General features: G+C 38.1%; 1 long non-coding RNA gene across 1 annotated transcript; it reads left to right on the top strand.

Moving 5' to 3' along the window:
* Positions 1 to 19,358: 19,358 nt before the first annotated feature.
* Positions 19,359 to 55,817, top strand: LOC119800595. The gene is made up of 3 exons (XR_005283065.1): positions 19,359 to 19,494; positions 53,924 to 53,999; positions 55,750 to 55,817. It is a non-coding gene; the product is annotated as an uncharacterized LOC119800595 (long non-coding RNA).
* Positions 55,818 to 72,089: the final 16,272 nt, after the last annotated feature.

Below are 72,089 nucleotides of genomic sequence, written 5' to 3'. Positions count from 1 at the left end.
ATTAAGAATTCAAGGCAAGAATTGAGACAAATGCAATAAATAGAGGAACTCTATTATTGGCTTGCTTCTCCAGGCTTGTTCAGCTGAGTTTCTTGTACTACCTGGACGACCTGGCCAGTGGTAACACAAGCAACAAAGGTCTGGGCCTCTTTCTGTCAATTAGCAATCAAGGAGATGCCCATGGATTTGTCTATAGACAATCTGATGGAGGCATTTTCTGAGTTAACATTCCTCTTCTAAGTTCTCGCTTGTGTCTAGTTGGCAAACACCAACAAGAACAACAACAAAAATTAACTTGGACAATTGCAGGAGCAGACAAAAAAAAAAAAAAAAAAAAAAAAGGCCTCTGGACCAGTAGGCTCTGACCAATGAGCTGTCAAGATGAAAATCTCAGACCTGTTTAACTGTCAGCATTTGTACAGATAGCCCCAGAGGTTCTTTCCCATCTTTGGAGAGGGATTTTCAGCGGTGCAGCTGCCTTTTGGCCATCACAGCCATTTTAGCTCCTGTTGTTAGCCACCCCATTAAAAACAATCTAAACATTTGTCCTTATACCCACAAATAAGTGTAATCCAAGGAAACTTTTCTTTGTAACAGACAGACACCATCACAGAAAAGCACAACCAATCAAATTGCAGAGATCTGGAGTCCAGTTCCAATGGATGCATCTGTAAAATAGTATCGCACCTTATGCACAAGGGACATTGTGAATGAGGGGACAGAAATTATGAGTCAATCAGAAAGTTTTCTGTGAAGTGGTCTCACCTAGTAATGTCGGAAACTACACTTGCGAAGTTTCACCAAAATGACTGAACAAGAATGACATCAATAGACATGCTGAGGGACAAGAGGAGACCCAAGGGAACTCAATCCCACACCAAGGATTGTTACAGCTTATTCTCCAATGGCAAATGGTCAGCCCTGAAAATACGCACACAACATTATACAGATGGAACATGCTATATTTAAGAATATATTCATATTTTTTTTTAATTTTAAAAGAAAGAAAGGAGTGTGGAGGAGGGCTTGGAGAGAGGAAAGAAAATGGAAAAATGATGTAATTATATTATCATCTTAAAAATAAAATTTCAGCCGGGCGGTGGTGGCGCACGCCTTTAATCCCAGCACTCGGGAGGCAGAGGCAGGCGGATCTCTGTGAGTTCGAGGCCAGCCTGGTCTACAAGAGCTAGTTCCAGGACAGGCTCTAAAAAAGCTGCAGAGAAACCCTGTCTCGAAAAAACCAAAAAAAAAAAAAAAAAAAAAATAAAATTTCATAAAGGATTTAAAAAATCAATTCTTCTTTAAGGTGGGCTTCGACACAATTGTTACTTTTTGTCTATGATAGGTTCCCGTTTCGATAACGAGTTCTGTGTCTCTCAAGGAAAAGTCTCTCACACCACATGTGTTCATATATTTGCACCAACATATACTCACCTACAATAGATAAGATACATAAAACTCGTAAACGATATGTAGATATTTTTGTGTAAATGTATTTCCAAGGTTCTTTGGTGGTAAATTCTATGAGTTTGTATTGCTGAGTTGCACATTCAGCAAAGACTGTTTAGTTTTGTAAGAAACCATCACACCATCTTTCAGAGCTCCTGAGCCATTTCTCATTCTCACTAGCAGCGAATAAGCTCTCATGTTCTGACACTTCGTTATCAAGATTTGGTGTTGCTGATGCTAGATTTTTGATTTTTGGTAAGTGAAGAATAGCATCTATCTCTTATATGTTCATTTTTTCAATCTGTATTTTTCCTAATTTAATTAACACATAACAAGTGTATATGTCTGTGGAACACAGTGTGATAATTCAATATATATGTAAACAATACAATAATCTAATCTATTTACATTAAAAAATTAAAAATGAAAGGAAAATGTTACATGGTGGAAAATTCCAAATGTTTAGGAATTTTTGACCTGTAATTTGTATATTAGTATAATTTTGTTGTGGTTTCTTTTACGCTTAAAATATAGGTATTAAAATGCTATTCTTTGTAATATTACTTCTTTTTATCTTTCCATATAGTATTTGACATCATCGAATTTAATAAATTTATTATTATTATTTATTTATTTTGGAGACAGGATCTCATGTATTTGAGAGATTGCCTAGGTGTTTTCTAGTAAATGGCAAAAGTAGTGAAAATTGTGAAGGTGTTATTAATTTTGTCCCTTTGAAAGTGACTTTTAAAATGTATTGTTTTAAATTTTTGACACAATTACATGTCTCCCTTTCCTCCCTCCAAACCCTCCTGTATATTTCTTGTTCTCTTTCAAATTCATGGACTCTTTTTTCACTAATTATTGTTGTATACATACATGTATAGCTATAGATATATATTTCTAAATATAAAAACCTTGCTCGGTCTGTATAATGTTACTTGTATATATGTTTTCAGGGCTGACTCGTTGGTATTAATTAACCACAGAAAACTACAGCCAAAAAATTTTAGCGCTTTGAAGGTTGGTGTTATTTTACTACAGGTGTGGTGACACATGCCTTTAATCTCCACACTTGTGAGGTAAAAACAGTAGTATTGCAAATCAGCTTCAGATAATCTTGGAGTATATAGTATGACTTAGTGAAAAAAGGGACTCGTGTTCTTTCCTTTTAAGCTACTGAAATATTGTTTTATTTGCCTTCTGAACCAGAGCAGGATAATTAATTGTGGCTAGTTTATAATGTCCATTTGTTTTATCCATTCATCTCTGACCACAAGGTATCTTAATCTTCCATCTTCTCTACTGAATGCGTTCTCTACTATTTTTATTTTCTATAATTCTCAGGTATCTAACATTTATGTGTGTTTTAGTTCCTGAACTAAAACACACATAAACGTGTTTTAAAATAAATAAATAAAATAAATGTGTTTTAAAATAAATAAATAAAATAAAACACACACATTTATGTGTGTTTTATTTCCTGCTTCTTGTTTTACTTATATTTTAAGGTATTCATCATTATATAAGTCATCTTAAAGTTTATGACGGAGTGTAGAAAGAGAGCATTATTTGGGGTCTGGAGGGATGGTTCAGTGGTTGAAAGTGCTTGCTGCTCTAGTAGAGGAAATGGGTTGGGTTCCCACTGCCTCCTTGTAGACTCTCAACTGCTTCTTACCTCCTCTTCTCAGGCATCTGACATCCCCTTCTGGCTGCCATGGGTACTGCATGTATGCAGTGCAGCACAAACATACCTGCAGGCAAATACTCACACACATTAAATAAATAACAAATCTTTTAAGAATAAAAAACTTGACAGGAGACACTGCTAGTATTAGTCCATGCTGTTTAATGATCTCCTCTTTTCAACATCCACAACAGAGAGGCAAAACATGGAGTAGGACGTTAAAATTCTAAATATTATGAAAACTCTCCAGATAAGGCGAATGTATTAGCTTTATCAGTTGTTAATATAGCCATCAGTAACAGAAAGACTTGAAATTATAGGCTCTGAAACAGTGGAATATCTTCCAAGTTGCATTTTTCTCGTTCCTATAATAGGAAGCTTTCTGTTCCATGCCCTGCCATTCTGTGGTCTATGTTCTGATGGGGCTGTGTCTGTAGAGGTGCTCCATTCTTCATGAGAAAAAAATGCCCTCAAACCTAGGTTGCTTCCAATATGCACGTTTTCATTGTAAAATGAATGGCCTTCCTACTGGAATTCTTCCTTGTACCTTACTATGCTATATAGACAACCTATTAAATTTGACCAAAGACTTACAAAATGATTTCTGTTTTTTTAGTCCTGGAGAAGAGAAAAAAATGGAAGAAAGCATCTCATAATTTCTTACCAGTTACCATGTATTGCAGCCAAACAAATATGGGAGGAAGTAAGTATAAAATATGTTCATTGACTTATGATTCATTATCACAAATGACATGTATTTTTATTATTTTAAATGTACCCATAAATTCTTAGTAAGTCAAATATGCTCTCACAGAGGAACTTTGTGACATTTAAAAAAGAATTATAGATAAATAAAAATTTTAAGTAGAAGCAATAGAGAGCATCATGAATCACATATTAGTACATGATTTCAGCAATTTGTTTTATCAGTAATGATTCATTACTGAAACCTGAAAATATTTCTCTCTCTCAGGAGTAAGCTGAATGATTTTTAGAGACAGAATTCAAAGCATATGCCTAGAAGAATATTATGAGAATATTCTAATGTAGAATAATAATGATAGAATTTGAAACATATATTCAGAGGGGCAGCTCTTCGACAGGCAGTGTGTTAAACACAGAGGAGATTCTCTAACTCCATAGGAATGGCCCCTACTTATCTACAGCGTAGTTTTCACCAGAATTGCATTGTCTGAAATTTTATGTGCAAAATTATGAGGACATTATTAATTTTCTTTTTTAAAGAAAATGATGAGGCTCATGTAGCTGAAAGGTATAAAATTCAGGCAGTATGGAGTTCTAGTTTACTAAGCTTAAGTCAAAATATACTACCCACACCACTACCACTAATAGTGATAAGTTTATATTATATAAGATTTAGTTATATGTATCTTACTCATAAAAATAATGTTGTCCCACCACAATGTGGCACATTTCAATCAAAAGTAAGACTTACCACTTGCACACTCCACCTATTGACTTTATCATTTATAAAATAGGTTACTTGGGCTGGAGAAATGGTTTGGTGGATAAGACCACAAACTGCTTGCTGGGGTGGAGGACCAGGGTTCAGTTCTCATCACCTACCTGGCACATGGCGGCTGACAATATTAACTTCAGTTCCAGGGGCTTTATTGCCAACCTCTGGCCTCCTTGGACACTACATGTATATGGTATACTTACATACATGCTAGCCAAACACTCTCATACATAAAATAAATATTTTTTTAAAAACAGATGATAATAATTTTCTATCACTGAAAGATTACATGGAGAAAATGCATATAACACTCTTCATTGTTGTCTCCAAAAGAGTGGGTATATTAGCTAGTTTTTGTCACAGAAAGACTATAAATTCTATAAAGGTAGAGGCTTGCCATTAGTTTTGTTAACATGAGTTGACAGATATTTTGATATCCATATAATTTTAATCAGTTTTGAAGACAAAAGCATATGTACACTGATATGTTGTGCTCAATTTTTTCATATAAACAATTGAGCTGTGCCTGGATCTTTAATATTATTGTACTTTATTATTTATTTATTTATTTATTATTTAGAGCATTTTAAACAATTTCAAAAGTTGATCTTATATATTTATTAATTTTTATGTGTTGTATATACATATATGTTTATATGTGTGCCTATATGTGGAGCCCAGAGGTCAATGTTGGGTGTCCTTCTCTGCTTTGTATTTTCCTTTTAGTTTTGATATTAAATATAATTGTATCTCCATTTACTTTCCTCATTCCAAACTTTCCCATATACTCCTTTCTCTCTTTCAAATCCATGACCTATTTTTACTTTGATTGTTGTTGCACATACATATATATGTGCATAATACATATTAAATATAACTTCCTCAGTATGTATAATATTGCTTATATGTTTACAGTGGTTTTTTTTTTTTTTTTTTTTTTTTTTTTTGGTTTTTCGAGACAGGGTTTCTCTGTGGCTTTTGGAGGCTGTCCTGGAACTAGCTCTTGTAGACCAGGCTGGTCTTGAACTACAGTGTGTTTTAAAAATATATGTAGGCTTGGGAAAAAGAAAAAGAAAAACAAATAAATTTCTTAAAATAAAAAAAAAGAGAGTAGTTGGGTGTGGCGGCACACACCTTTAATCCCAACACATGGAAGACAGAGGCAGGCAGACCTCTGTGAGTTCAAGCTGTGGTGGCACATACCTTTAATCCCAGAACTTGGGAGGCAGAGGCAGGCAGATCTCCATGAGTTCAAGGACAGCCTAGTCTACAGAGTGAGTTCCAGAACAAAGGTACACAGAGAAACCCTGGCTCAAAAAGCCAAAAATTAAAATATAAAAATAAAAGAAATGGAGGTTAAAATAAAGCCACATAAAGATGAAAAATACACAAAAAGTTTGGATATATTATGTTCTCTTTGAATTGTTTGAATGCTGAGGAAGGAGCAACAGCTGCCAAAAGATATTTGTTTATAGATATTGCTGAATTAATCCAAGATAGGTATTTTGAAAATACCTTGACATCAAAATTGAAGTCAAAAGGTATGTTACTTTGGAGAAGAGGTTTTGCTTTTGTGGATTCATTCTGGGTTAAGAAAAATCAGGTTTGATCAAGGAAGACCACCTGAGAAATCTCCGGTAAGAACAGATGGCCCAGATGTCTGAGTTCTACATCCAGAATAGATTCAAGACTGCTGCCTGAGATGATCAAGCCTCACAGGATACTCCAGTCATGACTTGATCATAATTCTAAATTTTCTTTAGGTCCCCATAAGATTATCAGTGCCCACAGTGAGCAGGAAGTAGCCTGGAAAACTATGCTCACATTCCCCAAAATGGACTATGGCTATTTTCCTTTGTTTAGAATGTTGGTTACAAGTTGTTATGGCTAATGGTCAGGAGAAATGCTAAATAACAGATATTAGATTCAGAGCTTTTGTTTTTTGTTTTAAAAGGGGTGGGGGGTGCTGTGGGATAATGGCCTGTACTCTGTCACTTATATTTTAAATAAATGATGATGGGGTGACCAGGCAGAAAGTAGAGGTGGGGCAATGAGAATGCTGGGAAGAGGGAAGCACAGTCTGTAGTTGTGACCCAGCCTCAAAGGAAGCAAGATGTGATTGCCTTGCCAAAAAAGGTACCAAGCCATGGAGCTAACTCAGACAAGAATTATGGACTAATATAAGTTATAAGAATTAGCCAATAAGAAGCCTGAGCTAATGGGCCAATCAGTTTATAACTAATGTAGACCTCTGTGTGATTTATTTGGGACTTAATGGATGTAGGACCAGACTGGACAGGAAACCTCAGTCAACAATACAATCCAAAGATATATTAACTTGATGCATGCTGAGAAATGATAGTAAGAATAGAGTTCTAGTTTTCATCAATTAAACCATTTTTGTTTAAATTTTAAGAGCAGAAAACTTATATGTGCCCGGTTAAAGTACTGTGATTCATTACATACAATAATCTCAGATCTGAGCTAATCTATTCATGTCATTTGTCATGGGCGCTGAGTTTGCACTCATAGTCAGGGATGCAGAAAAGTCAGATCATGCAGCACAGGTGAATTCTGAAAGAAACATTTCATAGTCTTTATATGATTGATTTTGAATTCATTTCCAGCCACTTTATGGTCACAAAACTTGTGCGATGTCCAAAATTTTCACAATTCTTTATGTATACTCTCACTTTTTTAAGTTCCCCATGGTTGTGAGATATATTCACAGCAACAGAAAAATAACAGACACAAACAAACAATGCTTAGCTAATGTATTGCTATTTTATTGGGTTTTAAATTTATTTTTACACTATGGTAGTTTTAGCTTGGATTCTTAGAATTTTGGTTTTCTGACATCAAAATAAGGTACTTGTTTGGGAAACTCTGAACTTTATATTATGAAATAGCTTCTATAAATTTGTAATTTAGATAAATTGTTCCACTCTCTAGAGGAGTAAACAGTCTTGATTTTGATTGTTTGGTGAAGTTTATAATACTAAAACTCCCAAACCAGGAGAAGAATGGTCTTATGATATTAAATTTTTTTAAACACATTATACTCTAGGAAATGCAGACTTAGAATTAAAACAACTTGACATTTTTAAACTTTATTAAATTTACTATCAGTCAGAACATCCTTTAGAACAGAACATTTTCATTGAGTCTATGGTGAACTATTTTGGTTTGGCATTTAGAACTCAATAACTTTGGAAGGACATTGGCCCAGAGAAGAGAACTGATTCTTTCATATTCTCTGTTTAGACATACAGTGGATTAATAGAACAAACTCCAAAAGAATGAAATCTTTGATGCTTTTAAAAATAAATGTTCTTCATTATTAAAAATATTTCTGAAACGATAACTTCCTTTGAGATTACTTTTACCCTAGGAAGGGAGCAGAATGTGATGTAATTAATTAGAAATCAATTAGTGGCATCATGGGGATCCTTTTAGTATCCATTAAGCCTTAGGTAATTTTCAAGCATACTTCCTAAGATAATTAGTCACTTGGTTCCATAAGCTCTATCTGTGATTAGCTTAGTTATATTATTATTTCCAAGACAAGAATTTAGATAGAGACAGGATTAGAAGGCCAAGGCATTAAATATATAGAGAAAGCATGATTGGGTCTACATTTTTAATCTCTTTTAAACAAGTCATTGTTTCCTTAAAGGCAGTCCAAAATTTTTATGGTGGCTAATTATTTTTTGTCACAAATGAGTAACAACATATATAAATCAAGTTTTGTAGAGAAACAGAGATGATGTCTAAACTGAAAAAAAAAAAAAACCCAGACAACTAAAATAGACATGTTTTTCTTTCTTGTGTTGTGTCAATTCCTGCTGCTCACTGACCTTTCTAGGGTCATCTCTGAGTACCACTTGATATAAACCTGTCCAAACGCCCTGTGGCTCTGGCCCTGGCCACCCATAGTGGTCTGTACTGAATCATGGGAGTCCTGAGAATCTGCTCTGTCTCTTTTCTCTGAATTTTTATCTCCGTGACTATACTTGGTATTTTTATCACTCTCTATATTATTTCTTATGAGAGAAAATGATATTTTTCAGAAAAAATTCCTCCTAGGGTCACATTTATACATTATGTTTCAGAGATTTTCAGCATGTCATGCCACAGAATGAATGTTCGGAGATCAATTCTTTCCAAGGATTTTTTTCCCTTACACTGAATGGTTCAGAACATAAAAGTAGCAGATTACATTGAAATATACTATTTAAGTTGTACAGAAAAGCTTTATATATGTTGCAAATTACATACAGGACTGGGCATATTCCCTAGAAATTTGAAATAATAGTGTGATCTTTGACCAAAGAGGCCAGAGGCTATAAAGTAGATGTTGTAATAGAAAAATTAAAAATGCTGCAGGATCCCCGGAAGCAGTAGACAGCAGAAACACTGCAGGTCTCCAAGTGGGCCATGTGGTGGCAGGCAGCAGGCCCTGAGAGCAGCCAGTCCCAGGCAGAGATGGCTGCCGGATCCCCAGCAGTGGCTGGTCCCAGTCAGGGAGACATGTGGCACGCAGGCAAGAGACAGAGACATGGATAGGCACGCCATGTAGAGTGAGGTTGGATATTTATTCAGGGGGTTATGAAGGGGGAAGGGAAAAGGGAGAGAAGAGGAGAGAGAGAGAGAGAGAGAGAGAGAGAGAGAGAGAGAGAGAGAGAGAGAGAGAGAGAGGAGAGAGAGAGAGGAGAGAGAGAGAGGAGAGAGAGAGGAGAGAGGAGAGAGACAGAAGTGGGGGAAGTCATGAAGTGGGGAGAGAGGCAAAAGCTGCCTCTCTGAAAGGAAGACAGAAAAGAGAGAGAGCTCAGGCTGAAGATCAGCCTGCCTCAGCAGATGGGGGAGGAAGTGGGTGTGGCTTGTCTCTTAAAGAGACTAAACAATCGTTACAGATATGACATATTCCTAAGGATGGATGGGTTCTATTGACTGAGAAACAAAGGTAAAGGTGTAGGGAGGGAGAGACTGGATAAACATTCTGGGAGATTTGTGTGAGGCCTGGCCCGATAGATAGCAAAGGTCACCAGGTCATTAACAACATCCACCCCAGCCTTCTGAGTGAAAACATCACACACATTTCCCTTCCCTTGAAGAGACAGCCTTGCATGATCAACATTCCTGGTTTAACTTCATCCCTCTACACCATGGATTATAGCTATTATCTAAAATGTGAGAGAGGAGGACCATATAAAAAAAGGGGCACACTTTGTCGGTTTTATATTTTCATCTTTGTAACACAGGGAGTCTGCAAAAAGAGCTGTTATATAATAAATGTTATTGTAATGCTGTCTGTGCTGATCACTTTTCCAAACCTATGAATAGATGATGTGATTTAACCTCAGAGACACCTTAGGAAATTTTCATCTTGGTCTTTCATTCTCTTTGCATATTTTAAATGTGGGTCTTAGCCTATTCCTGCTGCTATAATTATGCATCCTGACAGAAATGATTTCGGGGAGAAAGGGTTTACTGGGGCTCATAATTTCAGGGTACAGTCCACCATGGTGGGAAAACTCAAAACAGCAGGATTTTGAAGCAACAGTAACATTACATGCACTCACTAAGCACTGAGCAGTGAAAGCTGTTGGTCAGTTCCCTTTATCCATTTACACATTTGGGGTCCTGGTCAGAGAATGGTGCCACCCACAATGGGAGGATTCAACTACATCTATTAGTCTAATCAAGACAATGCCCCACCGTTGTTCCTGAGTGGTTTTCTCCCAGATGGTCCTACAACTCATCAAGTTGACAAATATGAATCTTTTCTTTACCGAAGTGTAAGTTTAAATTTTCGGTTTAAATTCATATATGTTCACTTTGTCTCCCAGTATGTTCTCATGTGCATGAAGACTACCTCATTATTCCTTGAGTATAAGAGGGCTTTAGTTAACCTTCGCACCAGTCTAGGTTCTTATAGTTGCTTCACAACTGATGGACTCTTAATTTTTCTAAAACCAACCAAAAATCACTTCATCCTTTTCAGAAAGATGAAATCTTTTGAAAAGAGGAAGAAATAAAAATGTTTAAATGGCAGAGGATAGTTGAGCTGTACCCAGCTCTTCCATACTTCATTTTCACACAGGATCACATGATGAGGTCTATAAACTTCCTTTTGGGAACGTGATCTTTGTCAATGACTCTGACCTATGTCTACATCTTCCACAATGTTCATTGTGTCTTAGGTGCAGGAGTGGTTTTGTAGGTGCTATAATGGCCAGATCGCTGAGTCCCCCCAAAACCAACTAGGAGACCATGTCCTGGTGTAAAAGAAAAGAGCCTTTATTCTTACACAAGTTTGCACACTCAGACTTTCCATGTGTCCAATTTATTGGATCAGAGAGCCCCAAGCTCAGGTACGGTTGGATTTTTATAGTAGTAAAGGTGGGGGCAAGGGATTTCAAAGATCCAGGAGCCCTGATTGGATGACAGTTGTCTAGGGGTGTCCTGGTGAGAAGATTTGAGTGTGTGCTGGCAGGTGATCCTATCTACAATGGTTGGAATGTTAGAAATTTCCTTTGGTTGGTCTGTTTCTGGTTAGTGCCTGGGTGGTCTCAGTTTGTGGTCTTTCTTGGGACTAGGTATTGCCTTAGGGTAAACTATTGGTACTCAGGCCTCTATTGAGCTTGCTCTGGCTAGGGTCCTACAGTTGCATCCACTGATACTGGCTTCATACATTTGTGTTTTGACAGGTTGCAGTTTTCTGCAATGTTCTTTTTCTGTTGCAGAGAGAAGTCTCCTTGATGCGGGGTGAGGATTACACTCATCAGTGAGTATAAGGACATATATTTAGAGTGCAGTTGACGGTTAGGCTAGTTTAGTAAAGTGGCAGGTGTTCCTCCAAGAAAACTTGCTTCCTATTTTAAGGCTGTTTATTTCTTAAGAGTATAGTGATATTTTTCTTTTGGGAGGTCAGTAAGTTTTTAGGGTAGCAGAGTGTCATATTTTAAGCAACACTGGCATGCTTACCCAAAGAAAGGCTTCAAAAAGAATGTAAATACAAAGTAACTTGTTTTTTTTTAAATATTTTATTTATTTTTTAAAAGTAATCTTTCCTCATTTTACATACCAATCCTAGTTCCCACTCCCTCCCCTGGTCCTGCTTCCCTACCTTCCTCCTATCCCACCCCACCCCTATGTATTTCTCAGAGAGGGTAAGGCTCCCCACTGAGAGTCAACAAAGTCTGTCACTTTGAGGCAGTACCAAGGCCCTCACCCCTGTTTCTAGGATAAGCAAGGAATTCCTCTATGGAGAAGGGACTCCAAAAAGCCAGTTTGTGCACTAGGGATAAATCCTGGTCCCACTGCCAGTGGCCCCATAGAATACCCGTCTCACAAATTTCACCTGCATCTAGAGGGCCTAGTTTGGTCCTGTGCTGGTTCCCAGTCTGAAGTCAGTGAGCTCCACTAGCTCAAGTCAGCTGTTTTTGTGAGTATTCCCATCATGATCTTGACTCCTTTGCTTCTATTATCGCTCTTTCCTTTCTTTGACTGGACTCTGTGAGCTATGCCCAGTGCTTAGCTGTGGATCTCTACATCTGCTTCTATAAGTTGCTGGATGAAGGTTCCAGGTGACAATTAAGGTAATCATCAGTCTGAATACAGAAGAAGTTCAGTTCAGGCACCCTCTCCACTATTGCTTGGTATCTTAGCTGGTGTCATTCTAGTGGATTCCCTGGGATTTCCCTAGTGCCAAGTTTCTCGCTAGCCCCATAATGGCTCCCTCAATCAAGATATCTCTTTCCTTGCTCTCCCTCTCTGTCCTTCCCCCATCTTGACTGACTATCCTGTTCCCTCCCCCCCCACCCATTCTTCCTTCCTTCTGTTCTTCTCCCACCCCATGCTTCCAATTTACTCAGGAAATATTATCTATTTAAATATTTACATACTTAAAGGAGTAAGCAAAAATAAAAAAATGCTTATGTTCAAATATCTTAAATTTTAGTACATAGACAATTTTTTTTTCTACATAGACAAATTGAATAAAATTTCAGTCGAGGAGCTGGTAACTTTAAATTTAAATTACTTTAAGTAAGTTAATCCAGATAGGCTTCCAAAAAGGAAGGTGGTAATGTATTAAGTTCTTTGGACAAGGACTATGCACATTACAAAGATCAGATGTGACCCAGAAGAGCAAGGGTGGGGATATGTGGTTTCTTACATCCCCCATTCCATGCTAGAGTGTTGACTGGCTTGCTCTTGTGCAAGTCTTCAACCATGGCAGTGATGGGATCGTGAGTGTAGGGGTCCTATTATGTCCAGAAGACACTGTTTTGTCCAAGTCCTCTCAATCTCTGGCTCTTTGAAATCTTGCTGCAGTGTTCCCTTAGGCTTTGGAGGAGAGGTGTGATATAGATGCTCCATTTATGGCTGGGCAATTCAGACACTTTTTCTGTGTACTCTGACTAGGTATGAGTTTCTACATTAGAAAGAACCATTTTTAAATTTTGTAGCTGTTTGTTTTATTTTCTACACTTAAAAAAAGTCATAAAGTAGAAGATTAAAGAAAGAAAGATGTAGTTTATCGAGGCTAAAAGCCATATTGGATAGAAGGGATATGACTGTAATCTTTATATTGTGTTATTAAAAGGTGGCTCAGTACCTGCCCTTTCAGGTTATTTCGTCTCTTTATGGCTCAATTTTTTTCATATGTAAAATTGGACTCAAACAGTAGAACTCTCAGATGACTATTATGGAATAGAAATTAGTTCATAAACATATGGTGCTTGCAATAGTATTAAACACAAAATAAGAGTTCAGTGTGTGATGTTACCTTGAATGCCCAGTGCTATGGGGCACTTAGCCTTTCAACTGTATCTGTTATGTTTCTGTTCTGTTACAGATGGCTACATTAGGTAGGCACTAGGGATGCACACACATGTGTGTGTACAAAATAGAAAACAATTTTTTAATAGGTAAGATGAAAAAAATAAAAGACCCCTTATAGACTCAAAACCAAGACAGTGTGCTACACCAACCATAGAGAAACTCAGAGAGCGAAAAAGAAATGGTGGCAGGTTCTTAAGAAGCTGAGAAACTTGCATAATAGGAACTTTATGCAAGCAAGATTTCAACAGAGAAGTGTGAACGATAAGCTTAAGAACTGAAAATTCAAAAGCAAGTTGGAAATCAAAGGGATCTCTTTGTTCCCAGTAGAAAGGACATTGCATGCTATAAAATAATATTGAGTGAAAATTCAGCAAACAGTGCTTTAAAAAAAAAAAAAAAACAAGAGCTGATTTATTAATCGGTGTTTACCAGTATCGATACTTAAGACAAACCACTATGTTCTGTAAATTAATTGCTTTTTGCTGTGTAACAAAACTTTCTAAAATTCAGTGACTTCAGTCTACAAAACTTAATCCACACTGTTGTGAGTCAGGATTTGAGCACGGGTTCTGTGAGGGCCTCAGGGGAATCTCAGGAGCTGCACCCGTGCTTTACTGCAGGGCTAGGATCCTTATTTCAGCAGTGATGCTGTATAAAATACGGTGGTGCTATTCTACCTTCTGAAGGGCGTCCTTCTGCCATCCCAGAGAAGAGACTGCACAGAGAAATTAATGACAAGAGACAGGGATCAGATCATTAGGAGCAAGGTTGGGTTCTACACACGTATTTTATTCTTGAGGTTGACATGAAGGTTGACCATACTGCCTTCTGGGTTATGCTTATTTGATATCTCAAGAGATGGATAATACTGAGATGAATGATAATGTGTTCAAAAATTGCAACAAGTATTAATTAATTATGCAGATTAGGCTATTGATCAGCAACTCAGATCTTTGTGTGTAATCTATTTTCTTTTCCAGTTAATAATCTTTACCAGTCCAAAAAATGCCAAATGTATTATTATGTAAAAATAATGGATCATACCTCATTTATAAGTCTGGATCAAATAAAAGTTAGAAATTGAAAACCAGTTTCAAGGCTTTTATTTCAAGTTAAAAGCACCAAAATATTATGTTAAAATCTTAACTGTGTTTTAATTCACTTAGAGAATAAATTCAGTCACTTAGGTAACACAGGTTTTTTTGTATATAAAACCAACTGAAATATTCTAAAAATATTTTAAAGAAAAAGTCTTTTCAAAATATTACAGGTTTATCTTTTTTCATACCCACTTTAATTTAGATAAATATAAGTCTTTTACCTTTCTCTCTCCAACCCTTTACAAGCCCCCCCAATTTTGAATTGATAGTCTCTTTTCCCTTGATTGTCTTTTTTTCTCTCTTTTTTTTCATCATTTAAAATGCTATACCGACCTGGAAGCAGGCAATCTTTCAGTGACAGTGTTGTAAGTGGGATGGTCAAATGAGAAGATAAAGAAGAAAGGAAATTTCAAGGTTGTCAGAGACCAAGTAGACAGCAGCCTTGGCACTCCTCCCTCTTCACGTGGAAAAGCCAAGGTCTCAGCAACCAAAATATTCCTTAACTACTTCAAGCCCCTAGCCACTAGCTTCAGTAGACCTAGCCAAGTCTACTCTTGGGCAATAGCATAGAACTAGGTCCCTTTGGTCCTTTGATTAGGGCTCTGAGAAAGGTTTGGATGTGTCTGGCTCCCAACAGTGACATCATCTCCTGTCTTTCATCAGTCTATCATTCTCTCTCTCTCTCTCTCTCTCTCTCTCTCTCTCTCTCTCTCTCTCTCTCTCTCTCTCTCTCTCTCTCTCTCTCTCTCTCTGTGTGTGTGTGTGTGTGTGCGCGCGTGTGCGTGCGCGTGCGCGCGCGCGCGCGTGTGTGTGTGTGTGTGTGTGTGTGCAGGGAGTGAGGTGGAGGGAAGAGGATGGTGCTTTCTGAGGAAGTGAATCCTGAAGACTGAATAAGGGGAGAAAGAATTCATTTTTGACAGCTCTGAGGGAAAAGAATTCTACAGAAATATAGTATTCCATTTTGTTAGAGCAAACTTCTGTTACTGTATTTCTTACTAGCTATGGAACTCAATACTGCTTTTCCCCTTAATGAAAATTTTCTGGGAAGATAGATGGACTGCCTGTTTGTTTGTTTGTTTCTTTTCGAGACAGGATTTTTCAGTGGCTTTGGAGCCTGTCCTGGAACACTCTTGTAGACCAGGCTGGCCTCGAACTCAGAGATCTGCGTGCCTCTGCCTCTTGAGAGCTTTGATTAAAGGTATGCACCACTACTTCCCAGCCAGTTTCATGCTTTGATAGTATTCTTTGTGTGTGGATTCATGTCTATTGCATTTGACTAGATATACTGAAATATATCTGTTTAAGATGATTTCTAATTTTATCTAAAAGGAAAGATGTCTGTGTACATGCATTGTGTAAAAATGTTTTGCCTTTAAATATCCTGGCATTTTTCATCTTTAACAATAAAAGTATCTATCAGTAGTCTTCCAAATGCAAATTTTTAATATATTTCATAGAATGGAGGAAACAATGATGGTAAGGTGCCCTTACAATGGACTTAACATTATTGTTCTCAAGGCAAAATATTTTGCTGTGTGTTGTCCTTCATACTTGATGTGGCAGTCAGTTGACATTATGATCCTGATGTCACACTTGATGTGTGGCAGAGCTGCTCCCTAGCTCTAGGGCTCACCTGTTTTTTCCAGTGGTTAGCAGTATCCAGACTAGCCGGATATGACTCACAAGCTTATATTTAGCTATTTCTTCCAATGACTGCATTTGTTCTCTTTGTGAACATCCTAGGATGATGTAGGAGTCAGCAACTATTTATCAGGACTCTCTCTGTCTCAAAGTAGTGAAAGGTCACATGAATTTTTGTTCAACAGGATGAATGGAGTCTATTCATTTGTGTGTGTGTGTGTGTGTGTGTGTGTGTGTGTGTGTGTGTGTGTGTGGCAGCTGTATCTCAATGCCATTCTGGATCCAATTGTACCTTGAATACTTCATGAAAGCTGTTTGGTCCACAGATCCACATGTAGTATTGATGAAACCACATCAATACTTTAAGCTTTAGAAACCACAGTGATATTTTGAGGGATAAAGATGAAGAGGAAACAGGCAAATAAGTAATCAAGACTCAGTTATACACTTTTTCCTTGAGTGACACCCTTTCTCCTCTCTGCTTGTATGAAACAAATGATTTTAGATTTATATTTAGTTCATGTATAAGATATAACAGCATTTGTCTTTGGCAGTTGGATTCTTGTAGTTTGCCACAGTGTCCTTGGGTTTATACACGAAGTCATGAAGGACAAGATTTCTTTTTTGACAAAGATAGAATCTTATTCCAAAGTGAATGTATGCTACATTTATTTTATTCACTGATCTGGGAATAGGCCTTTGGTTGTTTCCACAGTTTCCACTGTGAATATCGTTGAGGTGAACATGCACTCCAGATCTGCTTTGGACGCACCTGTTACAATTCCTGTCCATAAACTGAGGAATCAAAGCAACTGTCCTCTTACCCTTTCAGGAATCTCCAGATGATTTTACAGCACAGTTGTATGGATTTTCATTTCCACCAGCAGTGTTGCCCAGTTCCCATCTCTGTCAGTATCTGCTACCTATTGAATTTTTAAAAATAATCGCTCTAACAGAAAAGATGCAATTTCATTGTGATTCCACCAATGATCAGGAGTGCTGAATATGTTTTCATGTGCCAGTCATCCAAATCTCTCTTTTAAGGAAGTATCTGTTCAGATATTTTGCCTTTTCTTCTGAATTGTTTTATATTGTTGAGTTGAATTACACACATATTTTGATTATTAGCTCTTAATTGTATGTATACTTTGCAAATATTTGTTCCCAAATTATGGATTTTTTTTTACAATATACTGATGCTTATGAAAGGGTAACAAATAGCCACTTCATAAAAGAAGAAAGCTTCCAAATAAACAACTTAGTTTTGCACTATGATGGACTTGAAAAAGAAGAGGAAATAACCAGAGGGAAGGAAAATGAGCAGAACATAAATAAATTACTCAACAAGATAAAAAAACAAGTTCTAAAAAGTCAATGAATTTGATGTTTATTTGCATTTTTTATTTTAATTATTTTTAAAACAATCTTGTTTTACATACCAGTTCTCTCTCCCTCCTATTTGCCCTCTCCCCACCTTCTTCTCACCCCACCCCCACCCACTTCTCAGAGAGGGTGAGGCCTCCCATGTGGAGTCAAACAAGTCTGTCACATCACTTGTGGCAGGATCAAGGACCTTCCCACTGTATCTAGGCTGAACAAGGTATCTATCCCTCCATAGGGAAGGGGTTCCAAAGAGCCAGTTCATGCATTAGGGATAAATATTGGTCTTACTGCTAGTGGCCCCACAAACTGCCCAAACCATACAACAGTCACCCACATTCAGAGGGCCTAGTTCAGTCTTATGAAGGTTCCCCAGCTGTCAGTCCAGAGTAGGTGAGCTTCCACTTGCTTGGGTCAGCTGTTTCTGTGGGTTTCCCTATCATGGTCGTGGCCCCATTGCTCATTCTATATGACTGTATGACTGGACTCTGGAAGTTTGGCCCAATGCTTAGTTGTGGATCTCTGCATCTGCTTTCATCAGTTACTGGTTGAAGGTCCTATGACAATAATTAAGATAGTCATCAATCTAATTACAGGGGAAGGGCAAACAGGGATGGGGAAGGTCAAGTTGGGTGAAGGATAGAGAGGGAGAACAAGGAAAGAGATACCTTAAAAGAGAAAGCCTTTATGGGGTTAGCAAGAAACCAGGCACTAGGGAAATTCCCAGGAATCCACAAGAATGACCCTAGCTAAGAATCCAAGCAATAGTGGAGAAAGTATCTTGATGTTTATTTGTAAAGATAAGTAAAATTAAAAAAAAAAAACTAGCTAGATGTGGGGTTAGTAAAGATCTTTTCCCATTCTGTAGGCTGCCATTTTGTCTTGTTGACCATGTCTTTTGCTTTACAGAAGCTTTTCAGTTTCAGGAGGTCCCATTTATTATTTGTTTCTCTCAGTGTCTGTGCTAGTGGGGTTCTATATAGGAAGTGATTCCCTGTGTCAATGTGTTCAAGGGTACTTCCCACTTTCGTGACCCAGAAAGAAAATTATCACATGTACTCACTCATAAGTGGTTTTTAAACATAAAGCAAAGAAAACCAGCCCACAAATCACAATCCCAGAGAACCTAGACAACAATGAAGACCCTAAGAGAGACATACATAGATCTCTACATGGGAAGTAGAAAAAGACATCTCCTGAGTAAATTGGGGGCGTGGGGACCTTGGGGAAGGGTTGAAGGGGAGGGGAGAGGCAGGGAGGGGAGCAGAGAAAAATGTAGAGCTCGATAAAAATCAATAAAAAACTAGCTAGATCAACAAAGAGAATGTAAAGCAAACACTCAAAATCAGTAATGAAAACTGAGATATCACAACTAAAACAACAGTAGCAAGGCACGCCAAAATTACTATAAATACCAGCAAATCATTTCCTCAGGTGCCCTAGGAGATGTGTAGAAATCCCTACAATCTTAGACTGAAACAAGATGTGGGAAAGCTGAGCAGGTCAGGAAATCAAGAGTGGTCGGCAATAAGACAGGCCCTGACAAAGAGGATCCCGGCAGCTGAATCCCATAAAACATCTAAGAAAACTGCATAGCGTTTCAACTTTTAATTGCTGGAAAGAGTAGAGTGGTGTTCTGGAGATCTCTAACTGAACAGTCAAAGTTCTGTTTGTTTCCCTTCTCTCACTGATGATGCAAGTATGTTTGCTTATGTCTCCTAATATATGTTGACCTAAGGGAGTGATACGTGGGGACTAACTAATATTGGTCAGGCCATTAGGAGATGGCAATTTGTATGCCGTGCTAAGCCACAACTCACTTAATGAAGAAGAGGAAGATGGAAAATAAATATGGGAAGCAGGATGATGATGGAGGAGAAGGAGCAGGAGGAAGAGGAGGAGGCAAAAAGGTAACCTCATTCCTTACCCTTACACATTATGCATCTCCAGGGAATTATTGTTAGTATATTTAATCCATGAAGAGGAATAAGATCAGAAACATGTAAGTATTTTCACTGCTTGAGTAATACATACTATGGTGATTTTTGAATCTGGGTGGAAGGAATGGAATCAACATCCACAAAAATAGTAAGAGTTTAGGTCTCTTGTTTTTCTTGACTTATTCACTATAACAAAATAACTTGGACAATGAATATTTTCTACAAATACTTTGTACACATTTAATAAGTTGTAATACTCAGTAACTATTCGCAATATTTGTGAAATGAAATTATTCATAGTCTCTAATATTTCATTTATTTTTCATACTACTATTAAACTATTATTGATTCTCTTTAACCTCAATGGTTAACGATTCTTTTAAGGAGACATTTTTCTATCTAAATAGGCTTATCGTGTTCTCTACCGCTTTACAGTTTGCCATTTGCAGTGGTTTGCATTCTTTGCGTATCTCTTTGCTACACTTCATCTGCAGGAGCTTGGAGATTATGTCTATTTTTATTCCATGCATAGAACATAGTGCCTAGAACATTATATGTAATAAATACATCATTGCCAAGTTAATTTATATTAGCATAGCCTCTGAAAGGTATTAGAAAAAAATGTAACTACTAGAAATTTGATTTCGTTTTCAGTGGAAAACATGCAGGAAATAAAAAGAGAATGACCTTGTTAACGTTGACCTGACACACGGAATTCAACCCAATTTATTTTGCTCAGAAAGGAGCATTGACAAAGGCCTAGAATAATCAAATTTAATTCAATGCATATATCAGAGCCACTTCAAAATTTCGTTTGTGAGGGTTGTTATAATAAAATCTTATCTATGGACAAGGGGTATGAACTATGCTTAGTGAGTAGACAAAATAGACTGAGAGAAACAAACACAGTATTATTGCTTCTATTTCATGTATCATCTTCAATAAGTAGGTGTGACGATTAAAGCGTGTCACTTGAATTGGGCAAGCGTGCCCAAGATATTGACCAATTATTCTAAGTGTTTGTATGTGGCTGTTTTTCTTCCTATCGTGTTTTATATCTTATTACTATATATTGATTGTGCAGAATAACAGGTTCCATTGTGATATATTCACATATCAAGTAAAAGTCTTTGACTATATCCCCTTCTATTCTTCTCTGTCCTGTCTTCTGGACTCCTTGAATTTGTTCTTCTTCTCTAATAGTTCTTTTTCTACTTTGCTGTTATCTCTGTCTGCTGTCCTCAAATTCCATATACAAGTAAAGCATGAAATACTTAGTTTCCTGGGTCTGGCTTATTTCACAAAACACAATGATTTCAAGTTCTGTTCATTTTTTTTTGCATTTGATATGACTGTATTTTTTTTTATGACTATCTGGAATTCTGACGTATAGTTCAAATGTGAAAGAGGAGATGTTACAATTGATACAACACAAATAACAATAATAATAATAATAATAATAATAATAATCCACTGAGCTCTGAGTACTGAATGATGTTCAAGCCCCAAACTCAAATCACAGCGGTCCTTCCAAATCACAGAGTCATGCCTGTCGTTGTAATACCCCATGACCTAGTATACAATTTGTTTTCTTTGGTGTCTTTAGAGGAACATAACTGATATATATTTACATATATTTAGCTATTTTAATTCACATATTTTATGTTATTTTTATTGTATCATTGAAACTATACTTTATCTTATACTTTATTTAAAACTTAGGTTATAATGCATAAAAAACTTCAGTGTAAGATCTGAAATTAAAAATCCCAGAAGAAAGCATGGGAAAATTCATTTTGATTTAAGCCTGGATGATGATTTCTTTTTCTATATATGCCCAAAGCATTGATTATAGCAGCAAAAATAAGCACATGGGATCATACTTAACTCTAGAATTTCTGTATATCAAAACAAACATTTGATAGAATGAAGAGGAAATCTACAAAGTTTGAGGAAAGATTTGCAAACCACATCTGAGGAAATGTTACTAAACAATAAACATAAATAACTCAAACAAGTCAATATTAAAACTAAAAATAAATAAATAAATGCTACAAAATTAAAATTCTACCTTAAAAAAAAATGTCTGTGAAACAAGATTTCCTGAGTTTGAAGCCAGGTTCAAATACCAAATTTATAAATTATTTTCTTCAGTTTTCAGACTGTTTTATGAGAAGTGGAAGTAATCAAACATGATACATTCTTTATACCTCTGAAATAAAATTGAGCATTGGTCACCTGCTCTAAATAGTGTACTACTTCTGCTCAGCATTTTACTTAAGAAGACAAATACATGTTTTACTGAAAATGATGTCTATTTTTGAAAAGCATTTATAACTATACACTTTTACATTATTTTATATTCATTTAAATTAATTTATATATTTTAAAATTAAGCAAATATTAAGAATTTGTTCTTTGTTTTTCTTATTTTCTTCCCTCCAACACCAATCCCTGTGACAGGGTCTTACCTATCCCAGGCGTGCCTAGAGCTGAGCCTCCTACCTCCATAGCTCAAATGCTGAGATTGTAGGCACCTGCCACCATGCCCACATCTGGTTTATGTTGTACTGGGGACAGAACGCAGAGCCCTTTACACCCTAGGCACTCTATCAGCTAAGCTATACCCCACGTTTTACTATCTTACATCCTAACTGTAAAGCCCTATTGGCCTTCTAAATACAATAGAAGAACTCTCATATGAATAAGTCAATATATCTTGGCAAGCAAACTGTTCCCTAGGATCTATGCTAGGTAACTGTAGGAAAACAGTCTGTTTAGACTCAGTGTAGCAAAGACCATGAATATTTCAATTTGAACAACCTTACTCATATGGTAATGCAACCTGAACAATGAATTCCTCTTACCTGTACCTTTATATTGGTTGTGAGACTTACAGTCTTAGGAAATGCAATACTATAAAGTTGTTTTTGCACACACCTATAAGCATTTGCAGGCAAGACTGTTTTCAAAGTAAAGATGGTATACCTGAATGTTTTAATCTATTAAGAGATATTTTTCTTTCTCTTGCTTTTTTTAACCTGTCAATAAACTTAGTAAGATAAGATCGCTTCTTTTCATGTGTTCACATTCAGACACCGACATTGCCAAAGGACATGATAAAACACCCCTTTTTAAAAATGTCACTCAGACTGGCAAGCTGACTCAGCAGGTAATGGTGCTTGTGCGTAAACTGAACACTTGAATTCAATCCCCAGAACCCATATGAATGTGGCAGGGAAGATCTGACTCCACAGTGTTGTCTTCTGACTGCCACATATGGCCGCCCCATGACATGTGCGCACCCTCATATACACACACACAGCATTGAATAAAATGAGTTTAAAAGTCACTCTTCAATTTCAATCTGATTATCATTTTCAGGAAGAGTTTATGCTACACGCATAAAGCCTTTAACCTGCAATACCATGTCATTCCGCTGAGTTAATGAACCTTTGAATGAAGTTATTATTGCCGGAATTATATGTAAATAAAAAAATGGATTTTACCATGTATCGGATAACAAATCAATTGTTGAAATAATTTTCTTGTATCCCTTGCTAAGTAAAGTATTCAATCTATTTTATTGCCTCGAAAGCACATATTGTGGTAATGAAAGTGTAGTTTGTTGTCTTAATGATCACAATCATTGAGAGTGCTTGATAGTTGGCAATAACCAAATTTCATCTAATACTTGAAAGCCAGTGCTTCTGATAGTCTGATAAGTCAATATTACATGTGAATAGGAATTTCTAACCTGATTACCCCACCATTAACAATGGTTCAGAAAAATAATTATAAAAATTTTATCATTTTATCTAAAGCAGGTACTATGGAAAGAAATAAACATGAAAGTGAAATTGTGTTTTAAAGGTCATTGCAATGCTTACAGCTGCTCGCTAGCTTTATGTTTTGCCTAAAAGAAGCCAACTATTTGTAACAAGTCTTTTACTTGTAGTAGTTCACTTCCAGGAATGACTAAAGCAGGTGAAACGGTCCTCAGCTGTGAGCTGCTGTCCTTAGTTGAGCAAATGAGGAAATGCTGTCTTCCAATGTTGAGCTAAGCAGGAAGTCTACGAAGTTGAGGTGCATACAAAGGTAAAACTCAGGTCAGGTTTTACACGTTTGCAACTCATGTTCACATCTTGTTTAGGTGTGGATGGAGTTCTGCATAGGCCTGATCCTTTAACCCTCCGAACAAAAGAATGACGAAAGCCAAAAGCAGTCAAGCCCTTCTCCAAGTGTGTCTATTAGTGTCGTATCTTCTACCATTCATCGCCATCCCAAAGTGTATATCTTGTTTTCTTGGGACCAAAAATAAGAAGCAGTAAACAAATGTATCCACCGACTCTGTATATTTATAATAATTGGTGAACGGGGGCCCTGGGTGAGGAGGTCAGCGCTGCAGTCGGTTTGTTGTTTTCTTTCAATACGTAACTAATTCGGGGTCCAAGTCAAAGAACTCCCATTGTTAACAGCATGGCTCTAGAAGCAGCCATTTCAAATGCCATAGACATATGAATTAACATTTCTCTCCATTTCATAATTACTTAATTTTTACCGATTAAGAGAGCATGACATGAGCATATGGTTACTTCCCATCTGCTAATTTCTTCTCCTCAATTAATTATTTCCATTAATATAGATGATGGTGACAGTGTTTGGCTAAATTAAACTAATTTAGTAACAGTCTACTGGGAGGAAGCTCTTCTGCATCTCATGCAGATTCTGCAGCTGCTGACTCCCAAAGTATCAGTATCCTTGAGGAGAAGGAAATATTTGGTGGAACTATAAACATTTTGATGAGCTGTCTTTGAAAATTTCTTTTCTTTTCTTTCTCTTTTACTAAACACAGATTCTTTTCTCATGCAATATAATCTAAATACAGTTCTCCCTCTAAAACTCTCAGTTCCCACCCCCCAACTCCTCTCTCATTTAGATCTACGTCTTTTCTGTTATTCATTGGAAAGGAACAGGCTTCTATGAGATAACAACAAAACATAACAAAATAAACTTTAATAAGATAAAACAAAAGCTATCATATCAAAGTTGGAGAAGCCAAGCCAACAAAAAATAAAAAAACCCCAAGAGAATGCACAAGAATCAGAGACTCAACTGTTCATACATTCAGGAGTCCCATAAAAGCACTAAACCGAAAGCTATAATATATATGCAGAGGACACAGTGCAGACTGCTGTAGGCCCTGTGATTGCTGATTCAATATCTGTGAGTTCAGATGAGCTTTGCTCAGTTGTTTTAAAGCAGTGGCTCTCAACACTTCTAGTTCTGCGGCCCTTAATACAGTTCTTCATTTTGTGGTGACCCCAACCATAAGATTATTTTGTTGCTACCTTGTAACTGTAGCATTTTGCTACTGTTGTGAAATGTAATTTAAAGATCTGTGTTTTCTATTGGTCTTAGGCGACCCCTGTGAAAGGATCAATTGACTTTACAAATGGGTCATGACCCACGGGTTGAGAACCACTGTTTTAGAGGGCCTTGTTCTCTTGGATCATCATCCCATCTTCTCCCCCACTTCTTCTGCCTCCTCTTCTGTAGGGTTCTCTCAGCTCCAAGGGGAGGAATTCGATGGAGACATTCCATTTAACTCTGTGTGTTTCAAGGTATAATGCGTATGTCTGCATAATGTCTGGCTGTGAGTCTCTGTTTTTGTTCCTATCTGCTGCACATGGAAGGTTCTCTGAAGATGGCTGAATAAGGCAGCAATATATGAGTATAGCAGAATATCATCGGGAGTCATTTTATTGTTACTTGTTACTCTTTTTCTTTTCAGTCCTGTAGCATTTGGTTTTAACATAGGTCTCTGTGCTATCTAGTCTCTGACTCCTGGTCACCCAGTATCCATCTGGTATGGGTTCCATCTCATAGAGTAGGCTTTAAGGAAAATCTGAGACATAGGTTGGCTACACCCACAACTTGTGCAACCTTTACCATAGCATATTTTGCTTGCAGGACAAATTGTAAATAAAATGTTTGTAGCACCACCATTGTTTATGTGTAGGTGGAGACTGCTCGTTCGTTTCTCAGCCTCCCAGACCCAAATAATAACACAGAAACTATTTTAATTATAGTACTATTTGACCAATTGCTTAGGCGTATTTATAACTAATTCTTACATCTTAAATTAACCCATTTATATTAAACTGTGAATCACTAAAATACTGAGACCTACTGTTAAGTGTCTGACTGACAACTGGTGTCTTTCTTCTTCGGCAGCTGCATGGCATCTACTTGACTCTGCCAACTTTCTCTCTATATCTCTGTTTGGACTTTACTCTACTAAGCTATTGACCAAAATAGCATCTTTAATAACCAATAGTAATAAAATATATTCATAGCATACAGAGGGGGAATCCCACATCTTCTCCCCTTTTCTATCTAAATAAAAAGGAAGGTTTTAACTTTAACATGGTAAAATTACATATAAAAACAGGTATTAAGCAAGAATTACAGTTATAATATTTATATCTACTTTATCTTTTATTATAACTAAAGAAAATTATGATTATAGATATCTAGTCTTCAACTCCATCAAAATCCCAGGAGGATATAGTATTACCTAAGTAAACAGGAATTGCATTGTAAGCAACTTCCAAAACTCTAATTGACAGAGACATCTCGCTGCCTAGACAGTTATCCAAAGTTCTTCTGTGACATTGGGGCACCCGTCTTCAGCCTACAGGCCCATAGTATCTGTCAGACTTTTCCATGAAACAGGGAATTTTAAAGACAGTTTCACCTGTATTGACAGTTTGTCAGTCAGTTTTGTCTGTGTCTTGCAGAACGTTTCTCAGACTCATGAAGCAGGAACCCCAAAGGACCATCTCACCTTTAAGCAAGTTCAGCAGTCTTTTTTTTCTGTGAGTCCTGCATGTCCAGTTCGTATAGCATACCATCAAGCAGTCCAGGAAAGAGCAGTTTCTTATTCAAATGGCTAACCAACTCCATAAGCAACCTCTTTGATGGCCATCACCCCCTTGAAGTAGATTTGTGGTGCCAGGAGCAGATGTGTCTCATTGTCATGAAAAGTTCTAAGTTCTTACAATATTTTAAATTCCATATTCTGTTTATGCAACTCTGAACTTACTAGCTGTTCATTCTGATTCTCCTCAGTGTCAGAAAAGATACAATGTCTTAGTTACTTCTCATTCAGGAAATAACACTGGATGTACGAAATCCTTAATTTCAGATCTCAGTTTTCCATACATCCTAAATTTACTTGCTTCACAATTCACTTCTGCACAGACTGCATTTGAGACTGTTTTGAAAACTTAGAGAAACTTTCAGACACTAGTTGCATCTTTTATCTTCTTATCATTAATAATAGCAATTGTGTGAAAGCAAAGTAGTACCTTTTACACTGTGAGCACCCTGCTTGGAGCACAGAACTGCAGCCCAGCAATCCAGATCTCCCTGGATGCTGCTACCCTGCCAAGTTGGGAAAACAGCATTTCCCAACTGACATCTAATTTGGTTAGTGTCTTTCAAACATAATTAGAAATTTGGGTTAGATTAAAATGGGAATTAGTTTGGAAGCCATCACTAAGCCAGTAACATCCCAGACAGTTTAGGAGAAATAAATGAATTTGAAAATTGTCAGACAAAAACCACTGTGGCTTCTAAATGTATCCATGGTTCTTTAAAAATATTTATATGTGTAGAATACATTCTTATCTTGTTACAGAAATATTTCTGTGTTTTTTGCTATATGAACAAATATTTTACTTGGATATTTTTGTTGAAGATACAAAAAATTATTAGCTTTTAAGAGACTTTATTTTGTAGTACTGATTATTCAGTTAGCATTGTCTGGGCATCTCTCCATGATATATCCCATTGTGGTAGTAATAGCTAATTAAACTAGTGTTCATTAATCCAATATGTATGAACAATAACACCACAGCCTTTTCCATATTTTTTGTATTCATCATGTCATTATATAATGATTCTAAATATTTTGTTTCTTTTTTATAATTTTAACTTGACATAAACTGAAGATATTGTTTATAGCTATTAAAATTAAAGGAACCATAAAATAAACATCCACAAGTACCAATTATCTAAGCTTTTAAATAAATAATTTCGACCAAGGGAGATGACTCAGTTAGTGAAGAACTTGCTTTACACGCATGAGGACTTGAGTTTGAATGCCAGCATTCAATTAAAAAAGCCGTATTGCCATGCATACCTGTAGAGGAGGAAACAGAAGTGGGTGGAAGGGTGGAGGCGGGGTAGGAAGATTCCTGGAGTTTGGTGGCCTCCATTCTAGTCTGTCAGTCATCACTTGTTTTAGTGAGAGTCCTTGTTTCAAAATAAAAATGGAAAATCTTAATGTCAGTCTCTGGTTTGCACGTGCAAACACACACACACGCACACACACACACACACACACACACACACACACACACACACCGGGGGGGGGGGGGGGGGTAAGGGAGATAAGTTTCAGGTAACTGTAATAAACTATGAACTATATTTTTAAAAACATTTGTTAGTATTTTATACAGGATTGACGATACTAAAACTTTTTAATTAACATTATTAGAGATATTTATACATATTTTAAAAATTAAACAAGACAGTTGAGAAACTATTCTTTGGCAAAGACCAATTCCTAGTGGTTATTTTAAAGGTGATTAAAAGCAAATTATAAAGATCTATTTTATTTTTAATTATGTGCATATGTGTAAGGAGTAAGGGCCATGAGCCCATGAATCCAGGTGTCTGTGGCAGCCAGAGGCATCTATCAGCTGCCCCCGGATTTGGAGCTATAGGCAGTGGGAAACTGCACAACGTAGGTGCTGGGAACCAAACTCAGGTCCTCTGCAAGAATAGGTTAGTAAGCTCTCTTAACCAGTAAGCATCACCTCTTCAGGCCCAGTTCCTGGTGATTTTGTCTGACAAAGGATTCTTCATCTTTTGAAACTGGGACATGCATAGGGCCTTTCCTATAATGATGAGGTAGTTCTAACAGTTGACTCTGCTGATAGCAAACAACGAATTTGTTTTAGAGTTGATCTCTGAGTAAACTACTGACTATTTGGGCTTATTTTTCAAGGTAAACATCCATGATAATATATGGGAAATGTTGTAGCTTTGTTTCTTTTTGTTTTGTGTTCAGCACATGACGTTCTTAGTCTCAATAAAATTATTTAAAAATGAACCTAAATAAAAAATGCTATTAGAGATCTAAAAGAAAAAACTCCCAGGGCAGGCAAGTTGTAAACCTTAGTGTTTACCTAGAAGAGATGGGAGGAGAGGAGGAAAACAGCCATACCATGTAAGGTGATAGGAAGGAGGGCAGCAGGCCCATGATGCGAGACAGGCTTCGAGTAACAGTGTGGGAGCTCAGAGTGTCAGAAAAGGCATGTTTAGATTCCACAGTATCTGGAAGAAAGAGACAGACAAAAGACAAAGGGAAAACTGTGTCTGTATGATTTCAGTTTCAGAAAGAGGGACAGATGTTGCCCATTGTGCTCCTAAGTACTGTGCAGGGGGCAGGAATTTTGAAAGGAAAAAGTACAGTGTATCATTAAATGGATAATTATCCCACCTACCTCAACTCATGCCAGAAGGTAAGCTGCCTTCCTGGGAGTGGTACCATGGCCAGGTGATTGACCTGTTCAACTGAACAATTAAGTCACCTTTGCAAGAGGTATTTCTTAATGTTGTTATGAGTAACTGGCCTTAATTTTCAGTTTCTTTAGCATTTTGTGAGCTTTAAAAATTATATATTTGTTCAACCAATGTTTACTTATCAATAGGGTTCTCATTCTGATACAGTAAAGTGCAAAGACTCTATCCACTTGGAAAAATTATTTCTCTATTTTAAATTGGTACTAAAAAGCTATTCTCAAAAATGCTAATCGATTTTATCTCAAATGCCCAGTGTACTTCCTTCACTCATTTAGGAGGCTTTGTTTTGTATGTGGTTGCTATAGGGCTTATGTGTTTGTTCCAATAACCCATGCTTCTTTGTGCTCAAAGTGCTCGCATAGCTCTTTCTCCCGCTGTCACTTCAGTTTATTCTCAAGTAAGGTCTCTTGTTTTCCTACGCACTCTATCAGTGACCCTGTGCTGACCGTTTCAAAGCCTGTTTGTAGAGGATCTGCCTACGCATGTCCGTGATCTCCTAGAGGCATTCAGGGTTGAGAACTGTTTTAAAACAGTTTTAAGGGTGGACACTCGATGTGGCAGAACACACAATCAGAGGTTGCAACAGGCTTGTGACTGGTTTCCTTTTGGCTTTTTCTTCTGCTTCCCTTTTTTTTCTCTTCATTTAGGACCTCATTACTTCTTTAGCTATGGATTAGGAAGTGTGTCTTGTCACTTCTATCTTGGAAGGATGTCTCAACCAGGGTTTAAATTTAATGATTACAAATGCCTCTTAGGAAAAAAAACGGTTAGGGTGAGCTTTGGGGTCACTGGTTATACTTCCTTTTCAGTTATGCCTTTAATATAGTCTGACTTCATTATATATGTCAGTCTTTGGGGCTAAGAGGTTTTAAGATAGTTTATCCAGTGTATATAATTCTTTGACCATAAAAAACTGTTCTATTATTCAAGAATCCATTAGCAAATAGATTAGAAGACTATAGTTTTTAGCTGAAAATTTGAGCTTAGCTTCTGGCTTATATTTCTTCCAGTCTGCTGGAGAATGCTCACTGTATTTTCTAAACTGAATAATCAAATATTCAATATTGATTTGTCTGCCTTTTCTTCCTCTGCTACCTTTCATACTACATAATACTTTTTATGTATGTAAAGAGGGCTTGCTCTTGAAATGTCTATTTTTTTAAACCTGTTTCCCTGTTCTCTCTTTTATATTCTTTTTGTTAGATTATTATTGTGTTGGTCATTTTTGGTCAACCTGACACAAATCTAGAAATATCTTGGAAGTGGAAATCTTAATTGAGTAGATGTCTCTATAAAATTGGTCTGTTAGCAAGTCTGTGGGATATTGTCTTGATTAATGATTGATGTGGGAGGGCCCAGCCCACTGAGGTTGGTGCTACCTCTGCACAGGTGCTCCTGGGTTTTATAAGAGAGCAAGCTAAGAAAGTCATTGGGGGTAAGCTAATAAGATTCCATATCCAATGGTCTCTACATCAGCTCCTACCCTGCTTGAGTTTCTGTCTTGACTTCTGACTTAGGTATGGTGTCTATTGCTGTGAAGAGACACCGTGGCTATGGCGACTTTATAAAGGACATCATTTTATTAGGGCTGGCTTTCAATTTCAGAGGTTTAGTCCATTACGCTCATGTCAGTGTGAAAGCAGACATGGTGCTGGAGAAGGAGCTGAGAGTTCTACATCTTGATCTATAGGCAGCAGAAGCAGCTGTGCCTCTCTTTCTGGTTGTACCTTGAACATATGAGACCTCAAACCTGCCCCTGGCAGTGACACACTTCCTCCAATCAGGCCACACCCACTTCAACAAGACCACACCCCCTAATACTGCCAATCCCTGTAAACCAAACATTTAAACACAAGAGTCTATGGGGACCATACATACTCTAACCATCACATTCCACTCCCTGGTCCCCATAGGCTTGTAGTCATGACATAATGCAAAATGCATTCCATTCAACTTCAAAACTCCCCATAGTCTATCACAGTTTCAACAACATTTGAAAGTCAAAGTTCAAAGTCTCTTCTGAGATTCTTGCAATCTCTTAACTGTAATCCCCTATAAAATGAAAACAAAACAAAACAAAACAAAGAAAAAACTGATCACATAGTTCCAACACATAATGGCACAGGTTTGACATTACCATTCCAAAATGTAGGAAAGGGAGCATAGTGAGGAAACGCTAAACCAAAGCAAGAATAAAAACCAACCCGGCAAACTCCAAACTGTATCTCCATATCTGATGTCAAAACACTCTTCAGATCTCCAACTCCTTTCTTCTTTGTTGAGTGCAACACACTTCTTTCTTTTGGGATGGTTCCACTCTCTGTTAGGAGTTTTCCTAAGCAGGTATCCCATTACTCTGGCATCTCCAACATTTTGGGGTCTCCAAGGCAATCTAGGCTTCAACTTCACAGCTTCATACAACAGTCTTTCTGAGCCTCCATCCAGGGATACCCCATGCCACACACCTGGCCTCAGTGGCTTTCATTAGTCTCAGAGGGAGGTTCCATAACCCCTTTCATCTGTTTTTTATTTGAAATCCAGAACTATATGGCTTAAGATGCCAAGTTCTGCTGCTTGCTGGGACTGGAACATGCCCTCCTCACTCAATTACATCTTCACCAACTTTCTGTTTTTGATGGTTTCCTTCACTACCTAAGCTTGGCTGTCCTAAAGTTCAGTCTGCAGACCACATTGGCCTCAAACTTGGAAATCTACTAGCTTCTGCCTTCTGAATGCTGCCCCACTCCTGAACCTAAGGTGTTTTTTAATTCCTTTCCACAAGTTGGAAGCTTAGCTGGGTGGGATCTTGCCCTGAGGTCACCACTCCCTTTATTCCATTTCTTAATCTGTTTACCTCCTTGAACATAGAATTTAGTTCTACTCCACATCCTAGTGTCCCCATTCTCCTCAAGTTGTATATCTTGTATTTTAACTTTTCATTATATATTCTTATAAGAGTGAATGCTAATACCATATGACAGAGTCAGTACTAGACTGTTTTGAGATTTCCTCTGCCAAAGCAATCAATCCAATATTCTTTTTGTCAGACTCAGAAAGACTTTTTTTTTTTTTTGACAAGGACAAAAAGCAGCCACGTTCTTCACCAAAATATTACAGAACTGGTCTCTAGGCTACATACTAACATTCTTCTCTGAAAGCTCTTGAGCCTTGCCCCCACCGTTGAAATCACCCTCAGCACCACTATCTTCCATGTTCTTACTAGGATGACCCATTGAGCATCACTTAACGCTTTTCTAACCAAAATTCCCAAAGTCCAAATTCCTCCAAAAAAAAAAAAAAAAAAAAAAAAAAAAAAAAAAAAAAAAAAAAAAAGCATGGTCAAGCCTTTCACAGTAATGCCCCAGTCCCTGAAAACAACTTCTGCTTTAGATAGAGTTTCTATTACTATGAGGAGACATCATTGTTGTGGGATATTTGTACACTGTGTAAAGATGTATTTGCTGTGATTAGTGTAATAAAAAACTGAACAACCAATAGCCAGGCAGGAGGTATAGGCAGGATTTCCAGGAGGAGAATCTAAGCACGCAGGAGATGCCAGGAGACATGGAGTAGAAACAGAAGGTATAAGATGAAAGAGAAGTGATGTCATATGACAGAGTGTAGATTAACAAATGGGTTTATTTAAGTTATAAGAGCTAGTTAGGAGTAAGTCTAAGCTATGGACCAAGCTTTCATAATTAATAAGAAGTCTTCATGTCATTATTTGGGAACTGGCTGGTAGGACAGAGAAAGACTCATTACACACTATGACCAGGCAACTCTTATAAAGGAAAACATTTAATTAGACCTGGATTACAGTTTCATAAGTTTAGCACATTGTCTTCATGGTACAGATGGTGGCATGCAGGTGTTAGAAAAGGAACTGAATATTCTACATCTTGATCCATAATCAGCAGAAGCCACTATGTCTCACACTAGGCTTAGCTTGAGCATATGAGACCTCTATGAGCCAAGACTTCAAGCACATGAGTCTGTGGGGACTTTATCTATTCAAGCCACCACAGCTTCCCTTCATGATAGACTGTGATCCTGATGTATAACTCAAATAAATCCTTTTATGTCCAGGTTGCTTTTATTCATGGTACTTATCATAGTCTAGAAACCTAACTAGCACAATTATTAATCTGTAGTATTTTAATATATATTTGGTAAAATTTTTATAAATTTTCTAAATTTTGCTTAGATGTGTTATGTACTAAATCTTTTTAAGCTTTATATAAAAACTTTGTATAAAATGATATGAAGTTGCTGAATGCTTTACAATAGGCAAAACTTTAGAAGGTTATCTTTGTTTTCCAATGGAACTGCATAAAGGGCACTGTCCATCAGCCTTTTAAGAGAGCTCTAGCTTCTTTGTTTTTCATTAGCATTTAGTATCTTCTGCCTTTATTGTTGAAACTTTGCTGATGAGTGGGTAGTGTTTTATGTTTCAGTTTATATCATATTTCATATGCTTATATCTAATCTGAAACTGCTAATGAAGAAATCTATAAATCACCTATTTTCTTCTAAAAATGTCAATCATTGCACCATTCATATGTACTTATACTCTGTTACAAGTTGATGTTTCTCATATAAGTACTGAAATTTCCTGCTGCTGATTTTCTCATCATTGTAAAGCAGAGGAAGGGATGTGTGAATTTCTTTCTTTGTTTTCCATTCTAGTCTGTTTATTCATGGTAATTTTCTTGGCGTGAATTTTAGAATCCACCCGCATATGCCTGCAATACACCAGAAATTTGAGTGAAACAGATTATGTTTATCTACTGCGGTGATCTAAATGTGTTCCCTACAATTCTCATGTGGAAACTCAGCCCCAAAACAATGGTGAGGGAAACTGGAACCTTTGGGGGTATGGCCTCATAAATGGATTAATGCTTTTGCAAGATCACCTGACATAGTGAAATGAATTCCTTTTGTGGCCATGTTGGGACATAGTGTTTGTTCTGTCTAGAGGATGCAACAAAATATCATATTGAAGCATCCTGCTAACCTCTTGACATTAATGTCCCAGTCCCAAGAGCATTTCCTTTATGAGTTTCCTAGCTTCATGGATTTGATATTGTCTCACACAGAGTAAGACATCCAACCAGTTGAGAAATTTAAAAGTTTTGTGATACTGGGTTTCACTATCCTCAAAGGTACATCATATTAAACATTTGTGATCCTTTAAATTACAAATTGCCTTACAGATTTTAGTTTAGAACTCTCTTGAAGGTGTTTTTTTGAAATTTGTTTTTAACATTTTATGATTAAGATAGTAATAATTTTCCTCATTAAAATTTTTTGCTCTCTTTTACCTATAGATAGACGTATAACTGATCTTTTTGCGTACAGTGATGCAAATGCCTTATTTACTAAGTAACAGTAAATTGTGAAGTCTGTTGGGTTTTTCTGTTGATCTACTAACACTGACCACTAATAATGACAATTTTGTTATTGTGTTTCAAAAATCTGTCATATGTCTATCTTTGTCTTATTTTTCATTCATTTGGCTTTATTGCATATTGCAAATTGACTTTATTGCACTGAATCACACTAATATAATACTTACTCAATAGAAATATAGAATTTGGACAATTTTTATTCCTAATCTCTATGCAACATATTTCAGTAATTAACCATTAATTATAATGCTAGCTAAACAAAAGGCAAATACCATTTTTGAAACAAAGGAATAATAGTGAGCTATGTCTTTAGAAACATGTAATAACTACCAATTCTACTTTTTATCTTTGACTATAAAAATTATGATCCTATATAACATAATTATATTGCCTTCCAATTATAAAGCTCTATAGGCCTGAATCAATCCAAACTGATAGATTTACATCTTTAACTTAGCTTGTGTCTTACTTAGGATTTCTATTGCTGTGATAAGGCATTGTGCCCATACGTATCTTGGGAAGGAAGGGGTTTATTTTGCTTACACTTCCATATCACTGAGGCGCTTCAGGATACTAACTTAAGGCAGGAAGCTGGAAGTGGAAACTGAAGTAGAAACCATGGAGGGATGCTGCCCATTAACTTACTGCCCATGGTTTTTTCAGTCTGCTTTCTTATACCAACCAGAACCACTTGCACAGAAGTGCCACTTTCCGTAATGAGCTGGGCTCCCACATTAATAATTAGTTTAAAAAAATACTTTTGATGGGGAAAATATACGTGGTGCTCCTGCTTGGCATAAGTTAAGTATTGTTTCCTCTAATAATTTCTGCAGGTGGTCCGTGCCTTAAAATGGATTAACTTGTATTTTTTCTTAATTTTGCAGTGATCCCAAAATAATGTGCACACAGTAGAATCCTCACTTGGAGCCCCCTCTTTCTCAACAGTGGTTATCAAACTCAAGACTTTAGGATACTAATCAGAGGCCATACAGCTGAGCTACAATCCAAGTCCTTGATTGATCTTCGGTGTTTTCCCTAGTCATTCTATTCTTGTTTATTCAGTAACCTCTGAGCTGAATTTCGTAGGGACTACACTGTTTATATGCCTACCAGCATGTTCTAAGTAACTTCCCGACATATTTGTCTACATGTATTGTGTTCTACTTTCTTGGTCGTTATTGTGGGTAAGGTGAGATAAGATCTCAGTTTAGTTTTGAATTTGCATGCCTTTGAATGCTTAATATGCTATCACTCCACATGTAGTCACCGTCATTTGTATCTATTCAATAATTTTTACCTTTATTATTATTTCATAATTGTACAAAATGATAGGTTTTACTATGGCATTTCATACATGTATATAGTATGCTTTGACCACTTTTTTATCCCCTATTATCATACTCTGTTTTCTCCTTCCACTGTCTTTTACCTGGCTCTAAACTCTCTTTCTCGTTTCTTGTTTCATCTCTATTGTTTTCTTTGTTGTTATTTTCTCTTTTTCTTTAATTTTTATTATTGCTCATATATACACCTATAAATACAAGCTGAGTTCAATTAGTGTCATTGGTATGTATACATTATAGGACAGTGGTATTGAATAACCAGTCAGGTTCCTCCTTGGTTAAGGCTGATTCCCTCTCTCACAGCAGTCATTGATTGCCTCTAGTTACTCATCTAGGGCGTGGTCTTGTGAGGTTTACCCCATTAATATTGGTGTTTCGGCTGGGGTTGTCATTGTTCAAGTCTTAGTTAATTTAATTCACGTGACTTCCTTGTTGTATTTAGAAGACACAATCCCACAGCAGACTTTCCAGTCCTCTGGGTTTTAAAATCTCTCTGTCTCCTCTTTACGCCACGTTCCCTGAGCTTTAGATGCAAGAGTTGTGTTATAGATGTATCTACTGGGACTGGGAACACTAAGGTCCGCAGTTCTCAGCATTTTGAACAGGTGTGGCTTTCTGTAATACTCTTCATCTTTCCTGGAATGGAAACCACTCCTTTCAGGAGGCTTCACAAAGCATAATTTGTCTGTTACAGCATCCTTGGCAATCAGATTGACTGTGGTTGTTAAGGGGGAAATTTTGTTTAAGTATCTCTCATATTGTTGAATAATGGGCCTAAAGGCTAGAAATTAAAATACACCAAAAGAAACTGTTAAGTGTGTGTACCACCTTGTTATAAGTGAATGGTTTAGGGAGTTCAAATGTCTGAAGGACAAAAAACATTAAAAACATCAGTCACAGATTAGTAATGACATGTGTCGAAATCAGTGACCCCTGCAGGCCACCTTACAATCTATTAGTGATTTTTTAAATATTTTACCCTAGATGCAATGTTATTGTCACTAAAATGCTTTCCATAAACACATCCTGTATCATATCATCAACCCTTTCATCTTCATCTTACCTGCTTCCAACAGTAACAACTCACACTGTATTTGAAAACAATTTAATAGCAACCATCCTCTGATCTAATATAAAAACAAAGTTCAGAAATATGGAAAAGCCACTGTCCTTAAAAGTAAATATTTAGACACCGTGACCATTGGCAACCCCACACACCCGCGCCAAAAAAATTGCGACACATATATTTAATATTGTTGTTTTCTTGATTGAGTGGCCCTGCTTTCATTATAGAGTGATTAAATTTCTTCCAGGTAATATTTGATTTTTTTAAAGTTCATGTAAATGTTCACATAAGAACTCTAGACGCTCTTTGAGTAGGCTCAGCAAGCTGCCTGGCTAGCAGATGAGCTCTCTAGTGTGAGACACAGGCTCCCTCCTGTGATTCTTCGGTACCATTTTACTATTTAAAACAGACAAAGCATCCCTTTTCAGACACTGACATAGATATAATCAGCATAACCAAAACAAAGAAAACAGTAATTTTAGAAGTGTAACAATAAATTTGAAAATTGGCAGCTTTTTAGTGCAGTAAAGAAAACCTGTTACCAACTCTAGATTTGATCTCATTAAAATAAACTTTTGTTTTTGGAACAAAATTCAGGGAGAAAGATCAAGGAACATTTTGATATGGTAGGTACCATCAGTGTATTACTTTGGGGAGCCTTCTCCTAGTCCGTGACTCCAAGAATCTTCTGTGAACACCTGTGGAGACAGGAAATATCAGGTCTTTCTGAGAGGCTCCTCAGTTAGTTTGGATCCTGGCCAGTGAAGGGTGCATAGACTCCAGATTATGTTCCATCCTCTGCTGTGAAATCTAGCCCACTGAATGCCCCTTGTCTTCCTGTGAGTCTTCACCACAGCGACTACTATGATTGACTTTCACAGGGGTAACTACAACAAGCTATCACTGGCTGACCATAACAGTGGACACTACAACATACCACTACATAGAACATGATAGTGACCACTACAGCTGGCTACAACAAGGAACACCACATCTGTGTGGTGATTTGAATAGGAATGGCCCCCATAGACTCATATGTTTGAATACTTGGTCCACAGTTAGTGGACAAAGGAGGTACGGCCTTGTTGGAGGAAGTGTATCACTGTGGGGGAGGGCTTTGAGGTCTCAGAAGCTCTAGAAATTGCACTTCCTACTGCTTGCTAATCCTGATTGAGAACTCTCAGCTCCTTCTTCAGCACCGTGTCTGTCTGCATGCTGCCATGTCCCACCATGATGATAATGAATAAAACCTCTGAAACTAAATAAGTCAACCCCAATGAAAAGTTTTCCTTTAAAAGAGTTGACATGGTCATAGTGTATCTTCACAGCAATAGAAACTGTCTTTAAATAGAAATCAAAAGAGAGAAGAGAGAAGGGGACTTTTAGGGAGGAAAGGAGATTGAGCAGAAAGGAGATGGAGTGTTGGGGATGAGGATAGCCAGAATGTAAGAATTTGTCGATGGACACATGTCATAGAAACAAAAAGAAAAGGGAAAGCAAAAATCTAAAACACTGTTTTGTCTACAAGGAAGGATGCACCCTTCCCTCCAATTTCTAATCCAATACTGCTATCTAGTGGTCATCTTATTGTTTGCATTACAAATAAACTGACCATTTTTTCACCTTTATTCTATTACTTACAAATTTCTATAGTTTTTTTCCATCTTAGATGGATTTCTTAGGCAGCTGTGTACGCTCATATGTATATGTCTGTCTGAGTCATGATATGGTTTGCTTATAAAGTACTTGGTGAAGATTGAGAATAAAGGATGCCATGTATCAAAAAGCTTAAGAATTTCTTCTAAGGAGACAGGAACTGGTCCCCACTCGTCATTAACATCTCCTGGGGATATAACTTCTCCCTGTAGAGGTGGTTATGCCAGGCGAGCACTCAGTTTCCATAGCAGACAAAAGAAACTTGTTCAAAATGGAGAGTGTATAGAATGGAACCAAGAGGAGAGAGATGTTAGCGTGTACTTTCCACAGCAGCAAAGCATTGATGGCGGCTGGGTAGAAAGAAAGAAAAACCAACACCAGATTTAGTACCAATTATGACTGTTGTCTAAACAGACAGGAACTCTGAGTCTTCAGTGTTCCAGCTTGGGAAGTATTCTCTGTTTCTGTTTTTGGTTGTGGTGCAGTGGAAGGGAGTGATTTTGAGTGGTTCCTGTATCAGAGAGCAGCTTTAGGATTGTCCTTCTGTGAAACCTCCCAGCCAACACACACACACACACACACACACACACACACACACACACACACACACACACACACACGCTGATCCAGATATTGGCCCACAGTCTTCCTCTGGCATGGAGACAGTGTTTGGTTCTGAGACATCACAGGAATCTGGGAAGAGCCAAGGGGAGTCATGGTCCTCACCTCCCATCTGGGTATCAAGTACAGAAGCTGGGTACAAGTGCTGTGGAAGATGGTGTCATATAGGAACTAAGTTGGGAAAATCAGAGACCTCGATTGCGGAGTGCACAACTGTGGTGTGCTCCCACTGGTGGCTCAGGTTGTTACATATTGTGGTGGTTTGAATGAAAATGGCCCCCATAGACCCATAGAGAGTGGCATCATTAGGAGGCATCACCTTGCTGGAGTAGGTGTTGCTTTGTTGGAGGAAGTATGTCACTAGAGGATGGCTTTGAGGTCTCAGATGTTCAATCCAGGCCCAATGTCTCACACTCTCTCTTCCTGCCCCTGGGGATACAGATGTTGAACTCTAAGCTACTTTTCTAGCATCATGTCTACCTGCACATCAACATGCTTCTTGCCACGATGGCAATGGGCTAAATCTCCGAAACTATAAGCCAACCCGAGTTAAATGCTTTCTTTTATAAGAGTTGCCACGGTCATGGCAGCTATTCACCGCAACAAAACCCTAGCTAAGCACATACCTACTGTGCTTCCTCACTCAACACTGGAAAGAATGAGAGATTCAGAGAAGTCAGAAGAACGCTTGTGGCTTGTCCCACCTGCCCTTGCTAGTAGAGCAATTGCAAGTAAGTAACAGCCCTGCTCTGCCCAGAAAATATCCAGCATAGAAAATGAATAGCACAAAAGAAAGAAGGAATTCAAATTGCATATACCCTCTGTCTGTAGCAGCTAGCACTCAGTGAAGCAGACACAGAAATATGGAGGTCAGCAAAGATCCTACTGATGTTCACAAGGCTAACTTACATGATCAGAGCCATGTTCTTTAAAAAAAAATATTCTTTTAACCTTTATTTTTTTTGTCTGTGTGCTTTGTGTGTATATGTCTGTGCTCCTTGTGAATGCAGTGCTGGAAGGGGTGTGTGATCCCTGGACTGGAGTTAGAGATGGCTGTGAGCTGCCATGTGGGTGCTGGGAATCGAACCCAGATCCTCTGGAAGATCAGCCAGTGCTCTTAACTACTGATACATCTTTCCAACCCATGGAGACAATTGTTCTTTAAGAAAATTTTTTTTGAGGGTTGTACATTTTGGTTTTGAGTTTTTCATTATTGTTACTATTTTGTTGATTTTCTTTCCTTTTGTCTGTTTACCTTTTTATGTACATTTTATAAAATCAGTTGTTTTAAATTTTTGTATGTGACATTTCTATTCTATTTTATATAACTTATTTTGTTTACTTAAATATTTTTTCCTTCTCATTTTTCTTTTTTTTTTTCTAACTCACTTCTTTGTCCTATTCTAGTTTAACTTGGTTGATTTGTTTTAAAATGTATTCTTGGGCTGGAGAGATGACTCAGTGGATAAGGGCACAGGCTGCTCTTGCAGAGGAACTGGGTTCAGTTCCCAGCATCTGCACTATTACCTCATAACCCCTGTAAATTCAGTTTGGGTGGCCCTTACACCTTCCTCTTGCCTGAATTTGAATGGTGCACAGACACACGAAGAGACAAAACACCCATGTACATAAAATTAAATTTAAGTAGGTAAATAAATAATAAATAAGCAAGTTTTTTTTTTTTAAATCAGTGTACTCCTGCTGTAGGATTCAGAGGACCAGGCAGGCTTTGGTTTACTGACCTCTTGCTTCTGATTTCCAAAATGAGATTATAGGTGTGAGCCACTACACCCTGTTTTGAATCTTTAATTTTATCCTCCATTCTTTAATCATCTTTTCCATTTTCTACATTTTATTTTTATTCATTTTTAAAATTAATTCATTTATTTTTACATCTCAGCTACAGTATCCCCCCTTCCTCTCTTGCCAGTCCCTCCCCTCCCCCTCCTCTCTATTTCTACCCACCAATCCACTCCTCCCTACTTTCTGTTAAGGAAAGGGCAGGTCTTCCATGAGTATTACCAAAGCATGACATATCAAATCAGTAAGACTAACCACCTTGCCTTGTATTAAGACTTGGCAAAATGACCCAGTATGAGGAATAGGGTCCCAAAAGCCTGTTAAAGAGAGACAGCTCCTGCTCCCACTGTTAGCAGTCCCACAAGAGGACCAAGTTACACAACTGTAACATATATGCAGAGTGTCTATTAGTTAGTCCCATGGAGGCTCCCTGGTTGTTGGTTCAGTCTCTGTGAGTTCCTATGTACCCGGGTTAGTTGATTCTGTGGGTTTCCTTGTCATGGTCCTTGAACACTCTGGCTCCTGCAATCCTTTCTCCCTCCAGTCTGCAGGATTCCCAAGCATTGCCTGATGTTTGGCTGTAGGTCTGCATCTGTTTCCATAAGTTGACGGATAAAGCCTCTCTGATTATAACTGGGCTAGTCCCCAATCTATGAATTGTCTGGGACCATGCAAGGGGACCAACAGGCAACAATGGAACTCATAGATCATGGCTTAGCAGCCAGCAAAGCTTTGTCAAGTAATACTGGAGTGGCAAAGCCCCAGGGACTTCATGTCCTGAGGACATCATGCTGTTATTGAGCATAGCTCTGCTTACTGCCCTCATGGTCATCATCATATCCCTCATGATCTATGAGTTGTGCCAAAACTCTCAGGGGGTTTCTAGCCCCTAACTGAGAATTGTTATTGGTACTTAGAATAATAGTGACTACTTTGTCCAAGCATTGCTGTGGAGCCGGTAAATGATTCAACCACTACCCTTAAAAAGAATTTAGGCATGTAGATTGTAGTAAAGTTAAGTTAATATGTTTTTGTTAGTGACTTTGATGTAGAAAATCTTGGGAGCACAATTTAAAGTCACACTTGTAATAGTTGAGCAAGGGACTTGCTGAAGTCCAGTACAGAAACAATGCCAGCCTAGATATTGCTGGGGGACATACCTTTCTTGTTAGGATGGGCTGGTGATCAAAGGTGATGATTAATTTCTCCTTTTCTGCCATTAGTTTCCTGATATAATTTAATATAAAAAAATCTGTTGAGGAGTGGGCTTACAAGCCCAGATTTAAAGTGGAAATGACTGCTTTTCATATATTTTTATATATTTCATATATTTTATATATTTCATATATTTGTGATTCTTTTAAAGTATTTTTTAAGATATTGAGGTAAATAATAAAACGATTGATCCTTTCTTTGTAATCACACAATGTAGCCTGCCAGTAAAATAAATGACTGAGAAAAATACCTTGCTTGCATACACTTTGTTCATCTCTAACAAGTTGCTTAGACATGAATGTCTGTGGGTCCTCGAGAGTAATTTGTTTTTTTTCACCTGTAACGTGTACAATGTTTAATCATGAAAAGCTAATGGGAAACATGCTGTTTTTTTACTTTTATTCTTTGTAATCATTCACTTGGAAAATAATATGTAACCACATTGCAATTTTTACATTGCCGGAAAGATTTTGGTGGGGTTATAAGCTCTAAGGGAAAAATAAAGCTAATTAGTAGGAAGAAATCAGCAGAGATGTCAAAGGGAACATCTGGGAAAGGGGTAAGGAAATAAACAAAGAGACCTCCCCACACTGAATCCTCCTTGCTACCTAGTCTTTTTAGGTCTTGAACTGTAGCATAGTTATTCTTTATTTTGCAGCTAATATATATTTATGAGTAAGTACATACCATGATTGTCTTTCTGGGTCTGGGTTACCTCACTCAGGATTTTTTTTCATAGTTCTATCCATTTACCTTCAAATTTTATGATGTCACCCCAAAACCAGATGCCTGAATGCCAGTGTTACAGCACTATCAGTAACAGGAAAGGCAACATGGCGCCACCAGAACCTTTCTATCTTATAACATAAGACTTGAACAATCCTTTCCTACAACTTTACCCTCTGTCTTTTAAAAATTATATTGTTTCTTTTCCTGGCATTTCTTTTCTCACATTTTTAATTTTTAAAATAATTTCCTTTTATTGTTGCTTTTATTTCTTTTCTCAGCTCCAGCACTTGTTGCGTTTGCTGATACTTCTGGCACTGCTGTGGCATCCGCCAGGCTAGGCACTGACTGGGCTGAGGCAATGTGCCTTCCACCACAGCCACCTAGCAAAGCTCTGCTCCAGCTGCCTTCTAGCCCCAGCTGCATTCGTTCTGGGTCCAAACTGGTGCATGAAGTGGAGCAGAACTCAGGGAAGCAGGCTTGCTGCTCTGCAACCACTGAAGGGGCCCCACTTAGGGAATTTGGGCGTTGTCAGTCTGTCTGGCTACTTCCTGCTGAGAGGACACTGCATTCTTAGGGGTATTTACTGCAATTCACTGCCATTTTCCAGTCGTGCTCAGACGCGGGTCGTGGTCATGCTGGCCTCTGCACCCTGAGGCCCACGCTGGAAGCGGGCCTAGCATTCTTGCCTCGTTGGTCCTCAAGGCAGGTCCTGGGGTTTGCACACATTGCAGTCCCTCAGCGCTGGCCACCTGGAGCCGCTTGGCCTTGGAGCCGCTGCAGCTCACACTCCACTGCAACATTTCAGGAGGTCTCAGGGATTCAAACCACATGAATCTAGAATAAATCCTTAGGCTCTCATCGTCTGTGGAGACAAAAACAGAACCTCCTTTCCAAAACATCAAATTCTTAAGCCCATATTTTAAAGTCAAGATACCTTTCTTAGCAGTTCCTAGAATCAAATGTCTTTCTCCAGTCCAGAATACAAAAGACAACACAATTGACATATCATACATTTGTACACATTTATCTTTTTAAGCTATATACTTTCTATCTTTTCCCAATACATAAGTCCCCTCCGGCTGGGGACAACCCTGTTCGTTTAACCCTCTTTCTTGGTTGGACTTTGCTTTGGTGCTAAACCGAGCGAAGGACATCAGGATTAACCATACCCCAATCCACCCTCACCTTCTGAGGGCGACCTCTCAGCGTTCCCTAGTCCCGATATCTCGGTGGAGACCTCCAATTGCCACGCACTGCACCCCCGTGTCTGCGCTCTGTGCGCTTGAACTCTGTTACCTAGCTTCGGGCAAGGGGGCTGGAGGTTAAAATACAAAGACACACACAGACAGAGAGACAGCGACACGGGTCATGCTTGAATTCCTCAAGAATGCCCCCCTTTATTGTGTTCAGGGGCAGATTATATAGAGATAGCCACACCCCAGCCAAACCCACCAGAAACCACTCTCCTGCCAGCAGGAACTCCTGAAGGTCTCGTGCTCATAGCAGCTGTAGGCACTCAGATCAGGGGATTACAAGAAATTCAGGATCTGGGGTCTCACTGCTCCCAACACTGAGTGTAAAATACTAATGAATATGTAAACTCAGTTTGTCCAAATATCACCCTCATTAGTAAATATAGTGCCTAAACTACTCGGATTCTATGACCTATTTCAAATCATTTGTTCTATTACATTTTGATGAAAGAAACTTATTAAAGTATGTAACTAGGTGAGACATACACACCCAGTATCTAAACCGTACTTGCATCATGGAAGATGGGGCAAAATGAATGTCAGAGTCAGGATGAGGAGGGGTGCTGAGATGTCCTGTCTTCTGGACATGACATGGGTACTACATTCGTAAACTTAGAGTCACTAGGATAACCAAATAATAATAATAATCAAACTCAAGGCAGCCAAAATTCTAGCAGAGATGTGGTAGAGTAAGGGAGAGTGTATTAGATTCTGTAGAGTAACAACTTGTAGACTGAATCTCTCTCTCCGCACACACGTGGTGTGTGTTTGTGTGTGTGTGTGTGCGCGCGCGTGTGTGTTATTAGAATGCCTTGCAGGCTGTTGTCCATATAATCCAACATTGTTTAGCTGGCTGTGAATGGAAAGCTCACCTGGTCTTCAGTACACAGTGGAAGAAGCAGGCTTTAATGCTAGCGAGGGAAGAGACTTGCTTGCAAGGTAAGAGTGAACAAAGAACCCACGCTTCTTTCTTCCCTTTCCTCATATAGACGTCCAGCAGAGGGTGTGATCCATATTAGAGGTGGGTTTTTCAAGCTCAAAAGACCAGGTTAAAGGCATGATTTCCTGTCTCAAAGGTCTGGATTAGAAATAGATCTTCCTACTTCATATTAATCAAAAATTCCCCACAGGGATCCCCTTAATTTCAAATGTAGTCAAGATGACAACCAAGAAGAGCCATCACAGGTAGACTCTACCCCTTACTGAGCAGATACTGGAAGTTTGCAGTTTGTCACCAAGAGGGAATCACTCTTCTGAGGACAGGGCCACTGATAGTATGCCTATGTTCCAAAGGATGACCCCGCATTGATGCACATATTCATGGCAGTAATTAGTGAATCATAAAAAAATAACTGACAAAATTGACAGAGAGATATGTTATCGGAGATCTAAGGGAAGGTGGAAGGCGACGAGAGGGTAGATAGGATCAAATTTTATTGTATATGTGTATGAAATTCTCAAGAACAAAGAGGAAAAACAATTAAAGACCTAATAAAGATCATATGCCACCATGGGGCTCAGTAAACTAGCTGGAACTCCATACCAGAACAGAGGACCCTGCTGAATCAATTTATTTATTAACTCTTTCACGAACATAGTCCTATCTATCCCAGTGAGATGGGCATCAAACACCCCTTATGTGATGCTCATTTTCCCAGTAATGCTGTCTGACCTTCCTTTATTGAATTCTAGTTCCTGATTTTCATTAAGACATTAGTCAATGATAAACAAATGTGCTAATGGCTTGTGCTAGCCAATAGAAATCAATCGTGGATTGATTTCTCTAACATTACCTTAGATTGAGTAACCTTTGACTCAGGGAGACAAGACAAAGGATAGGGAATAAGAGACAAGGACAGGAGGTTGAGGAAGAGGGTCAAGGGGAAGGGAACGAGAGAAGGGGAAGGGGTATTTTCCTGGACAGGAGGGACAAAGGGACCTCTGCATGGAAAGGAGACAGCGTGGACTATAGGAAATGGTGATTTATAAAAATAAAGAGGAAGCCCTGTGCTAGGGTAAGGTGTTTAATTTTAATTGGATATGTTAATTAGGATAGTCAAAGGGGGCTTTTGATTGCCGGCTTTCAATACTTTGATAGCTGAACCTTGGTGGTCAGCCTCAGGAGGAGGGATTGGTCTAATAAGAAAACAGACTTTGGTGGCTAGCTTCAGGAATGTAATTTAAAGATGTTTAGTAAGGCAGAGGGAATGGGGGAGAAGGGCAAGGCTGGTGAGAGCCATGTTTGCCATGCTAAAGTCCCTTCAATAGTACCATTTTCTACTGCCACAGGGTTCAATGGTTCCATTCACATTCATGCCCTTTTCTTAAATTCTGTTTTTCCAGTTAGGTATTCTTATTTTCACAAAAGGAGGCGTCTTTTATTTATTTTTAAATAATCTCTAAGTTCAAACAGTGTGGATTCGTATTATTCCCTTATTATATTAGTTTCCTACACTAGGCCATTTTTAAAGCCTCATAGGCATTCCGAATCATACAATTTCCCCTTCCTCTAGAACTAAGATCAGACTTGAGGGGTAATGAGAGTGAGGTAGGATGTTCGGTCTGAGACTGAAGGCACACAAGATGTATGGCTGTAGATGCTATTTTTGTCACAAACTGAAATTTAATCCCCTCCAAAGAGTGTGGTAGAATCAAACAGGAAGGCAACAGCCCTGGGTTATGTGAATTGTGATGGGCTCATCAATAATCCCAGGAAAAACAAATAGAGCTCAGTACTACGTAAGATGCTTGACTCAAGGCTTGGGCTGAGCATGTTGTGGTTGCAGGCTGCTAAGGACGCATATGGTTTCTTCATCACAGTGATTTTTGTCCTCAGCCCACCGTTCCTCACTAGCGCTGGGTTGTCCTGAAAGATGGCCAAGGTCATCGAAGCCAGGGAGAAGGAGCAAAGGAAGAAACAAAAGCGTCAAGACAACGTTAAGATAAATGACTAAAAAGGGATTGAAACTTTGAAGAGCCTTCACAAACAGAAACATAATCTGAAAAATTCTGCAACTTCGGGAGGACTCTATAGTTTCACTCCGTTTCACGATAGTTATTATTTAGTAAATTGAATCTGAACATATAAAAGGATCACATTCTGATCTCAATATTGGAGTAACGTATAGGGTTGGAAATAGCAGTTTGTTCGTATCTGCTGACAGGTATTACAAGTTAGCATTTATTTCCTAGGTGGAGCTTACCTAGCCAATATTCAAAGCCCAAAGTGCCGTTAAATCTGACCCCTGTGTTCAGACATGACCCGATCTTGTGATGGTTGCAGTATAAATACAGGTGCACTGAAATATATAAAATTACCTTCAAGCTACAAGAAGTATAAATAAATATTGTATTTAAATTTGGATACCATCTTCAGGGTCTAAATACTTTAAAATAGGAAATAAATTCAAACATTAAAGGCTCCAAGCATTTTTGCATGCTCAACCTGTAGTAAAAACTCTTTCAACTATTAGTAATTTAACACTTTGAAGTTCATGTCCTCAAGTGAAAAATACCATGTGGGAAAAACAGCTTTAAATTATTAGTAATCCCATTCATGTGTCAAAGGGGAGGAGGCTAATTTTGGACAGAGGATATTAGGAGTGTAAAAAAAAATTACCTTCTGAGGTCAAAAGTTTTCTTTGAATTAAGAGTTACAGTATATTAATGACAATTTTAAAACCATTGTTGCTTAGTTTTCAAATGGAAACATTGCTGACTTTGCTGCTTATTCGTCCCAGCTGCCCAGAACTGAAATAATCACACAGAAACCGTATTCATTACATCACTGCTTGGCCATTAGCTCCAACTTCTTACTCTTACATATTAATTTAACCCATTTCTAGTAATCTGTGTAGCGCCAAGAGTCTGTGATTTACCCGGTAAAATTCTGGCTTCTCTCTCTGGCAGGGCTACATGACTTCTCCTTGACTCTGCCTCCTTTCTCCCAGTATTCACTTTAGTTTTCCCCACCTAGCTAAGTTCTGCCCTGCTATAGGTTCAAAGCAGTTTCTTCATTAATCAATGGTAGTCACAGTATACAGAGGGGACTCTCACATCAGACTTTCTCAACGCAAAATTGCATTTATGAACATGTGTGGATTTTTCCTACTTCTGTTTTGAAACTAGTTATTATGAATACACCCTGCATTTTAAAACATCATTTGTAAAGAATTCTCACTATCGTGACCATATAGAATACCATCTACTGAATGCTGCCATTTTCTTAAATGAGTTGCTAAGAAGAGTAACATGATTTAAAACCATCAGTGAAAATGCCACCTGCTGTTTTTACTTTGGGTTCAATTTTATTGATTGATTGGTAGATTGACTGTAAGCCCTGGACTCAATAGAACTGTTAGATAGTTAAATGTCATCAGATAATTTGCTGATGACACAGATACTATTCCATTTGTTTGTAACTAATATGGTGTCCGATGACTTTTTATTCATAAAGGTTCAAAGGGAAAGTTAAAATTTCAATTTTATGACGTTATACTTCACAATGGATAAAGGCTTGAATTTGGACAATTTTTCATGAATACAGTAGTGATCACAGTTTCTGTACAATATGGTGTTTGGAAGAATAGAGCTGAGTGTCTGTCAGTGGTCAATTAGACTTCAGACTATCAAACACATTTTTTTTCTAAATGAATGGCCTAGTAACTTTACTCACCGAAGTATCTGATAATCCATTAGTGTTTCCTGAACATCTGCTAATGAATTTTAAGTTACAGTAATTGTCTTAAAGAAATGAAACTAGATTTTGAATTAAATTTGATACTTTTTTTTCCCAGGAAAAAGAAAAAAAAATGGGCCAGCATTATCACAAAGGATTCCAATCTGGGCCCTTGACATATAGTAATACAAGAAGGCTTTATGTTAAAAGATCTGCCTTAAAATATTTCCTCTGGTGTCAAGCATGATGGCACAAGCCTGCAATTCCAGCCCCCAGGGGACTGGAGAACTGCTCTGACTTCCAGGACAGCCTGGGTACATGGTGAGTTCCAGGTGTGCTAGAGCTACTCAGTGAATGTCTTTCTCAAAAGTAAATAAGCAGCTGGGCTGTGGGAGCACATGCCTTTAATCCCAGCAGCACTCGGGAGGCAGAGGCAGGCTGATCTCTGTGAGTTCAAGGCTAGCCTAGTCTACAAGAGCTAGTTCCAGGACAGGCACCAAAGCTACAGAGAAATTTTGTCTTGAAAAAGCCAACAAGTAGATGATAGATAGACAGATAGATAGATAGATAGATAGATAGATAGATATAGATAGATAGATCAGCAAATACACAAGTAAATTCAAACTACTTTCTCTGCCACTCATTAAGCACATGTGACCTATGACAAGCTATTTTATTTAAGATAAATTTTTAATATTTTTTAGGAAAGGAAAATACTATAGCCTTGAAATGTTTTAAAGATTAAATATGGTAACAAAGTGTCTGGGAGTTTCTGGAGCTCGTCTGGCTCTTTGCAAGCATAGTGATAGAATTCTTATACCTGTTTTTGAGATCTCTCTATTCTCTCCACACAACCATGGAAACAGGGTTCCCACTGACTTTTTAAAATGAAAGCAAATATTTGATTAATCTAATATTGTGAACCATCAAATCAGAGGAAGCCAAAGGATTCAGGATATTTACTTGCTGCTTTTATTTCTGTTTCTGAAACTACGTTGTAGCCTATTATGAGGACTCTCACAGGTGCTGTATGCTCTGAGATTTCCACCGTCATTGTGATCCACTGTTTTGCATTTGAGTTATTAATATATTCTGGTACCATTTATTTTACATCTCAAAGCTTTTGATAACTTTATGTAACACAAATAAATGCTTAACTTACTTGTATATATATATATTCTCATTCATATTTAAAATGCATACTGTATATATGCCATATAATTTTAAACCTATCACTATCATCTCTATTTGTATTTGCTTATGCCTAGAGAAAGAGAGAAAAATTCTATGTCTTTAAAACCTTCTTTAGTCTAACATTTTACCATGACAGTAAATTTGCTAAAAGTAACACATTCTCTTTTGTTCTTAAACATATTTAAATAGAAGTATCACAGAAAAATTATATATACATATATTTTTATTCTTATTTCAATAAAAAGCTGTCAAGTGCTGACAATATTTTAACTGGCTTAATGTATTTAGCTACTCTTAAACTAAATTAAAATATACAAGTATTGTTTAGTATTTTAAAAGTATCTTCACTTTCTAACTCATCGTTCCTGCATCAGAAGCAAGTCTCTTATTTGCATCCCGTAAAAAAAAAAAAGTGCATAGTGTTGCAGCTGGTTGCTATTTTCTGTCATTTATGAGCGATGAACGCCATCTTCTGGCTCTATAGTAAAACTATCGGGCCCTTTAAGCTCCTTTTACTCAGGCTCTTTTCTACAATATCCAAGTTAGTTTTCCTCAGCTGACAGATACATTTTATTTATGTATTGGCAAGTTGACAGGTCACATCATTTGCCACACCAACGTGACAGACGCTCATTTCTCCTAATACCTTCCGTTTGGTTTTAGTCTTGAGAATGCTTCTCAGAAGTGTGGGCCGAAAGATTGCCTGTAATGGTTTTATCAGTTGAAATAGAGCAACATCTTAAAACATTCACTTCTGAGAAAGGATAGAAAAATTTTAAACTATATTTTGAAAGTAGGGCAAGAGAAGGAATGTGGAAAAGGGAGAGGCTACTACTTCACTTCCGCCAAAATGCATATGAATAAGATCAGAAAAAGAAGAGAAGAGCACACCTTCTCCCCACAGTACACCCCCACAAACACACACACACACACACACACACACCTATACACAGATATACATAAATATACAGACAGACAGATAGGAAGACACACAAAGGCACACACAAAGACACATACACGGACACATACCCAAACACACACAGGTATATACATACCTACATATATACCTACACACACACACACACACACACACACACACACACACACACACACACTCACTTTTACTGACATTTCTGAAAAACCTTAAATTTTACTAATGATTTCATTTGCTCATCTATTTTATTTGGAATATACTTTGTCTATACTTTATTTCCTTTTTGCCTCCTCATTACATTTTATTATTTTGTGCTACATTTTCAGATTATAGCTGAACATAGTGGGGTAACAAAGCAACAGCTAAGTCATCCTCAGCCCTGTGGTAATCATCATTCTGGGTTAAATACATCGACTAATCCATCACCATCCAATCAGGTCAGGGAAGTGATGCTGCCTCTCTGAGGAGAGGGAAGAGTCTAGATAGGTGGAGTGGGAGGAGGAGGGAGACACTTGATAGCAAGTTCCCGTAAGAAAGGAAAATATGGACAATCTTGGGAATCCAACAGGAAGTCCCGGAGGCTGGGGCAATGAAAAGGATGAGAAGGTGAGCAAAATGTCCACTCCTGGGCAGCTTAGGAGGGTGTCTCAGAAGCTGTGTTTGATTTCTTTTGTTTTGTTTTAAAGTACCATCTTAAGAGCCATTTAATTTCTGGATTGCAGAAAGTTACAGGACGATTAGATTTTATTGAGAAAAACAGATTTTATGATTAGCACCTAGATTCCAACATTGTGGTACTGGGGATTTAGCTCAGAGGTCAGGACTCTGGATTTTATGCTCAGTTAAAAAAAATAAAAGTATAATTTAACATTGCACATACTTTCCTTTGAATATATGTTTTTAGCTTAGCTTTCCAAGTTTTAGAAAATTTAGGATTTGCGTGTCTGTTTCTCAAGAGTAACGCCAATTTCAGGCTATTTCTAACATGGTAACCATTTACTCTGTGGTGTGGAAATTATTTTTGTCTCTTCCCAGCTCACTTTTTACTCTGCCCATCTTTCAAATTTAAATTTATCATTGTGAGTTATATCAATAATTTTCCATGCATTGACCTGATTTCACATCTCTCTTCTGAGCCCACTTTGATGTGTTTCAAATTATGTTTTATTATTTAAAACAATTTTTAAATTTAACTAGATTTTGATCATACTCTTTCCTTACCCCCAAGTAAATTCAGATCCTATACCCCTACAACCCAACTAACTTTAATTTTTCTTACAAAACAAACTAAAACCTAATACAATAGCAAAATATTCCCAAACCAAGAAAACAAAATTAAACAACACCCACAAAACAAAACAAAAAACACCAAACTGTAAACAAGTAAAAGCACACTAAAAATCAGTGGAGTCTATTATATGTTGGTCAGCTACTAATCATGGGCCTGTCCTGTAGTGGCTGATATACCCAATGTCACTCCACAGGTGAAAACTGATTTTTTTCTCTCTCAACATCTATAAATGACAGTTTATTAACCTTTACCCAAGTGGCTAGGCTTTCACTCATGCATTCATTTAAAAAATAAAATAAAATATAAGATAAAGCAAACACAATCCCATGGAAGCTGAAAAAGACAGACCAACAGAAGGAGAAAAACCCAAGGGAAGATGCAAGAGTCAGATCCATATGTTCATACACTCAGGAGTCTCCCAAACACACTAAACTAGAAGCTGCCATATAAATGCAGGCGAGGTGGTGCATATCCGAGCAGCCCTGTGCATGCTGCTTCAGTCTCCCTGAGATCACATGAGCTTTCTTCATGCTGACTTAGAGGGCCTAGTTGTCCTGGTGTCCTCCATGCCCTCTTGTCCTTGCAATCTTTCTTCCTCCTCTTCTGAAGGGTTCTCTGAGCTCTGAGGGGAAGGATTTGATGGAGACAACCCCTTTAGGCTGAGTGCTCCAAGATCTCTCACTCTCTTTGTAATGTCTAGCTGTGGGTCTCAATATTTGTTCCCATCTGCTGCAGGGGGAAGCTTCTCTGATGTTGGCTGAACAAGGCACTGATCTATGTGTATAGCAGAATACCATTACGAGGCATTATTTGGTTTTACCATAGGTTCCTGAGCTATCTAATCCCTGGCTCTTGGTCACCCAAACAGTGTTGGATATGGTTTCTATCTCATGGAGCTGGCCTTAAAATAAATCGGATATTGGCTGTTTTCTCCCACAAGCTTTGTGCCACCATTGCCCTAGCATATCTTTTAGATAGTAACCCTTGTAGAGAAAGGGTTTGTGGTTGGCTTGGTTTACATTTCTTCCTTGAAAGGTTTCAGAATATCTGATTGTACCAAAGACCTGGAACATAGGAGTGACAGCTCTGTTTAGGCACCAGACGGATAACTTCATGTTCAATGAGTTGTTTTCTTCATCAATGGGTCCTTGCTGTCAGTGTGTGGAGAACAATCTATAGTCTTGGCAACAGCTTAGTTTTGGTGATTCCTGTGGCCAATGAATTAGAATGAATTAGATGTAACCCAATACAGTACTGGAAGCTCCATTTGGTACAGGAGATGGCCAGTTGGGACTCTGTCTCCCCCAGTATACTTTCTAACTTAGTGAAATTTCCTAACTTTAGAGAACACAAAAATATGAGAGAGAGAGAGAGAGAGAGAGAGAGAGAGAGAGAGAGAGAGAGAGAGAGAGAGAGAGAGAGAGAAACCGACACAGAGAGATAAAACAAGAACAGTCCTTGAAAGAAATATTTTCAAGGAAATGATAGTGTAAACTGTTATCTATTTTAGAATACTGTGAACTCTTTTTTCTTTCTTTTTTTCTTTTTTTGCAGTTGATCCATCATGAATCACAGCCAGTTTTGACATGACGAAATGTGCTGTCAAAATACTGTCAATCAGGATTAAAGAGTAAGCACTTAAAAAAAATTTCATTCAGCACTTGTATTTCACATGGAAGCCTCACTTTGTTTAATGTTTAACTAGCACATTAAACCAACATTTTACATTTTGCTCGTAGACCTTGGAATTTGAATTTATAAGTCAGAGGTCATGTAGCTGTGGGAGTGACATTATCCTTGCAAGTCAGCATAGATAACGCTGTCAATCTAGGATGGAGCTGAATTTCTGCTGCAATAGCATCATCAACATCAGCAGCAATTGCAGGCAAGGAGATGGCTCCATGGGGGAGGATTTTGCTGCACAAGCATGGCCACTTCAGTTTGGGTCCCTGGGTCCCATAATGAATCCTGTCACAGGGATACTACTTGTAAATATCAGTACCAAGTAGGCAGAAACAGAAGCATCTTTTGATTTTACTGACCAGCCACCCTAGTCATTCCATGAGATCAGTGGCCTCTGGCTTCTACTACACACCACCACCACCACCACCACCATCACCACCACCACCACCATCACCACCACCAGATTTATACACACCACACATGCACATATACACCATACACACCACACCACACACATACACCACATCACACGCACGCACACACACACACACACACACACACACACACACACCACAACAGATATACATACACCACACATACACATATACACCATACAGAGATACACACATATACATGTCACTTGTAACGCCACACATACACACCCACACATGCCACATACACACATATCACACATACCACACCACGCAACACATGTACACATAAAACATATCACACATATACACACACCACACATGACAGGTATACACATCACAAATCACAGATAATACACACCACATACAATACATATACCATACACGCATCAAAACACACATACACACACACCACGCATAATACACATATCACACATCACACAACACATATGCATACACCACACCTAACACATGTAACACATGCATATACACAACATACTACACCACCACACATACAAACACACCACATCACATATACACACACTATGTACACACATCCCACAACATATCATACACACCCTACACATGTCACACACAGAGAGATTTACAGCATTCAAAGACCCGTTTGCTTTCAGTTTTCCTCTTCTGTGAGCAAGGTGTCAATCACAGCCGAGCTTACACAAATGGAAAAAAGGAAAACTTGCACAAAGGTTTGTGCACTACAGGGTTAATTGAAAACTGACAAACCGGAGCGTCCACATTTTTCGCTAGTGCTATTAGATGACTCGGTAGCCCTAGTATTGATTAGGTCATCAAATATTAGTTGATTCTATCAGGTTTGAGAACTAAGAGAGCTATTTTGTATAGGTTAAAGTTTTTTTTTTTAAATAAAGGAATACCTTTTATTTTCTTGACTGTTTTTGTAGTTATTTGATTTTTTGAACACTTTTTTTTGAGATTTTAATAATTACATTATTTTCCTTGGCTGTCTAAACATGACCTGAGCAAGGACATCAACAGAAACATACACGTTAATGTGGAAGGGAAAGGCTCACACGGCTCAACCCCGGACAAAGAACTACAGGCAACCACAGAATGCTGAGAGCAGTAGAAATAGTATTCTCCAGAGAAGAGCTCAGAATTTTAAAAAGAAACTTTACAGGAAACAAAATTTGCTTTATGTTGACTTAGTTTCCTTTCAAATTTAGCTTGTGCCACCCAAGTGTTGCTTCCTTCATTTTCTTTCTTTTTTTTTTTTTTTTGCAGAAATTATTGCTGAAAAGCATTCCATATGGAATAAAGATTGAATGGATCCATTTTTTTTTTTTTTTTTTTAGCAGAAGCCTCTGGAATTAATAAAAATTGCCCGTTCCGTTCAGAAATAAAAGCAGCACTAGGTGGCACTGGAAGATCACATGTTGGTGACACTCCCTGCTCCTCATTTTCTCTAATTCTCAAGGGGAAAGAGGGAAGCTATGGGGAAAATAATGACTATAGAGGTAAATATTAATTCCTTTGCCCGCTCGCTTATCCTGGAAGACATTCCAGAATGTGTTAGTGAAAGCACATGGCCAATTTACTAGAAGCTGCAGCACAAGGCCCATTAACCATTACGTTTATTTCAAATCAAAGACAGATAAAGGATTTCACCCTGGCTTCTCTGGCTCCATTTGCTGAGACTGATGACTCGGTTTTGCTGTTTAAATAGAGCTCGAGTAATGGCTTACTATAAAGGTACCCATCGCTTTGTTCATAGGTAAATTATCAGCCATCACTTGGAGCCACGTAATTTTCTAATTTTTCTCTAACAAAGAAAACACAAAGGTATTTTTTTTTTGCTTGTTTGTTTGTTTCTTTAAATCTGAAATGGCAGACATTCTTTGTCAACAGATTTATTTATTTCTCATTTTTCAAATCCTTCAAACTAAGGTCTGCTACACAATACTGGCCTTGGCTTAGCTTGACTGACCGGCAGCCATGACTCGTCTTTTATAGCTGCGGCTTTTGAGCGCAAGTCCAGCCCTGCTTTTCCACACTGCCACTCTACTCTCTCACGTGAACACGAAGCCAGCTGTTAAAGCCAGCAGAAGATGTTTCTGTCATGCTTTCCAGGTCTGGGAGCTGGGAATGCTATGTGGATATTTGTGTACAAACCCCCCCAAACCCAAAAACAAAAATCAAAAACCCCACACAAATAAACAACAACACCCAAACCATTGCTAATAATATTGTTTATCCCTCCGCCTAGATCATCTGAAGGGTCTTTAAATATCCTAAATTCTGTCAAAATATATCCAAACATATATCATTTTTCAATATCTTCTCAATGGTAAGGCATTATTTTACAATGGTCGCTTTCTGAAGGTAATTTTTTTTATTGAATGTGGAATCAGATTTCATTTAATTTTGCAATTTTTTATACAATGTATTTTGACCATTTTTTTCCTCTCATTACTCCTCCCAGATTTACTCATCCAACTTCATATTCTTTTTCTCTCTTAAGAAACAAACACAACACACACACACATACACACAGAGTCCCTCTTGTATGGAAGACTTTTTTGAAAAATTTCCAAAAATTATTCCTTGAAATTTTCATTCATGTGTACAATGGCTTTGATGCAAACCCCAATCTTCCCTCTTTTATTTGTAAATATTTCATGGTTTGTAGAAATTGTGTGGAGTATTTCAGCTTCATTTTGTCAGTCACAAGATTCATTTCTCTCCTCTTATTTCATTCTCTCCATTAGCAGAGACCTGGATTAGCACAGGTCTATTTAAAGTGGGATTTCTTCACACATGGTTTTGTGGAATCTCTAACCATAGGGAACACTGTGCATCTGCCAACAGAAATCCAGTACATGAGCTGGAAGTGTCTGTTCTCCTCTTTAGTTTTTCTTCCCCTCCTCCTTTATTTTTCTATTCCTCTCTTTCCTTTCAGTTTGCCTCTCTTGTCTCTTCTTGTCTTCATCATATACATTTGAAATGAGTTTTAGACTTCTCACTTACTTAAGATTTTCCCACCCATCAGTTTTTCCAATTCCCCAGCTAACTGTAAACATTATTTACATCTAGCAAAGAAAATTACTATTTGGATAATAGAATCAGGGTGTTCAATATTTAAGAGAAGACATTAAAATGTTTTTCTTCTCCAAGTTGATTAGTTTAATATCATGGACAGTATTATACGCAGTACACTGACAGAAAGACATTTTCTTCTTAACACACATAATATAATCAATTAAAAATCAGTCAAGAAACTGAGTGGACCCCCGAGAGAGAGAGAGAGAGAGAGAGAGAGAGAGAGAGAGAGAGAGAGAGAGAGAGAGAGAGAGGGAGGGAGGGAGGAGAGAGAGAGAGAGATCATTCCATCATTCTTGTAACATAGCATGTTTCGGTATGAATTCTGTCCAAGATTTTCATTGTGCTTAGCAACATCACCTGAGAGACCAGCTGGAGATGGATGCTAACATGAAATTGCTCATTCACACTATTTTTAGTCTAATGACTTTGAAAGCTGACCTCTCAAGCGTGGGTTTTCCTGTAACAGAATTCTATGGACTGTAGACTGCATAAGATTTGAACTAATAGCCATAGTGAGCTATCCAAAATGGCTGCAGAGTTAGGCTTCACTGAAAGACAGAATAGAAAGGGTATGACAGTAATATTCTGACATTTTCTCTTCTCATGTTACTCCAAGAAAATAATATGTTTTTATAAAAGTAACCAGAAGCTTATTTTCACTCTCTGAATCCCAAAGAGAAAATTTCCTGGGCTTCAACTCAATCATAACCTCCCCCTAAATATGTCTACCTTTGGAAGGAACTTCATTTCCTTTTTTTTTATTAAAAAATTTCCACCTCCTCCCCGCCTCCCATTTCCCTCCCCCTCCCCTACTCCCTTCCCCCTCCCTCTAGAGTCCAAAGAGCAGTCAGGGTTCCCTGCCCTGTGGGAAGTCTAAGGTCCTCCCCTCTCCATCCAGGTCTAGGAAGATGAGCATCCAAACAGGCTAGGCTCCCACAAAGCCAGTACATGCAGTAGAATCAAAACCCAGTGCCATTGTCCTTGGCTTCTCAGCAGCCCTCATTGTCTGCCTTGTTCAGGGAGTCCGGTTTTATCCCATGCTTTTTCAGACCCATTCCAGCAGGCCTTGGTGAGCTCCCATTAGATCAGCCCCATCGTCTCAGTGGGTGGGTGCACGCCTCATGGTCCTGACTTCCTTGTTCATGTTCTCCCTCTTTCTGCTCCTCATTAGGACCATGGGAGCTCAGTCCAGTGCTCCAATGTGGGTCTCTGTCTCTATCTCCATCCATCGCCAGATGAAGGTTCTATGGTGATATTCAAGATATTCATCAGTATGGCTATTGGATCGGGCCATTTCAGGTTCCCTCTCCTCAGCAGTCCAAGGAACTAGCTGGGGACATCTCCATGGATACCTGAGAACCCCTCTAGAGTGAAGTCTCTTGCTAACCCTAAAATGGCTCCCTTAATTAAGATATCTTCTTCCCTGCACCACTATCCACCCTTCCTCCATCCCAACCATCTCATTCACCCAGGGTCTCCCCATCCTCCCCTCCTCACTTTTCTCTCCACATCTTCCCATCACCCCTTACCGCCACCCCAGCAACAGAAATCTTAAGGCAGTTTTTATCGCTGTGAAGAGACATTATGACCATCTCAACTCTTACAAAGGAAAACTTTTACTTGGGGTTGGCTTATAGTTTCAGAAGTTTTATTCATTATCATCATGGTGGGACATGGCAGCATGCAGACAGACATGGTGCTAAAGAAGGAGCTGAGGGTTCTCAATCAGGATCAGCAAGCAGTAGGAAGTTAACAACTTTTTTAAACAGAGGTAGAAGCATACTCTCATACAATAAATAGAGGTAGAAGCATACTCACATACAGTGTTCTATATATCACTATACAAAAATCAGCACCAATACAATTTTCTAAAAACAATAACTCATGAATACCAATCATCCCATCAAACCAGTTAATACCCCCCTTTTTAAAATAAACACCCCTGAGTCCATATAATACCTCCCCCATCCCCTCAACCATATACCAACCACCAATTGGTGTCCCTAAGCCTGAGGGCAAACTCTGTTGGGAGAGGGGGCGTTGTCCTCTAAGATTGCTTCCAGCTGACATGGGGGTGACATTCTTCTTAGGGGGTCCTGTGAAAGCAAATAATGGTAAAATTCCCAGATTAACATTTGGTCTTAAAAATTGCAAATAATCTCTGAGTGTTTTGAGAAGGTCCGGCCAGAGTGTTGTCAAAAAATATGCACCATTCAAAACTGTCCTGTGCAGTTGGTACCAAAAAACAGGTCTAATTTTAGCGCTATTAAAAACATGACATCATAGTAACCAGGTGGAGTTGATGTTGTGGGGCCCCATCTTCATCCTGGAAACTCCAAAGATTACTGAAGGAAAATTTGTTGTTTGTTATGGAAAAGGTAAACATTATCTACAAAGACATATACAAACATATATATATATATATATATTCAATGAAAGGTGTATTAAAGACAGACACAGATATGAGGAAAGGCAAAGAAAGTTTGTCAAGTATATTATTATTATTATTATATTATTATTATTATTCTGTCCCATATCATGGCTCCTCACCTGAGACAGAAACTCTGAGATATCTCTTATCAACAGATTTGGAATTGAAGAGGGATACTCAGCTTTAATAAAAGGAGAAAAAGGGAAAAATTTACAAAGCCAGAGTTCCAGCAAAGTGCAGGAAACAAAGAGAGGGAAAACAAATGCACAAGGTTGTTGTAAAGGTATTTTGTCCTCCCCCACCCTGAGGGGACACGCCCCTCAAATAAGGGGATTGGTTAGCTACCCCATCAGTTAACAGTTAAGTTTATAAGGAGAATAAAATCTTGAAGCCATCAGAGTTCAAGAAGTCATCAGTAATATTAGCAGCCTGTGCATGCTTGCTGCTGCAATGCCTTTTGTGGAGATTTGTCACTCACCGAGTCATCCTTTGTCCCCTTTGGGGTTTTTCATGATGTTCCTGTCTCATCCAAATGTCTGATTTAGTTTAAGGAATCTAACTCTTCAATCTTAGATTTTAATTATTAAAATGTCTATCTATCTTATGCCTTACGTGCCTGTATAAATATATATGACATACAGCTCTACTCTCCTGCAGACGGTGATGGCATTGCTGCTAAACTTTGGCTAGGGTTATAAAAACTGTGGATTTTGAAAAGTCTCAGGCAGAACAAAACCATTCATCTCATGGGCAGAAGAAAGAGGAGAAAAGGGCCTCACAACTCAGCTGGGCTCTGCTTCTTGAGTTTATAACACCTCCCTATAGTACCAAGATGGAGATGAAACCTTTATCATGTGACTGTTGGGGAAGATTGTACACCCAAATTACCTTAAGAGTATTTAGCCTTTCTGACTCCACTGAGTGAAGATATATGTTTGCTCCCAATTTTCGTTACTCTAGCATCACTGATGAAAATCCATTGATCACATAAGCAAAGCTCTATTTCTGCTTTCTGAATTCTGCTACAGTGTTTAAACATCTTCTTTTTGGCAATTTCACAATCACTAAAGTAGGTATTACATATTTTTTTTTGTTTTTGATATTTTCCTATAGAGCCAGAGCAATTTGCACACACAATTCTGTGATACTCCTCATTTCCCTGGTGATTTCTTTCATTCTTTTAATTTTCCCCAGGGTTTTCTTCAACATTAAGGACTTCGCAAGATTGCTTAAAATTCAGACCTATATTAATTACCACTAAAGCTCAAGAAATATTCAATAACTGATACAGCAATTATTGTTAATAGAAATCTTTACCTTGTTTTGAAGATAGGTTCTATCTTAGTTTTATTGTTATAAAGAGACACCATGACCAAGGCAACTCTTTTAAAAGAAAGAATTTAAATGGGGCTGCTTACAGTTTCAGAAGTTTAGTCCTCTATCATCATGGCAGGGAGCATGGAGGCAGATGCTAGAGCAGAGCAGTCGCAGAGAGAGAGAGAGAGAGAGAGAGAGAGAGAGAGAGAGAGAGAGAGAGGGGGTATTCTGGGTTTGGCATGGGTGTTTGACTCACCTGCCCACTGCCATTGGCATACTTCTTCCAACAAGGCCACACCCCCTAATTGTTTTCAAATAGTGTTGCTTCCTGATGACTTTATCATTCAAATAGAGGAGCCAGTGGGGGCCATTCTTATTCAAACCACCACAGAGACAATGTCTAACAATGTATGTTCATATCAGTCAGCTGCTTTCTTCCATGTTATTAAAGACTATTAAGGCTTTATAGTAATTGGATCAACTTATTTTGGAATGATTTCTTTAACATAAATGGTAAAAATATCTATGGACTTAATTTTTTGATTTGGGAGATTCTGAAGCAACAATGTGGGTAATAAAACACATATTCTAAGTAAGTAAACCATATATTCTACAATATCAGCCTTCCAAGAAAGCTATGACCATCTATGTAATATTTGCACAAATGTTAATGGGGAAATCAATTGCTTTCCAATTGAATTTGAGGTGTACTCCACATGAGACATTTCATACCTGATACTGTAAACCAGTAAAACAAAACAAAAACAAAATACCTATCCTGGAATTCTTAAGCTCTAGGAGTAGACTTACTATTCTATTTAGCTAAATCCCCCGATGTAATGGTCTGTCCTGTCCCTTTAAAGAGACAAGCCTTGCCCACTCCCCTGGCTTCCTGCTAAAGCAAGTGGATCTTCCTTCCACTTCCAGCCTGTACTCTCTCTGTGGAAGAGGAGGTGGCTGAGGTCTCTTCTCCTCTCTCCCCTCTCTGTTTCTCTCTGTTTCTCTCTGTCTCTCTCTCTCTCTCTCTCTCTCTCTCTCTCTCTCTCTCTCTCTCTCTCTCTCTCTCCCTCTCTCTCTCTCTCTCTCTCTCTCTCTCTCTCTCTCTCTCTCTCTCTCTCTCTCTCTCTCTCGCTCTCTCTGCCTTCCTTCTCTTTCCTCCCACAACCCTCTGAATAAACAATGCCCAAACCCTCTCTCTGCATGGCATACCTATTTGTCTGTCTCTCACCCTCACTGGCTCCTTGTGGGACCTGCCCACAACCCTGCTTGAGGTCTTTCATCTGCTGTCTCCTACCTGCTAGGGACCCACAGAGGCCTCAGGTGGTGGGACCGGGGTGCCCTTTGGGACCCACTGCCTCGGGGAACAGCAGTGTTTTATCTAAACCATTACACTCATGATGCTGTTACCTTCTAAATATTTATGTTTCTACCCATATACATATACTGTGTTATACCCAGATCTGTGAAGGGCCCCCAAAACCAACAAGGGAACCGAGTCCTGTATGTAAAAGCAAAGAGCCTTTATTTTATACAGGTTTGTAAACTCGGTCTCTCTGCGTGTCCAATATATTGGAATAATCGGAGAACCCCAAGCTCAGTTAGAGTTGGTTTTATAGTAGTAAAGGTGGGGATGAAAGAGCCCTGGAGTGCAGAGACTCTCACTCAACTCTCAGGATAACATGACACTCCAGGAACTCACGAGAGACCGTCCTTGCTGCAATCACATGAGGTTTATTGACTTGACAGGAATCAGTGCAGTGGGGCCGAAACTCATTTCCTATGCAGGGGTAGAGTTCGTCGCCAAGTAGCTGGGAGAGGGGGTATTTAGGGGAAGAAACCACAACCCAAAGGGGGTAGGGAGGGCGTCATTGGAAAATTCCGAAAATACTAGTGATCATTGGAAAATTCCGAAAATACCAGTGATCATTACAAGGGAGTAACTCCCCGTTTCTCAAGATTATTCTCAAGATTATAATCTAACTTTATGATCAGCTAGTTCCTGGAACAGAGTCACTGAACCGGCTAACCTAGATTTTTGGTTCTTCTCACCCTGCTAGATTTTTGGCTCTATTTTTCCTTCTAGATTTTTTTTTTTTTTTTGGCTCTATTCTTTCTGCTAGAGGAGTCTGGATTTATTTGGGGTCTTTCAGGGGTGAGGGACTTCTAAGGTTCAGGACCCCTGATTGGCTGACATTTGTCTAGGGGTGTCCTGGCAGGTCATCCTATCTACAGTTGGAATGTTAGTTTCCTTTAGATGGTCTATTCCTGGATGTTACCTGGGTAATCTCAGTTTGTGGTCCTTCCTGCAACCAAGTATTGCCTCAGGGAAAACTACTGAAACTCAGGTCTCCATTAAGCTTATCGTGACTAGGTCCAACGCTGGCAGGTGATAATGGTTGGAAGTTAAGGACTTCCTTTGGGTGGTCTGTTTCTATTAAGCTCATCATGGTCCTACCTGTTGCTTATAGCAGTAATCAGCGAGACCTCTCTTGCAATCAATGCTAGTGAATATAGATAAGCATAGATAACTCTGAAAAGAAATGGTAGTTCATTTTATAGTCCTCAACAGAATGTTTATTACTGCTAAGATTCAGTGATCAATGTGAGAATAGGGGGTGTAAAAATGTAAGAAGGGTTGGGAAATGTTGACTTCTGGGAATGGCAGAGGCAGTGACGTCAATGACCACATAGCAGCTGTTACTACCTGCAGTGGATCTACACAAGACTGGACCCATGAACCACAAATCATGGAAGGGGAGGACAGTCATTATCTTCTATTGTGTACCCGCTGAAGTGTCCATAAGGCTCTAATGGTATTTCCAGACTCATGGTCATACAGATGATTCTGGTTAAACTCACTGGGTCTAATAAAGGAATAAATGATAAATGAATGCTTAAAAGGGATTGGTGAAATATTGTAACCTTGGATACATAGAAGCTTAGCTTGACTATGAGAAATAATTCTTCCTTTCTTCCTTTTTCACTTCTCTCTCTCTCTTTCCTTTTCCTAGAAGAAATTCATACGCAAAAATACTTTTCAAGTCCAGATTCAAATGTACCACTTATGTTGATTAAAATCAACTTCACTCATTCTGAGTCTGTTTCCTTTTATGTGTCTTAGAACTTTCTTTGTTGTCTGCTCCCTTTTTGCACAGTTTAATATATTGTGCATTCTGTTGTGAATTTCATTTCAAGAATTTGTCTGACTCTGCATGCTGAAATAGTCTATGACTTAGCTTCAGTACCTCTTTCACAGTATGGGCTCAAGATTTTCTTATCAAAACTTTATCTTATCTGGGCAGTTTCTCATAATATACTTGTTAACTAGATCCTTGATCCTCATCAAAATTTTCTGTTATTGGGTAATTTCTCTCTCTCTGTTAGAGAAGATTATTCTACCACCACAAAAATATTTTGAGTAATGTCATATGTGAGGAAGCTACAGCCATAGTCTTTTAGCATAGCTATTCCATAGTCTTTTGCTATGTCTCCACAAAACTGTACAAATAAAATACATTTGTCAAACTTTAACTTCAGTCTTCTGCTGCATTAATAGGTGATTCCTTTTAAGCATGCATTTAATTGCTAACCACTAAAAGATATGTATTAGACTCAGGCTACAAACAGAGATTTTATGAAGTATATCAAATATATTTTACCTCCTAAAAATTAATAAAATTTATTTATCAAATATTTTTAAGTTAATGGTAAATGGTTACTAGGAATTAGAAGATTTACATAGAAGAAATGTTTTAGTATTTACAGGGAATTTGCAGGTGACTTAATTGTGAAAATGGTTTGATTTGAACCTTGTAGAATAAAATTATTTTTCATCAAATGAATAAAAAGAATGAGGATTGTTCTAACAATTTATATGTTACAAATTCACAGGAAAGTAGCAGCACATAGACTGGATACAAATGAAGGAACTGTAATTGTGATGTATTAAAACATGTGGATGAAGCTCAAGAATCAGGCTAGCTTTTAATTGTTTAAACCTCATTAATGGATTATTGCTTATGTTTATTATTTTATTAAATTATATAATTTTTTACAAATTTTCACCTCCTCCCCTCCTCCCATTTCCCTTCCCCTCTCCCTACTCCCCCTCCCTCCCTCCAGTCCAAGGAGCAGTCAGGGTTCCCTGTCCTGTGGGAAGTCTAAGGTCCTCCCCTCTCCATCCAGGTCTAGGAAGGTGAGGATCCAAACAGACTAGGTTCCCACAAAGCCAGTACATGCAGTAGAATCAAAACCCAGTGCCATTGTCCTTGGCTTCTCAGTCAGCCCTCCTTGTCAGCCACATTCAGAGAGTCCGGTTTGATCACATGCTCCATCAGTCCCAGTCCAGTTGGCCTTGGTGAGTTCCCATTAGATCAGTCCCATTGTGTCAGTGAGTGGACCCCTTGCCGTCCTCACTTCCTTGCTCATGTTCTCCCTCCTTCTGCTCCTCATTTGGACCTTGGGAGCTCAGTCCAGTGCTCCAGTGTGGGTCTCTGTCTCTATCTCCATCCAACACCAGATGAAAGTTCTATGATGATATGCAAGATATTCATCAGTGTGGCTATAGTATAGGGCCAGTTCAGGTGCCCTCTCCTCAGCTGCTCAAGGGGCAAGCTGGGGACATCTCCTTGGACACCTGGGAACCCCTCTAGAGTGAAGTCTCTTGCCAACCCTCAAATGGCTCCCTTAATTAAGATATATACTTCCCTGCTCCCATATCCACTCTTCCACTCTTATGACAGTGTGCAAGTAAGACAATAAGAAAATATTTATAAACTGTTAGCTGTTCCAAATTCAAAGTGAAGGAAGCTTTGACTCTTGCATGGGTTACACACACACACACACACACACACACACACACACACACACACACAGAGATAGAGAGAGAGAGAGAGAGAGAGAGAGAGAGAGATACACATATGTGCATGTGTGAGTCCTTAGAAATTCTGCTAATAATTCTGCTAATAATTTTTTACCACATATATATCAATAAAAATATCATCTAATTTTCTCCATTAAAATGTCAGTGTTTGGGTACCTTTAAGAATTAGCAGTACAAAAGAGCTTTCCACAGTACAAAAGTGCGGTGGTACATGCCTTTAATCCCAGCACTCGGGTGGCAGAGTTCGAGGCCAGCCTGGTCTACAAGAGCTAGTTCCAGGACAGGCTTCAAAGCTACAGAGAAACTCTGTCTCCTTGTTTTGTATAATCTTTGAAGAGATACAAAGTATGTTCTCAAGTTCCTTAAGTTTTGAGATCATTTCAAATCATCCTTATAACACTTTTAAAGAGTTCTTATTGATATATTCAACAATGAGGAATTATCCAATGTTTTAATAACAGTATATATGCCATGAGCAGTATATTCCATTAGATATTCTGGAAGTTGTAACCTATCTCTTCCAGTTGGTATGTCCCCTTTACTCATGCGACTCATGCAATGGATGACCAGGATTCTAAAACCTAAGAAAAGTAATACTTTACCTATGGAGACTCTTCACTTGATAGCCCAGGCTAGCACTAGCTTCACAGTGTCTTACATCATTAAAGCTTATAGGTCCTAGTTATCTGGATGCTCCAGTTGTACTGAAGAGCAGTCCTTCTTATCCATGATGCAACTTCCCTGCCAGTCTCCAACCCATGACTTTTCTTACCTTTGGATGATTTTCTAAGGTTTCTTTATTAACCTAAAGAATTCTCTGTGAGGGCTTTGTCTACTTATTCCAGTATCCCGGGCAACCTCAAAGGACAGGCAGGCTACAGAAACCACAACAGATGTTTGCTAACATTCTTATAGGCAATGTAGGTCAATTGAAATCCCCACATCTTTGCTTTAAGAAATAATGCTGTTGCCTGTTATCTTTTATACCTTGGTACCCCAGTCACTAAACTAAAAGCCTCATATGTTTAATTTTTTAATTTCAGACACAATCCAGAGCGTATTTAAGATTTATGCCTCTTGAAAACTAGTTTTTAAAAAAATATGTAAATGTGACTTAAGGGACAAGTTCCTGGCAGGGGGGCTGTCTTCCTACTTCCCCCTTCTCTTCTCAATGTGCCTGCTATGGTGACTCCAGAAGCTCAAAGACACTCATGCACATTGTCATCAAACAATAAAGATTTGCAATGAGTTTAATGCTAGTTAAATGAATGAATAAAAGAGATTTATTAATTTATATTGCTGAAACGTGAATAGTTTGTGAATAAGAGAGAGAGAAAAAAATAGGAACAGAGAGTGGGTTGTGAAGAATCCCATGAAGAAAGATGTTGACAGCAGCAAAATGAAGCGGTTCTGGAGATGATATTTACTAGGTGATTTGTGTATTAATTAGGCAATTTGGTTATTAATTAGACAATTTGTTTCTGCTACAGAATTCTGTGAACTAGAAATGAACTTCTAATGGTGTGTGTGTGTGTGTGTGTGTGAGAGTGAGTGTGTGTGAATGTGACTATGACTATATCCAAGGAACCAAGGAATGGTGAGGAACTAAAATCTCTGGGAAACTGAATTCCCCAAGCAGGATCAGTGACATTAAGAAAAACATCAGCAGTAACACCAGAGCCCAGCAGCATGTTCTCAGCATGACCTGGGAATGCCTGCTTGTTCCTTCCACCAAAAGGAAGTTAATCTGAAATAAAAAAGGAAGTTAATCTGTTCCTTAAAGGAAAAGAAAGGCTCCTTTCAGAAATACATAGTTGTGGGAATTTTTGTCTTCATTTTCATGAATTGTAGCAATTTCTGATGCAATTTGAAACTAGATTCAAATTTGCAAGGGTTGAGCATCTTTGGAAGTGTGTTTTAGTGTATTCATTTTTGTTGAGTTTAATTGACAATAGGGTAAGTATGTTCCAGAATAAATATTTAAGAATTCTGGTCTTTTATTTCTAAAAAGCAAGTTGAATCCTTTTATAGTGCTGTGGGACAATGGTTTTACCCTGTAAAAATTTGTTTCTTGTACTTGTTTAATAAGATGCTAATTGGCAGTAGCCAGGCAAGAAGTATAGGTGGGGCAACCAAGCAGGAAGTAGAGGTGGGGCAATAAGAACAGGAGAATTCTGGGAAGAGAAAGAGTCACTCTGCAGTTGTTTCATTGACACAGAAGATACCAGACACAGAGCAAGCAAGATGTGACTACCTTGCCAAAAAAGGAACCAAACCACATGGTTAACATACACAAGAATTATGGGCTAATATGAGTTATAAGAGTTAATAAGAACCCTGAGGTAATAAGCCAACCAGTTTATGCTTAATGTAGACCTTTGTGTGTTTATTTGGTACTGAATGACAATGGGACCTCGTAGGACAGAAACATCTGTCAACAAATAGCACCCATATGGACATCTACATCCAAATAAAGCCTGAGAGGGCTTGGGAAATAAGTCTAGATAGAAAAGAATAAAGTTACGCATGACTTTTTGATAGCAGCATTTTCTCAGGTGGGCTCTGCTTGCTAGAGGCAAGCATGTTTCTTTTAAGAGAGGCTTCCTGACTCAGCTTTAGTTGCAAACACCATGCAGCTGTTTTAAGAGGCCCCACCACAAAACACTTAAGTGGTGTTTGTGAATAGCCAACAGCATGTTTCTTGGTGATGGCAGAACCTTGAAACACCATAGAGTTGTGCCAATAAACATGGCTTTCACCAGTTCCTCTGCTAGCCTCTCAGAAAACTAAGGAATGGGTTGGATCCTGCCATCAAAGCCATGGCTTTAATCCTAGCCATATCATTTAGCAAACTGAAGACTCATGTTGGTCAGAAAAAGAGAGACATACAGTGAAGATAGATTCAGACAAAAAAAAAGGGCCTCTAAACATTTACAGTTTAAAAATATATATAGACTTGGGAGAGAAAATAAAAAGGATAAAGTCATTAAAATAAAAAAGAAAGAAAGAGAGTAATTGGGTGTGGTTGGCACACCTTTAATCCCAATACTTGGGAGACAGAGGCAGACAAGTCTCTGTGAGTTCAAAGCGTGGTGGCACACATTTAATCCCAGCACTTGGAAGGCAGAGGCAGGCTGATCTCTGTGAGTTCAAGGACAGCCAAAGATACGCAGAGAAACCCTGTCTCAAAAAGCCAAAAATTAAAAATAAAAATAAGAAATAGAGTTTAAAATAAAGCCAAGTAAAGATGAAAAATACATAGAGAATCTGGATACTGTATGTTATTGTGTTGTCTTTAAATTGTTTGATGGTTGAGGAAAGGTGCTAAAAGATATTTGATTATAAATGCTGCTGCATTAATATATATATTTTGAAACTGATTTGACTTTAAAATATAAGTCAAAAGATACGTTACTTTGGAGAGGAGGTTTTCCTTTTGTTTCCACAGGAAATGAGAAGATGTGGATTCATTTTAAGTTAAGAAAAATCAAGGAAGACCCCTTGAGTAATCTCCATAAGAACGGATGGCCTAGATGTCTGGGTTCTACATCCAGAATAGTTTCAAGACTGCTGGTTGAGATGATGGAGCCTCACAAAATATTCCATTTAGGACTTGACCACAATTCAAAATTGTCTTTAGGTCCCCATAAGATTATCAGTGTTCTAATCAGCAGGAAGTAGCCTGGAAAACTATGCCCATATCCCCCCCCCCCCCCCCAAAAGATTTGGGTATTTGCCTTTGTTTAGAATGTTGGTTACAAGTTGTATGGATAATGGTTAGGGGAAAAGCTAAACAAAGGAGATTCTATTCAGAGTTCTTGGTTTTTTTTAAAGGGGGGCGGGGGAGTGTTGTGGGACAATGATTTTTACCCTGTAAAGATTTGTTTCTTGTACTTGTTTAATAAAATGTGGATTGGTCAGTAGCCAGGCAGGAAGTATAGGCAGGGCAATGAGAACAGGAAAATTCTGGGAAGAGAAAGTCAGTCTGCAGTCATCACCCAGAAACGAGCAAGCAAGATGTGGCTGACTCGCTGACAAAGGTACCAAGCAATGTAGCCAACACAGACAAGAATTATGGGCTAATATAAGACTTAATAAGAAGCCTGCGCTAATAGGCTAATCAGTTTATAATTAATGTAGACCTCTGTGTGTTTATTTGGGACTGAATGACTGGGGGACCCTGTAGGACAGAAACCTCTGTCAACACTTTTATCTCCCCATGAACTATAAACTATAGAACTCTGTTGCAGGTAAGATTTCTCCCCATTATTTGCAGAAATCTAATATTGATATTTCACTTTTGAATTGAATACTTGTCTCTCCAGGGAATGAATTTAGTTAGAGTATGGAAGGTATTCTAAATATTGATGGGTCTCTGATGTTTAAATTTCTACTTTAGAAATCGACAGAAGATTGTCAATAAATATCTGTGAGTACATAAATGATGCAAGCATTACACTTATTTTGTAACCACCTCTTCTATAAATATTGTTGAAACTAAGTTCCCATGACTTCAGATATTAAAATTAAAGAACACTAATTAATATGGACAAGGAAAAACGTTCTTTTCCGATTAACTTCCCATGGCCTTTGTGCGCCATCAAGACAATCTCTTATTGAGTTTGGATGTGTAAATTGCCTGCTTTCTGCTTACCAGTAGATGGCCTAATTATTCCATCATTCACGAAGCTCTGAAACTATTCATAAAGAAAGCAGCTGATGAATACTAACTTTCCCTTTGAGAATTTTTTTAAAGCAGCCAACATTTGAGTGAATTTTTTGTCTTTAAAAACAGCCAATATTTAGTATTTCCCATCACTTTTCATCGGATTAAACAATTGAGTAGAAATGCTGATTTCAATATAGTGTAGTTTGATCAATAAGGAAAGATTATACTATATTTTTATATACATCGCAAGTCACCTAGGAAGATTCATAGAGGTGACACACTAATATCATTGCCTCAGGGATGAATTGATTCATCAGCATCCATGAGGGAATGAGCCTCTTTATTTTCCTCCAGACAGTCCTTGCAAGTTATTTAAAATATTATTCACATTTAGATGACTTTACCAACTTTCCTGAAGTCCAATGTAAAAGAACTATAATATTAGGCTCAGTTTACTGGCAGCAGATTTTCTCGGGTTCTGAGGTTGTTTAATGATTGTGTAATTTATCTCTAAGGCAAATGTGTTCTTTCATCCGAAAGCATGTCAAATTTGTTCTGTCGAGGCAAATGTGCAATAGGTAATGTGCACAAAGAAGCAAAAGAGAACTAACAGAGTCTTGAAAAAGCAAATATTTATTTTATTCAGTTCAGCTTAATAATGTTCTGGGTGATTTTTTTATTTTATGAGTTCTAACGATGTGAAATAGATTCTATTATTTACTTCTTTAAACATTACCTACCTCTTTAGGCTTCTTAAGTATTTGGTTATTTTACCCTATTCAAATGTCAGGATTATCAATCTCATAGGGGCCTTATTTTATCAGTGTTTATATACTAACTACCAATACTAGTGTTTAGAATATGGAAATAATCTACTCAAACTTTATGTCCTGAAAGATCCTTATTTTGAGCACTTTCTTTTCTTAAATGAACTAATGGGAAAGAATAATGAAGCTTGATGTAAGGATCAGTAGTTCCAACTTATGTAAGATGATTTATCAAATTACTTTTAAAAACTATTTCATTATGTTTGCTTGTTTTTTCAATAAATAGCTCACTCCCTCTGAGGTGTTCTTTGTTAGATCAGTTATGCTTGGGGAGGGGAAGATTATTCTTGACCAAAAATAATGACCAGCCCTAAATCCAAAAGTGACATCATACACACACACACACACACACACACACACACACACACACACACACACACACAAGGAAAAGGAAAT

Source organism: Arvicola amphibius, chromosome 14 (genome assembly GCF_903992535.2).
Source record: "Arvicola amphibius chromosome 14, mArvAmp1.2, whole genome shotgun sequence".
NCBI classification, from domain to species: domain Eukaryota; kingdom Metazoa; phylum Chordata; class Mammalia; order Rodentia; family Cricetidae; genus Arvicola; species Arvicola amphibius.
This window is presented reverse-complemented; position numbering and strand designations above follow the sequence as displayed.